Raw genomic sequence first — 58,507 nt, 5'->3', positions numbered from 1 at the left:
CTTTAATCGGAAATGCCCCCAAGTGGAGGTCAATTTGTAATTTTCGAAAATCCACCTCCCTAACTCAAACAGCTCTGAAAATTGCAGAATCACTCCTATACTTCATCTTCTTAGCCGCTCCACCAAAATTGCAAATTTGACCACAAAGTGGATATCTCTATCACTATCCAAAATATCCGGCACATTTATGAAAATCTGCAATACCGAGCACAAAGTCTTATGATTTACGATTCATATCTTACGATTCAATTCATTCACATCTATGTCGATTGAAATGTTAAAATAAATCTTAAATATCAACTAATCGATCAAATTTTACGATTTTTGGTCCCTATATTATTATACCTTTTTTTTTGTTCCTTAAACCAGAAATGCACCCCAGTGGGGTCAATTTGTAATTTTTGGAAATCCACCTCGCTGACTAAAACAATTTTGAAAATTACAGAATCACCCCTATACTTACTCTATCTTCGCACCAGCTCCACCCAAATTGCAAATTTAACTCCAAAGTGGATCTCTCTTGCAATATTCGAAATATCCGCCACCAACGCAGTATACTTTACTACTCCTCAGCTATAAACGCGTGCGACTCATTTACGAAAATTCGCAATACCGAGTATAAAATCTTATGATTTACGATTCAAATATTACAATTTAATTCGTTCATACCGAAGTCAATTCAAAAGAAAAAATAAATCTTAAATATCAACAAAACAATCAAACTTTACGATTTACGATTTAAAAAAACTTTAATTTATTATATTATTATAATAAACTTATGATAATTATAGATTTGGTCCCTATATTATATATCATTTTTAATATCGATCCTTAAATCGGAAATGCCCCCATGTGGAGTTCAATTTGTAATTTTCAAAAATCCACATCCCTTGCTGAGACAGTTCTGAAAATTGCAGAATCACCCCTATACTTGCTCCATCTTCTTGGCCGCTCCATCCAAATTGCAAATTTGACCCCAAAGCGGATCTCTCTTTGACTATCCAAAATATCCGCCACATTTACGAAAATCCGCAATACCGAGCACAAAATCATATGATTTACGATTCAAATCTTACGATTCAATTCATTCATATCTGTGTCGATTGAAATGTTAAAATAAATCTTAAATATCAACTAATCGATCAAATTTTACTATTTTTAATCCCTATATGATTATACCTTTTTTTTAATATTGTTCCTCAAAACAAGAAATGCACCCTAGTGGGCGTCAATTTGTAATTTCTGGAAATCTACCTCGCTGACTGAAACAGTTTTGAAAATTGCAGAATCACCACTATACTCACTCCATCTTCCCATCCGCTCCACCCAAATTGCAAATTTAACCCCAAAATGGATCTCTCTTGCAATATCCAAAATATCCGACACCAACGCAGTATGCTTTGACTCTTCCTCGTCTATAATTGCGTGTGACTCATTTATAAAAAATCGCAATACCAAGTTTAAAATCTTATGATTTAAGATTCAATTCTTACGATTCAATTCGTTGATACCTAGGTCGATTCAAAAGTTAAAATAAATCTTAAATATCAACAAAACAATCAAATTTTACAATTTACGATTTAAGAAAACTTTAGTTTATTATATTACTTATAATAAACTTGCGATAATTACAGTTTTTTGTCCCTATATTATATAGAGTTTTTAATATCGGTCCTTAAACCGGAAATGCCCCCAAGTGGTGTTCAATTTGGAATTTCCGAAAATCCACCTCCCTGGCTGAAACAGTTTTGAAAATTGCAGGATGACCCCTATACTTGCTTCATCTTCTTAGCCGCTCCACCCAAATTGCAAATTTGACCCCAAAGTGGATCTCTCTTTCATTATCCAAAATATCTGCCACATTTATGAAAATCCGCAATACCGAGCACAAAATTTTATGATTTACGATTCAAATCTTACGATTCAGTTCATTCATATATGTGTCAATCGAAATGTTAAAATAAATCTTAAATATCAACTAATCGATCAAATTTTACGATTTTTAATCACTATATTATTATACATTTTTTTAGTATTGTTCCTTAAACCAGAAATGCACCCCAGTGGGGGTCAATTTGTAGTTTTCTGGAAATCTACCTCGCTGACAGAAACAATTTTGAAAATTGCAGAATCACCACTATACTTACTCCATCTTCCCAGCCGCTCCACCCAAATTGCAAATTTAACCCCAAAGTGGATCTCTCTTGCAATATCCGAAATATCCGACACCAACGCAGTATGCTTTGACTCCTCCTCGTCTATAATCGCGTGTGACTCATTTATAAAAATTCTCAATACCGAGTTTAAAATCTTATGATTTAAGATTCAATTCTTACGATTCAATTCGTTGATACCTAAGTCGATTCAAAAGTTAAATAAATCTTAAATATCAACAAAACAATCAAATTTTACAATTTACGATTTAAGAAAACATTAGTTTATTATATTATTTCTAATAAACTTGCGATAATTACAGTTTTTTGTCTCTATATTATATAGAGTTTTTAATATCGGTCCTTAAACCGGAAATGCCCCCAAGTGGTGTTCAATTTGGAATTTCCGAAAATCCACCTCCCTGGCTAAAACATTTCAGAAAATTGCAGAATGACCCCTATACTTGCTTCATCTTCTTAGCCGCTCCACCCAAATTGCAAATTTGACCCCAAAGTGGATCTCTCTTTCACTATCCAAAATATCCGCCACATTTATGAAAATCCGCAATACCGAGCACAAAATTTTATGATTTACGATTCAAATCTTACGATTCAATTCATTCATATCTGTGTCGATCGAAATTTTAAAATAAATCTTAAATATCAACTAATCGATCAAATTTTACGATTTTTGGTCCCTATATTATTATACATTTTTTTTAATATTGTTCCTTAAACCAGAAATGCACCCCAATGGGGGTGAATTTGTAGTTTCTGGAAATCTACCTCGCTGACTGAAACAGTTTTGAAAATTGCAGAATCACCACTATACTCACTCCATCTTCCCACCCGCTCCACCCAAATTGCAAATTTAACCCCAAAATGGATCTCTCTTGCAATATCCGAAATATCCGACACCAACGCAGTATGCTTTGACTCCTCCTCGTCTATAATCGCGTGTGACTCATTTATAAAAAATCGCAATACCGAGTTTAAAATCTTATGATTTACGATTCAATTCTTACGATTCAATTCGTTGATACCTAAGTCGATTCAAAAGTTAAAATAAATCTTAAATATCAACAAAACAATCAAATTTTACAATTTACGATTTAAGAAAACTTTAGTTTATTATATTATTTATAATAAACTTGCGATAATTACAGTTTTTTGTCCCTATATTATATAGAGTTTTTAATATCGGTCCTTAAACCGGAAATGCCCCCAAGTGGTGTTCAATTTGGAATATCCGAAAATCCACCTCCCTGGCTGAAAGAGTTTTGAAAATTGCAGGATGACCCCTAGACTTGCTTCATCTTCTTAGCCGCTCCACTCAAATTGCAAATTTGACCCCAAAGTAGATCTCTCTTTCATTATCCAAAATATCTGCCACATTTATGAAAATCCGCAATACCGAGCACAAAATTTTATGATTTACGATTCAAATCTTACGATTCAATTCATTCATATCTGTGTCTATCGAAATGTTAAAATAAATCTTAAATATCAACTAATCGATCAAATTTTACGATTTTTAATCCCTATATTATTATACATTTTTTTAGTATTGTTCCTTAAACCAGAAATGCACCCCAATGGGGGTCAATTTGTAGTTTCTGGAAATCTACCTCGCTGACTGAAATAGTTTTGAAAATTGCAGAATCACCCCTATACTTACTCCATCTTCCCAGCCGCTCCACCCAAATTGCAAATTTAACCCCAAAGTGGATCTCTCTTGCAATATCCGAAATATCCGACACCAACGTAGTATGCTTTGACTCCTCCTCGTCTATAATCGCGTGTGACTCATTTATACAAATTCGCAATACCGAGTTTAAAATCTTATGATTTAAGATTCAATTATAACGATTCAATTCGTTGATACCTAAGTTGATTCAAAGTTGAATAAATCTTAAATATCAACAAAACAACCAAATTTTACAATTTACGATTTAAGAAAACTTTAGTTTATTATATTATTTATAAAAAACTTGCGCTAATTACAGTTTTTTGTCCCTATATTATATAAAGTTTTTAATATCGGTCCTTAAACCGGAAATGCCCCCAAGTGGAGGTCAATTTGTAATTTTCAAAAATCCACCTCCCTGGCCGAAACGACTCTGAAAATTGTAGAATCACCCCTATACTTACTCCATCTTCTTAGCCGCTCCACCCAAATTGCAAATTTAACCCCAAAGTGGATATCTCTATCACTATCCAAAATATCCCCACATTTAGAAAAATTCGCAATACCGAGCACAAAATCTTATGATTTACAATTCAAATCTTACGATTCAATTCATTCATATCTATGTCGATTGAAATGTTAAAATAAATCTTAAATATCAACTAATCGATCAAATTTTACGTTATTTAATTTGGTCCCTATATTATTATACTTTTTTTTTTTTAATTTTGTTCCTTAAACCAGAAATGCACCAGTGGGGTCGCACGGTTGCACTTGCTATAAGGGTCGACCCGCCTACCCAATTTTATACTCCTAACCAGACGTTGGTAAGACATTTCCCAGACTTTATCGCCTACAGATTACGGGATGACATGGATCGAGTACAAATCTTAAGAAACCAGTCAGAAGAGAGGTCATCACCGAGCAAAACGAAATTATAACAAGCCTCGAGTCACGGTTGGACGAGGTGGAAACGGAAATACAAAAACACAACATACACATTGGAGTGCTACAGGTCGAGAGAGCAAAGCAACAAACAATGATGAATCAACAACAACATGAGATAGAAAGTATTAGTCGAGCCCTTCAAATGGCAAATCAACAAAATGTTCAGCTGCGACGAGCACTAGCACGAATTGTACGCCACTTTACTGATCAATTTGTACAGATAAGCCACAGTATGCGTGCCCTGACCCAACGTGCAAGGTCTGCTGTCCAACGTGGATATGTACTTGCTTCACGGTCACTGGGAAACGACCATCGTGACCTAATAGAGTCTGGTACCAGTACAGCTGCCAATCAGACTTTTGGTTACATGGCGGCAGCTACAGATTCGGAAGAAGACCCGGAGGAGAACATACCCAATGGAGTTAGAAGTCCTTGATAGACCCAGTGATTCTTTTTTGCATCTTTTGACACCAATGTGCATGGTGGGTATATATATCTGCGATGATGAACTGGTACAATGCACAGTGTAGTGGTTTTATGTATATATATATGTAAATACTGCGTACGACCAATATAAAGTATGAATGTAAATAGTTAATATGATTATCTATATAAGTATATAACTCTTGCAGCTTTTCTAAATTATACTTGGGGTTTCTTATAACTACCACAACACTTCACTCTAAAATTCAACTTCTTCAAGTTAAAGCAGCAACACAGGTCTCACAATATACAATGCTCTGTTTTAATGTGATCCTTATATTCAGTCTTCTAATATTATCAGGATATGGGGCAACTTCGACGTAGCATATCATCAACCCCTTCAAACTCACGACAACATAAACAAAACATATTTTGCAAATATATAAACCGGGCACCGGCACCGCGCATTGCGCGGTGCTCCAAAACTAGTATATATATATATATATAAATTTGACAGTAATATATGTACATATTGTTTTCTAATTTTAATTAATATATTAATTAATAATTCAAATGAATATATTAATAAATTAATTTATCAATATACATGCAAATAATTAAATATAAACTATATCATTGAATGATATAGATTATAACAATCATATTAATTAATTAATTATAAGTAGACATTCCGTATATTTTGGTGTCACAATAATTTGAATTTATTTTATTTTCTTTTGCAAATATAGTATATTTATGGACTTGGATGTTTATAATTTTGAATTTAATTAATATGTTGTTTAAGATATTATGAAATTTATATTTTTGTTACTGTAATATGAAAAAAGAACAAAAGGAAAAAAATAGTGTGTATATTTTATATATTTTGATTTTTTTAAAACTCGGATATGCATTTATTATCTAAATCATTTATATATACATATCTACATATACATATATATATCATCAATATCATATCTATTATATACTGATAACTTATGGTAATAGTATCACCATAATTAATTTTAATTTATGTAGAGTTTGACTTTTCAATTATTAATTAGGGTTGTATGCCAAACACCCTTCATTAGTATTTTAATTCTTGATAAATCCTTTATTTATAAATGATATTTGAGATGAATCCAATGGGCCTGAAAAATCATATATGCCCCCACTAATTATTAACTAATATAATTTTTTAGTTTAAAAAAAATTATACCTCTAATCTACACCCAAATCTTCTCCAAAAATTATTCCCCTCATCACGCCAATTCTGTTTTTTTTTTTAATTTTGTTTAATGGTTTTCTTTATTTTGATTTAAAAGAAAATTTTGTAATTATTTTATTTTTTTTATTTTCGTTTTTTATTTTAAATTATATTTTCTTATTTATATTTTTTTCATGTTTCTTATTTTAATTTAAAAAAATAGTTTTATTTTTATTTTCGTTTTTTCATGGTTTTTCTTTTTTCTTAATTTCGATTTTTTTCAAAAATGGTATTTTTTATTTTCTTTCCAGTTTTTTAAATAAAAGCCCTCTATATAAACATGAAAACCACTCAGTATAAAAACATATATAAACATGAAAACCACTCAATATAACAACTATATAACATGAAAGCTACTCTGAATAACAACTATGTAACTTGAAAACCACTTTGTATAACAACTATGTCAACATAAAAACCATTCTGTATGAAAAAGATATCATAATTGCACATGTCGGCAGGTGGATCGAACATCCCATCACCTCTCCTGCGGATTGATTCCTGCAAGGCAAATCAATTATACAATTCTCACTAGGTGTTTTACAATTAAGTGGTGTTAGTTATAACTAAAAACCTAAAAAAATAGTTACCATTATTGCATTAATCAAAACCACATTATTCAAAAACACATACATTTTTTTTATTCTGTAAATAACACGCAGAAACCAGAAACACTCAGAAACCACACATTGTTTGCAGAATTGTATTAGAAAAGCACGAAAACCACTCTGTATTTTGTTGAGACGAATTTCCTGCTCAATTATCTATATTTTGTTGAGACGAAAACCACTCTGTATTTTGTTGAAAACCACTTTATTTTGTTGCGTCAATGCACAATTGTGTGAAAACCACTCTGCATTTTGAAAGGTTCGATCGGCTTTATGCTAACAATCACATAACAATGGGGGAGAAATAACAGGTGCATTCATATGAACATAATTTCGAGCACATATAATAAATTTATGAGAATTTATGAGAATTAGACTTGCCCATTCCACTGAAACGGAAATCTCAAAATCAATGAGTGAGAATCATTAAATTAATTAAAAATCAGGTTAAATAAACTTACAAAATCTAGTAAAATCAAATGAAAAATAACAATTTAAAATTTTGATATAAAATTTACTATTCCCCATATTTTTGCTTCTGCACACTCTGTTGTTGCAAAACTTTGTCGTCGGCCGCCGCAGACATTTCGACAACCAATACTTCTCCTTAGGTGGGCTGGTACCCAAAATTCTAGCCTGGAAAAATTGTTTCATCGTCAATATCGGACAACCGCAATGGAAAAAAAGTTATTTAAATTCAACTCTTCCCGGTGTGAAACTGTTCCACTATAAAGAACGAGATTTGTGGAGTGAGATTTACATTCCATGAGAACGTGCAAATAAATATGAAAAATATACGTCTGACTAATATAAGGGTAAAATAGTGATACCGTATTAATTATGTTAATTAAAAAACAAAATGGATTTATCTTTAAAATGGTAAATAATTATGGGCCCATCCTAATTGAACAAGTCTAACGAGGGGCTTTTGCCAAATAACCCCTGTTAATTATTAATAAGTTATGTGAATTTGCATCAAATAAAATCAATCACCGGATTTTTTGTCAATCATGTCTATTTTTTATTTTATGAAATAAAATTACATTTATTTTAATTATGTCCAATTATGGTGAAATATATATATGCATACATGCTTAAGTATATATGCATTTTTATATATATATATATATATATATATATATATATATATATATATATATATATATATATATATATATATATATATATATATATATATATATATATATATATATATATATATATATATATATATATATATATATATATATATATATATATATATATATATTAACTAATATAAACATAATATAATTTCCTTAACATCGTTTTATTTACATATTTAGTGTGTAAAAATTAATTATAAATAACCCTAATCTCAACCCCAACTCATTCATCTCATCACTCTTCATCTACATATTTTGATATAATCATGCTAAACTAAGGTCCTCGTCCTAAAAAAATCTTTTTTTTTTTCTTTTGTTTTGTAAATTCACAATGCAATTAGTATTTATCGATGCGTTCGCTTGAAGCATTTATTTGTCGTTTAATATTTATGATGTTATTCATTTATTATGTATGTGTACACATAACAATCTAACTTATGTTTGTTTTGTTTTTTTTTTTTTGTTTTTTGCAGATCCATGGATAGACATGGCCACAGGGCGGGTCGGGTCCGGGTCCGACTTTTAGAGGACCTGACACTGACCCGCGGGGAGGCGGGTCCGGGTCCGGGTCCACCCGGTTTTTCAATATATTATTATTATTATTATTATTATTATTATTATTATTATTATTATTATTATTATTATTATTATTATTATTATTATTATTATTATTATTATTATTATTATTATTATTATTATTATTATTATTATTATTATTATTATTATTATTATTATTATTATTATTATTATTATTATTATTATTATTATTATTATTATTATTATTATTATTATTATTATTATTATTATTATTATTATTATTATTATTATTATTATTATTATTATTATTATTATTATTATTATTATTATTATTATTATTATTATTATTATTATTATTATTATTATTATTATTATTATTATTATTATTATTATTATTATTATTATTATTATTATTATTATTATTATTATTATTATTATTATTATTATTATTATTATTATTATTATTATTATTATTATTATTATTATTATTATTATTATTATTATTATTATTATTATTATTATTATTATTATTATTATTATTATTATTATTATTATTATTATTATTATTATTATTATTATTATTATTATTATTATTATTATTATTATTATTATTATTATTATTATTATTATTATTATTATTATTATTATTATTATTATTATTATTATTATTATTATTATTATTATTATTATTATTATTATTATTATTATTATTATTATTATTATTATTATTATTATTATTATTATTATTATTATTAGTATTATTATTATTATTATTATTATTATTTATTATTATTATTATTATTAGTCTTAATATTAGTATTAGTATTAGTATTAGTATTAGTATTAGTATTAGTATCAGTATTAACATCAGTATTAATATTAGTGTTCTTATTAGTATTGACGTATTAGTTTTAACATTAAATATTCGTATTAGAATTGACGTATTATTATTAATATTAGTGTTGATATTAATATTAGTAGTAGACTATTAGTATTTATCATCATACTAATATTAGGATTAGTATTAATATTAGTATTGGTATTAGTATTATGAATGTTGGTTTTAGTATTAGTAGTAGTAGCAGTTGTTGTTAGTGTAATATTAGTGCTAATATTAGAGTGACATAGGCAATTGTACGTCGCAATGTCCAGAGTTAAAAGTAGATTTGAGATAAAAGATATTTACCAACTCAGAATCGGGCGATATAACTAAAATTACGAGCAATGTTGTGTGCACAAAAGATTTGCAGCGAATATGAAGGTAAATCACAAACAAATATATGCACAAAAGATTTGCAACGAATATGAAGGTAAATCACAAACAAATATATATTTTGATTCAATAAAATATTTTTTTTGGTATTATTTACATGTATGTCAATTGTTCAAAGTTTTCGTTCGTTTTATTTTGTCTAAATTTTTAAAAAAAATAATTGATCCCGTGTATCACACGGGTGAATTACTAGTTGAGGGTAATTTTGGTATATATAAAAGAATTTTCCTTATTTGCTAATAAGTTTGAATGAACTGGATTTATTTAAAGGACAAAAAAGTTGGATGTCCCTCTTTTAATTAAGTTCCCTTGTCATGGGCCTTTTTGAGATTAACCCTAGTTTATAATATCTTGTTCCAAATTCGAAAATAATGGAATTTTCACCCAACATTTTTCTATTTTTTAAAATGTTGGCAGGAAGAGTAAAAACGCAATAAATAAAAACACATGAAGGAACAACAAATTGAAACATAGATTTTTTAATAAGGAAAATGCAACATATAGTTTTTGATACCGATTAATATTTTCTATGGTTTTAATTTACTTGACCCTTCGGTATTTATATTTTTCATATAATATATAACATATGTTATATTATGGGATTACAAAATATATCACAAATTTTTATTATATATTTCAAAAAACCATAGAAATATTCGGAACTAAAATCCGATCGGAAATCGGAATTTCCTATAATTTTATCTACAATTTCAATTTCGTTCCACATAAATTCGGAAGAATCGGAAATCGAAATGAAAAATACGGTTCCCAATTCGGATATTTTCGGAACAGAATTGGCGGAATTCGAAAATTTCATTCCGAGTTCCACCCCTATATATATATATATATATATATATATATATATATATATATATATATATATATATATATATATATGGAGTCTTTTTACACATAAACCCATCAATGGGTACTTATTCCTAAAGCGATCCAGATAATAAACTCCTTTACAAAAAAATCCACACATGGTCCAGATTTTTGTAAAAGGCTAAAATAGCCCCACATACTTTAATATGCTCCAATTTCATCCTTTAATTTAATTTAACCTCAATTTGACCTCAAATTTCACAAATTATTCAATTTTGACCCAAAACACATTTTTATGGACAAATTCGTCCGTCATCACCGGACTCCGGTTTTGACTTTTTTTTTTGTCCTTCCGGATTTTTTCGCCGGTTTCCGGCGTTTTTTTCTTTCTTTCTTTAACATCTTTTTTTTTTCGTTTAAATAGCAATATTGTTGTGCTTGACAGTAATATTAACTATATTACTGTTAAACACTGTAAAGTTAACTATACTACAGTTTAACACAATAATATTGCTATATTAATCTCTAGCAGAATAATATTAACACAACAAAACTCATTATTATTGTGTAATAGAGTAATATTACTATGTTGGCCGTTCAACAAATGTAAATATAATTAAGCCAAAAGAATTAATATTACTGTGAGTGACAATAATATTACTATAACAACAGTAATATTACCGTCAACCATAATAATATTACAATAATAGACAGTAATATTAGCACGTTACTCCGTGAATAACTCAAACAAACAAAAAAAATCAAACAAAATAATAATAGTGATGTGGTTGACATCAATATTACTATAACAACAGTAATATTACCGTCAACCACAATAATATTATTGTGTTTACAGTAATATTACAATAGTAGACAGTAATATTATTAGGTTACTCCGTGAATAACTCAAACAAAACAAATAACCCAAAAAAATAATAATATTGATGTGGTTGACAATAATATTATTGTGTTTACAGTTATTTTACCGTCAACGACAGTAATATAATTACGTTGACTTGTCAACAAATCAAACAAATTAAAAAATAACAAAACAAAATAATAATAATATTACGTTAATTTACTGTCAACGGCAGAACAATTACATAAATGTATTGTCAACGGCAGTACAATTACGTTAATGTACTGTTATTGATATTATAATTACGTTAATATACTGTCAGTGACAGCACAATTACGGTCAACACCGGAGACCGGCGGCGGAAAACACAGACCAGAAAAAAGAAAAAAAAGTTCAACGCCGGAGACCGGCAGCAAAAAAAGTTTTTTTGAAAAAAAAAAGTTTTTGAAAAAAAAAAGTCAAAATTGGATTTTTGTGGTCAAAATTAGATTTTTGTAGACAAAATTGATTAAATTGGAGTTACAATTATGAATTGGGTATAAATGGTTGGGGGTAATATTGTCATATACATGAAAGTTTCCTTTATTTGTAATAAATATTAAAAGGGATGAGCTTATTGGTGAAAGAAATATAGCTCCTAAACATAGAATAATAAAGATAATTGGTTAGGGACCTATGTACAAAAACCCATATATATATATATATATATATATATATATATATATATATATATATATATATATATATATATATATATATATATATATATATATATATATATATATATATATATATATATATATATATATATCAAATGGCAAATAGACCCATTACAAGGGCACTTAATTCAAAAATGGACATCCAACTTTTTTGTCTTGCAAATATTTCCAGCTCATTCAAACTTATTTGCAAATAAGGAAAACCCTTTTATATATTCCAAATTACCCCAAATTCATTGAAACCTAATTCAACTCCAATTTCATGATTTACACCCAAATGTAGCGCAATTTCACCAATGAACCAATTTTGACCCGCCTGTTAGAGTAGGTGACCGAAGAGCCAACTAATTGTTGTGTTTTCTCACGCTACTCGTATATAATCTATTTCGTATTAATGACAAATACCCCCTTTGGCATTCTATATCTTTGTCCCTTGCATAAGAATAGATATAGTCCTTACAGTTACTTAATTACTATAAATAGATTTAGTAGAATCGTGAGATTATTTATGTAAGTATAGTAACTGTTAAACGTGGTTCCTAGTCAACGGGTTACGCCACTAATGAGGAAATCGGCCTTTCCCATTCGAGACTAGCACTTAGTGTATGTGTACTGTGTCTCATCAGTCAACGGTGTTGTGACATCTGCATACGTCAGTGGGTGCTCATAAGTTGATGAGTTCACTGAACTCCCTCAATCTAGACATCTCTAAGTGGTTCCCAATAATCGAGTAGAGGTTTCTATGATATAGTTGTACACCATTAATCCTTAAGACCCAAACATCACCATGACTTCACTAGAGAACAAACTGTATCGTGACCTGTCCCTGAGTTCCACAGAGGACCGCCCCACGGGCCAGTGTTCGTGCAGTCCGAAATCTAGTGAGAGGTCTGTGCATTGTAGTAGGAGATTCGATCGCCTGATCAGTCATGGATATCCTGTGTGTTCTTGCGATTTGTAATCCATGAAGTCTGTGGCCACAGCTGAAAGTGTCGTGATTAGAGAAATATGTTTCTCTAAGTCAAACACGAACGGATGTTATAATCAAGAACGTCCACACATATTGAACTCATAAAGAGGTCTCGACGAACCAATGCCTCTAGTTCAATCGGGATATATGTATCCAAGGGATCGTACTGTACGTTAACTATATCACACGGTTCTTGCAGGCACTTCATTTGTATATAGGGAATCATGACGCGTAGTTGCTAGACACTAATCTTGATTCGTTGGGTCGTTAAGTTGAAACTAGATTCAACTTAATTATAACTCTAGGGACGAGTTTAAACCACAATGGGTTGTGGGCCCACGGCTAGTTTACACCTGAACCATCGAGGGTCACACTGCTCGTGTACATGAGATCCTTAATGCAACGAGCTAAGATTAATTAGTTAATCTTAGTGTAATTGGAAGTCAATGTGATTGATTGCAACATTCGTAATTGTTAATTACAGATGAGAATAAGTGGAGGAAAATAATCCAACGGAAATTTATTGAACTTTCTATTTTGGGAAGTTTCCTAATTTGGCAAGTCCTAAATTAGGGTTTCCAATTTTGGAAATTGGTAAATTGCAAAGTGGTACTCGTATCGACGAGAATTTGTGCTCGTTGACAAAATATAATTGTTATATTTTTGTGAGCATTCGTTTGTTAGAAATGAGCCGAGAAAGAGAGTGGACTTAAGCTGTTGGGCCTAGCCCAACTTAAGGCCTGTTAGGGATTTCACAAGGAGCATATAAATAGGATTAATATGTCCTGTGAACCACAAAAAAAAAAAAAAACAACACATCACAAGCTAAAATCCCTAGCCTCTCTCTCCATCAGCCGTCCACCTTGCAGCCGAGACCCTACCTCTGCCACCAGCCGCCGCGCCGCCGCTAGTCCTTTTCTCTTTCGTTCTTGTTCATTGTACTTAGCCTATCACGTATCTAGTGCATCGTCGATAGTTGATTGAATAGACGTGGTGAAACCTAAGAGGAGTAATATTATTCTGCCGGAAACGCCGCCACCAAGGTCATCCACACGCGCCGCCACAAGCCGGTGATGCGAGAAGGCAATTCTGAAAAAGTGCTCTCGGATTTTCTGCGCAGTCCAGCAGGAAAAGTCACCATAAATCAACCAGTGAGGAGATGGACGTAAAAGTTTGCCAGTAGCTTCATAACTCATACAGTCAATAACCATAGAGATATCGAAGTCGGAGCAGGCCTGTAGTTTCTGATCAGAAAAGAGGTTGGATCAGTTGGAGTGGGAAGTGCAACTAGCCATCTTCTCGAGTCTTTGTTCGATTCATGCTTCAAGGGTAAAATATTGTAACACCCTCCATGACTTTTACTTAACTAAAAAATGCTTTGGAAAAATGGTCTTTATTAAAATTTCGATACGATTTGAACATTGAGAAATCACTTTATAATTTGTGGAAGCATTTTTCGTTTACTTAAAATCATAACCCGAATTTAAAACAAACCATTTTCATAAAGAGTGCTACATACATAACTATGAACGGGGTTTACAAAATACTTGTAATATAATGGAAGAAAATAAACTTTATTTATATACCCCGGTTTACTAGACTAGATTCCAAAATTAGAGTACAAAATGAACTCGTAAAGATCTCCATTATACATTAGACTTTGAAAAAGGGGAAAGTGGAGACATAATTTTTGAAAGAAATCTGGAGAGGACATATAAGGCGTCAAGGCTTGTGATTCCTCAAACTCCACTCCACTGCGCCACTCTGATTACATTGAGAACCTGAAAAGGGGATTTGCATAAAGCGTGAGCATAACCACTGGCTCAGTAAGAACATTGGCCTGATGATACTCACACCTCTCTCAACGTGTCACTCACGCCCTACGGGAGTCCTAAAGTCCTCATCTATGTTCTTTTCATCTATGTCTTTTATGGCATAACTATATTCATTTATTCAATATCATGACATTCATTCATATCGAATATAATTGGCCACGTAAGAAACTTAATACATAAAATTTGGCATATAATAAACTTGCAACCATTCATTCATACACTTAATATGAATCTCACATTTACCTGTTACTATAATCATTCACGGATACTTAACATCCAACTTTCTTTTATAATCGGGTACTTAACACCCTTCTAACATTTAAGGGTACTTAACACTCTTTTAACTTTATTATGCAATATGAAATATGCAACTATAGACTTCTAGACTTTTCATGAAATAATGCATGAGAAAACATTGGGCCTGTTTGGAAAAACAATCGTAGAGTTCGGCAATAAGCCGTGTATTTTGGAGCTTGTGATCTATAACTTTACTATAGTCACGACTATAACTTTACTATAGCCAAGTTAGTGGTTTATAATCCTGATTCCTATGTGAATCAGTCCCTATGTGGACAGGTCCCTATGTAGACCCCAACTATCAACCACTAACCGGAATATAGTCACGGCTATAACTTTACTATAGCCGAGTTAGTGGTTTATAATCCCGATTTCTATGTGAATCAGTCCCTATGTGGACAGGTCCCTATGTAGACTCAACTATCAACCACTAACGGAATACCAGCTCCCCGTATCCCATACTTATTCACCTAGATCCACAACCAATTTCCAAACATTTTTAACTTTGAAAAATCATGATTTATGCATCTTAGACTTAATAATGAATTATATGATTTATATATCTTTACTTTCACATAAACAAACACCAAAGTAACAAGTACCATACCAACTATACTTCAAATCTTTAATCAAATCATTAAACACATAATCATATAGAACATAACACTTTTACTTCATAAGTACACATAAACATTTCATAACCCCAAGTAGCACAAATGAGGGCATTCTTCAACTTTAACCATATCATAGTCACATAACCACATAATCATATAATCACATAATCACCTATTCCTATCATTAAAATATCTCTTATATCGCATTTAAATGCACATTAGGCCATAGCTATCTAATATTGAACATAAAGCATCGAATACTTTACCTTTATCACAAGATCACATAACAACATTTTAGACATATAAATATAATTCATAAGCCATGGATCGGAGTATAATCACGACCACGTAGGCGTAAATATAGTAGCATACTTATAAATACATAAGCCATGGGTTGGAGTATAATCACAACCACGCAGGTATATATATATATATATATATATATATATATATATATATATATATATATATATATATATATATATATATATATATATATATATATATATATATATATATATATATATATATATATATATATATATATATATATATAGATACTTGTACAAGATTAAACCACAATCAAGCATGTATTTAATTTATCACACATGAAGTTCTAATCCACATAATTTCAGTCAAGTAGATAATCGATAACACATAACAATAATTAAGAACTTTTAGATCATCTGAATAGCACATAAGTTCTACAAACAATTTATCATCATTCCTTATATTATAATCATACTCTAACTTATCCCCGGTCACTAATTTCTTCAAGAGTTATTCCATAAGATAAATACTCTAAATTATTTGTTCTAAGTTCAGTCATGCTATTAAGGTTATGCATCAAGAGTTTAACACATGCTCATAATTAATTCCATCAATTCAAAGAAATTCATTTTCGAAAATAGGACAGTTTTAGTACTTTAGTTTTGAAAATTCATTTCTCTTTAATCATGCATCCAAAAATTTTGAAACTTTAACACAATACTCTTTTTGGAGTTTAAAACAGTTTTCTAAAATACCTATCCAAGTAAGAGAAATACTTAAAACCGTACAGCTCTGTTGTCGATATTCCAGAAACCGAGCAGTGACTTCAAAAATACCAAATAAAATTATGTTCTTTTCAAAACACCGTGAAATTTTGATAGAGATTACATTTGTAAGTCTAATATCTAATCCAAGTGAAATCACGATGATCGGAGTAATACAAAATCAGATTTAACATGCATTTCTTTCATGATACACAATCTGTGCAGTTTTGGAAAATAAATCACAACTTAATCATTTTTATTCCAAATTAGACACACTTTATATCAAATTCAAGATAACAGAGTGATCTATATTCTCGACAAATTTCACATTTTTATATCAAATTTCAAAATAACAGAGTGATCTATATACTCGATGCGAATGGAATTCGCATCCAAAACCAACCCGCTCGACTTCCACTACAGCCAACAGTTAGGCCACGGGCACTCCAAGACTACATAATCCCGACTCTTGACGGATTCCACCCGAGCATCCAATATCCACCCATTGAGGTGCACAATTTTGAAATCAAGCAAGGCCTCTTGACGATGCTCTAAAATAACGGGCTATTTAGTGGATTGGCAGGTGAAGATCCTCATCTTCACATTGTCCCAAGCCCTCCATTCTATCTCGTCATGGCCTCAACTCCTAAATCTTTTCATGAAAGTTTACAGCTCACTAGAGAAGGACAAGAGAATACGACGGGAAATTCATAATTTCGTCCAAGATCAAGGGGAGCCATTATACGAGGCATGGGAGAGATTTAAAACTCTTTTGCGGCAGTGTCCAACACATGGAGTGGAGCAATGGTGGTAAATCCACATCTTCTATCCAGGAATTAACGAGAATGCAAGAACCGTCTTAGATGCATCAACCGGGGGTAACTTTATGAGTCAATCGATACCGGATGCATTTATTATGTTGGATCAAATTGCGCAAAATCGGTTTGCCAAGTCAAGCGAAAGGACGGTTAGTAGAGCCATGAAAGTTCCCGGAGTTTTGGAGTTAGATGCAATTACGGCCCTTCAAGATCAAATGACCGAAATTGCTCAACAAAATCAACTCCTTCTCCAACACATCAAAATAAATCCACCACAGCAAGTCCAAGCCGTGGATTCTCCATGTTGTAAACTTTGCGGTGGAAATCATTACACGCTCCAATGTGATAAGTGGTCGTTTTGCACGATTTTTGCTTATCAAATCTTCGAGTTTTGGTCTTCGTTCGTTCGAGTTTCGGTTTTATTTGTTTATATTATTGCGTTTCTTGTTTTATTTCCTTTTTTAGGTTTTGTTAGCTTTTGTTGCCAAGTCGAAGCCATTTGGAAGCGAAACCGATTTTTCAAGCCGAGAAAGTGGTCATTAAGACCCAGATCGCGATCCAGGAAAGCCGGATCGCGATCTGGTGACAAATTCCAGTAGCAAGCAAAGTTCAGACCCAGATCGCGATCCAGGAAAGTCGGATCGCGATCTGGTGACAAATTCCAGTAGCAAACAATATTCAGACCCAGATCGCGATCCGCACTTCCTGGATCGCGATCTGGGAGGCGGTTCACGTTTTTTTTTGAGAAGCCAGATCGCGATCTGACTTTATTGGATCGCGATCTGGCACGATTTTCAAGGGCAGATATTTTAAAAAGCAAAGCTTCTTGAGGAAGCTTTGCAATTTACTATAAATAGAAGCAAGCCCTCACTCTTCGTGCTTCTTCGACTTTTTACGGTTTTCGACGGTTCTTCGCGGGAATCATCAACGGGGGTTCCGACTTGGGTTTTTCTTACGCAATTTCTTTACGTTTTGTTCTTCATTTCCTTTGTACATTCTTTTGATACTATGTTTGTTATGAACTAAGAACATTTTCTTCTAGGGTAATGAAGCCTTGTATATATTGATTTCGATCGTTATTTCTGTTATCTATTTGTCGTGTTTTGATTTCGTTTATGTTTTCCTGTATTAAATGCTTCTGATTGTGTTGATCAACTCTCAGATTGATATTAAATAGGAATGAACTCGAGAGAGGATTTCTTGTTTGAAGTTAGGAAAACATAGCTCGGAGTGTGGAAACGGAGACGTGATGCACTTCGGGTAGCCCTTAAGGACTTGGCCTAAATGCTCTCTTAATAGCAGGTTCTGAACGGAGACGTCGGACCTGTGGGTAGACTCTAACTACACTGGAGACGGGGGTTAGAGTACATTAGCGTCTGGGTTAACGAATAGGAGCGTGATTTTAGATAGCGGATTTGTCGATCGTTGTTGATTATACCTAGGTGGATTTGGCCCTAGAAGTCCCCTTTAAATCGAAGTCCCCCGCATTGAGTTGTCGTTACTTTATTTACGTACATTCTATATTTGCATGTTTACGATCTTGCATGCTTTTAAATTAGGGTTTCTCACCAATCCACTTATTTACGATCGGCTAGATAATATAACGATAATATAATTACACTACTCAGCATTTGAATCTACAAGGTCCCTGTGGATCGATATCCGGAACCACTGTTCTGCAAAATGCGATACCGTATACTTGCGGTAATTTATACGTGAGGAAAACGCGTATCAAGTTTTTGGCGCCGTTGCCGGGGACCAATTTGATTTTATCTTGTTGATAGTGTTACCAATTATCTGATTATTACTTTAGCCATTTACTTGTTTTAATTTCGATTTTTACCTTGATCTTAACCACTCACTTTGTTTATGCCCAGGCGTCGAAATTTGGAAATCATACCTTACGATCCCGAGATTGAAAGGACATTACGTAGACTAAGGGCCACGCGCAACCAACAAAGTGAACCAATGGCCGAAGATCAAGGAAATCCAGAGCACCTGGCCTTTGAGTACGATCGAGAGCCAGGACGAGATCACGAGCAGCCAAGACCGAACCTGCCACCCGAGCGAACAATGCGAGAATACCGAACTCCAGCTATGAATGAGAACTATTCGGGAATCAGGAAACCGACGATAGCCGCAAACAACTTCGAGCTGAAAACGGGGCTAATCAACATGGTCATGGCGAACCAATTCTCCGGAGCAGCCACTGCGGATCCGAATCTCCATCTTGCCAATTTCTTGGAGATTTGTGACACGATCAAAGTTAACGGCGTTTCTGATGATGCCATTCGGTTGAAGCTATTCTCATTTTCTGTCAGAGACAAAGCGAAGAGTTGGCTTCTGAGTCTTAATCCAGGATCACTCACATGTTGGGAAGAATTATCACAAGCCTTTCTGGCACGATTCTTTCCACCCTCAAAGACCGCACAACTACGAAGAGATGTAGGCAATTTCAGACAGATGAGCCAAGAGCCGATGCACGAGTCTTGGGAGAGATTCAAAGACTTATTACGACAATGCCCTCAACACGGATTCAACCCGTGGGATCAAATGGAGTTATTCTACAATGGGCTCGATCAACCAGCCCGATCTCTAGTCGATGCTGCCTCAGGTGGATCATTGCAAAACAAGACTCCCACAGACGCTCGAGACATTGTCGAGCTAATGTGTGAAAATGCTTACCATTGGCCGTCCGAACGGAGTGGTATACAAAAGGTGGCCGGAGTCCACCAACTCGATCCTTTAGCCGCAGTTTCAGCACAATTAGCGATCCTATCAAATCAGGTCGCCCAAATTTCAGTTCGAGGGCCACAGACCGAACGAGTAGCAGCAGCAAGTACTTCACAAGCCACAAACGACGATTGGGAGCAGGCACACTTTATGAACCACCGATTCAACAATTTCCGGGGAACCCACAATCAGAACCAAAACCCTACTCATTATCACCCGGGAATTCGGAATCACGAGAACTTCTCCTATGCCAATCCGAAAAATGCTCTACAACCACCTCCCGATCTCAACCATCAAAGAGAGCAACGAGGGCCAACGTACGACGAGCGTCTTCACCGACAAGAACATGAAATGGAGGGCCTGAAATCAACAATGAAGAACATGGAAAAGCAAATAGGGCAAATCGCCCAATCCATGTCCACAATGGCCACGGGTGGATTTCCGAGCAATACCGAAGTCAATCCAAAGGAAATCTGTCAAGCCATAACCACCCGAAGTGGTTTGCAAATGACTGATCCTCCTTATCCGACAGACGAATCACCAAGGCCAGCTGTACAACCGACCCCGGTCGAGCCGGAAATCACCATTTCAGGAAGTAGTACAAAAGAGGCTAGTAAGCCCAATAACATTTCTTTTCCTGATAATCCCCCTCTTATGGTAACTCCTATTCCTTTTCCAGAAAGACAGAAGAAGAAGAAGTTCAAGGATCAATTGAAGAAGTTCATTGAAAAGATCAAGCAGATTCGAATCAACATCCCTTTTGCAGAAGCCTTGGAGGTAATGCCAAACTACACCAAGTTCATGAAGGAAGTCCTATCCAAGAAAATTCGGATCGAAGAAGACATACCAGTGACACTCACGGCAACTTGCAGTGCCATTCTTCAGTCGAATCTACCACCGAAAATGAAGGATCCAGGGAGTTACACTATTCCTTGTATTATTGGCAATTCTACTTTCGATAAAGCTTTATGTGATTTGGGGGCAAGTATTAATTTGATGCCTATGTCTGTGTTTCTAAAACTGGGCTTAGGAAATTTGAACCGCACTCGCATGACTTTACAGCTAGCTGATCGTTCATTGAAATATCCCGATGGGATTGTAGAAGATGTGCTAGTTAAAGTAGATAAATTCATTTTGCCTGTTGATTTTGTGGTACTTGAAATGCCTGAAGATGATGAAGCACCAATCATTTTAGGTCGTCCATTCTTAGCCACTGGTAAGGCGATGATTGATATGGAATTAGGATCTTTAATGCTTAGGGTAAATGGGGAAGAAGTTGTTTTTAATTTGACAGATGCATTTAAACACTCTGAGCATGTTGAGCATTGCAGTAGAATAGACGTGATCGAGGACTGTGTTTCCTCCTTTTTTGATTTGTGTGAATTATGTGATTCTGTTGAGCACTGCATTGTTAACTCTATTGATTTGCATTCTGCCTCCCCCAAAACCCCTATTGAAAATGATGTGCTTGATTGCGTGTTGTTTCTTGAGTGTGCCGAGATTTTAGGCATAGACGAGGTAGGGATCGTCCCCGAGATACCAGTTAGTGTGAAAACGGCCCCCGTACTGGAATTGAAGCAACTACCGGATTATCTTTGTTATGCTTTTCTTGGAGCAGACAAGACTTATCCGGTGATTATTTCTTCTAGTTTGAGCGAGTCCGAAACAAACACACTGCTGGAGGTCCTTAGAGAATATAGGTCAGCTATAGGTTGGTCTATTGAGGATATTAAGGGAATTAGCCCGTCTATTGTTCAACACAAAATTCTAATGGAAGACGTCTATAAACCGAGAGTCCAACCTCAGAGGCGATTAAACCCGTCAATGAAAGAGGTAGTCAAAAAAGAAGTCTTGAAATTGTTAGGCGCTGGTATGATTTATGCAATTTCTGACAGTCCGTGGGTCAGTCCGGTGCAGGTTGTGCCAAAAAGGGGTGGGATGACGGTTATTGTGAATGACAAAAATGAACTTATTCCGTCTAGAACAGTCACTGGGTGGCGTGTATGCTTCGATTACCGATTATTGAATGCAGCCACTAGAAAAGACCATTTCCCCCTTCCCTTTATCGATCAAATGCTAGACAGGCTAGGAGGTTTCGAGTATTACTGTTTTCTTGATGGTTATTCGGGGTACAATCAAATTTCAATCGCCCCGGAAGACCAAGAGAAAACTACTTTTACTTGCCCCTACGGTACTTTTGCATTTCGTAGGATGCCTTTCGGTTTGTGTAATGCGCCTGCTACCTTTCAACGATGTATGATGTCTATATTTCACGATATGGTAGAAGAGTTTCTTGAGGTGTTTATGGATGATTTTTCTGTGTTTGGATCGTCTTTCGATCATTGTGTGCACAATCTAGAACTTGTTTTGCAAAGATGTACAGAAACGAACCTTGTTTTAAATTGGGAAAAATGTCATTTTATGGTTCGCGAAGGTATTGTTCTAGGTCACAAGGTCTCGAAAAAGGGTCTTGAGGTGGATAGGGCAAAAATAGAAACGATTGAAAAATTGCCTCCACCGAAGGATGTCAAGGGAGTTAGAAGTTTTTTAGGGCATGCTGGGTTTTACCGTAGATTCATTAAAGATTTTTCGAAAATAGTAAAACCATTATGTCATTTGCTTGAGAAGGAAGCTGTCTTTGATTTTGATTCTGCTTGTTTGCAGGCTTTCACGTTTCTCAAGGAGAAGCTAACCCAATCACCGATTATGATTACTCCCAATTGGGAGGAACCATTCGAGATCATGTGCGATGCGAGCGACTATGCTGTAGGTGCTGTATTGGGACAAAGGAGGGACAAAATCTTCAAAGCCATCTACTATTCGAGTCGTACACTTGACCAGGCACATAAGAACTATTCAACGACCGAAAAGGAAATGCTTGCAGTCGTTTATGCTGTTGACAAGTTCAGACCGTATATTTTGGGGTCTCAGGTGATCATTTACACCGACCACGCAGCTATTCGATACTTGTTCGCAAAGAAGGACGCCAAGCCCAGACTCATCAGATGGGTACTCCTACTCCAGGAGTTCGACTTGGAAATCAGAGACAAAAAAGGGAGCGAGAATGTGGTAGCAGATCATCTTTCCAGACTCATACTAGACGAAGTTCCAGCCGAAGGAAATATTCAAGAATCATTCCCAGACGAGCAACTGCTCGCCATTAGTACTCACACTCCGTGGTATGCTGATGTGGCCAACTTTTTGGCCAGTGGAATCATCCCTGACGATCTATCTTATCACCAAAAGAAAAAATTCCTTCACGACAGTCGTTTCTATCTATGGGACGAGCCGTTGCTTTTCAGAACCGGCCCCGATCGTGTCATCCGAAGATGTGTTCCGGAAACTGAAGTACGTGAGATTCTCACACATTGCCACTCTTCACCTTGTGGCGGGCATCACGGGGAATCTCGCACAGCCGCCAAGGTTTTGCAGTCAGGCTTCTTTTGGCCAACCCTATTCAGAGATAGTTACGAGTTCGTAAAATGGTGTGATCGATGCCAACGAACAGGGAACCTTTCCAACAAAAGCCAAATGCCTTTGAACAACATGCAAGAGGTGGAGCTTTTCGATGTTTGGGGCATAGACTTCATGGGACCATTCCCATCTTCGAACGGGAAGTTATACATTTTGCTTGCCGTGGACTACGTGTCCAAATGGGTCGAAGCGATTGCCACCACTACCAACGATGCTCGTACGGTCCTCAAATTCTTCCACAAGAACATATTCTCAAGGTTTGGGACACCCAGGGCGATCATTAGCGATGAAGGATCTCACTTCTGCAACAAACTGCTCACTAATCTCACGAACAAGTTGGGAATCCGACACAAAATTGCGCTTGCCTATCATCCACAGACAAATGGCCTTGCTGAGTTGTCAAACCGAGAAATCAAACAGATTCTGGAGAAGACCGTGAGCACGAACCGAAAAGATTGGGCATTGAAGCTCGATGATGCACTTTGGGCCTATCGAACCGCATTCAAGACACCGATTGGGATGTCTCCTTACAAACTCGTGTATGGGAAAGCGTGCCACCTGCCAGTGGAATTGGAGCACCGAGCTTATTGGGCAGTCAAAAAGCTCAATTTCGATCAAACAGCTACCGACGATCGTCGATTGCTTCAACTCAACGAAATGGAGGAGTTCAGAAATGATGCTTACGAAAATGCCAAGATTTACAAAGAAAAGACGAAAAAGTGGCATGACAAAAGAATTACAAAGCGAGAGTTCCGGGCAGGTGACCAAGTCCTGCTATTCAATTCTCGGCTACGACTATTTCCGGGAAAGCTCAAGTCCCGTTGGTCAGGACCATTCGTAGTCCTGAGCGCAACCCCACAAGGAGTAATCGAAATACGAGGACGAGACGGTCCATCGTTCAAAGTGAATGGGCAACGAGTTAAGCATTACTACCCGAATGGTGCTCCCGAGGAAGTGGAGTGTGTCGCACTAATTTTCTCCCAATAAATCCAAAAGAAGTCGAGCCGTCGACTGTAAAACAGGCGCTAAATGGGAGGCACCCCATTGTTGCTCATTATCTGTCATTTTCCTTTTTGATCTTGTTTTCGTTTTTTTTTTTTTTTTTTTTTTTCATTTTCGTGCATTTTTATAATTTAGGGTTCAACATCTCTATCTTACCCATTTAAAATTTTCGTTTTGGCAGGTTTTAGGCGTCCCGGATCGCGATCCAGGTAAGTCGGATCGCGATCTGGGGCCTTTTTCCAGTAGCAGCCAATTTTGGGCCCGGATCGCGATCCAGGTAAGTCGGATCGCGATCTGGGGTGTTTTTCCAGTGGCAGCGAATTTTGGGCCCGGATCGCGATCCAGGTAAGCCGGATCGCGATCTGGGACGTTTTTCCAGAAGCTAAAATTTTAAGGGCCAGATCGCGATCCAGGTAAGCCGGATCGCGATCTGGGGCCTTTTTCTAGAAGCAGCAAGGTGAGCCTCCAGATCGCGATCCGGGTATTGTGGTTCGCGATCTGGGGCCGAAAAACAGCTCAAAAGGCTGAACCTCCCCCTTCATTTTCTTATTTCCCCTTTTTCTAATTCCAAACCCTAACCCCTCCCCAATTTCAAAATCTTCAAATTTCTATCATAAAAGCACATCAATCACACACTTGAACATCACAAATTCACGATTTGCACATTTACTCCAAGAATTTGTGGGTGAATCTTCAAGAAAAGGTAAATTTTCAATCTAATCTTCATTTCTTTCATTTTCTTCAATTCTTTCGAATTTCCCCAAAATTTCATGATTTTTTCCCCTTGTTTGTTAATTGTGTATGCTAGTACGTGATTTTGTACTTGGTGTTGGGATTCAAAACATGAATTTGCGGGTGAACCAATGTTTAGATATAGGAATTGCCCTATTGTTCTTAATTTCGAACTAAAGGATAAAATAAAGATTTGAATGACTTGGGTTGATTGTTTAGCTACCTATTGTTAATTGTGGTGGTGGATTCTCACTTGGGTGTTGTGATTGATGTAGGAGGGATAGGTACCGAACAACCGGTGGAAATCAAAAGGCTTACCAAGTTGGGCACGCCAAGTGTTCGACAAAATTCCCGAACCAACTTCCAAAGGCTTTCGACCCTCCATCTCGCACAAATTCGATCGAAATGACGTCGCCGGCCAAGAAACTCTTAAAGACGGGCGAAACCACCAAAAAAGCCCAACCCAAGGAGAAGGCTCCGGCAAAGGGAAAAGCCGCACCGAAGAAAAAGGCAGCTTCTCGAGGCACGGGAAGCCAAGAAGGCACTTCGAGCGCACCACCACCATCTCAAGTGCCAGAAGAGCAACAAACCCCACGCACGGGAAACGTGCAACTTGAAATGGGATCCCGTGCTAATCAACACACCATCCTTGACCGCGTAGTCCTCGAACCGGGAGATGAGTTTTTGTACGTGAACGTCGAGGCCAAAAGGGAATTCATACGTCGCCATAGCCGACCGTTTGTTCCAGAAAGGGAATTAGATATCGATGGCATGGAAAAAGAATCGATCATAGAAAACTTTGATCGTCGACAATGGAAGTACTTGGCCAAACGACCGGAGGACTACAACGAGAATCTAGTGAGGCTCTTCTATGCCAATGCCGGTTTTCACCCGGGGTCGGTGGTCGTTCTTCGAGACAAAGAGGTGCGCTATGACGCTGCTACAATCAACAAGTTTTTCCACCTACCAGAAGTCTCGACCGAGCCGTTTCAACAACTGAAGATGGCAACGACCTATGAGGAGCTGATTCAGACTCTTTGCCCTAGGGGTTCGAAGTGGGAAAAAGGAGAGCACTGGTTTCGTCGGGGAGAACTTTCAAGAGAAGCGAAGGTTTGGATGTACTTCGTCAGTAGCAGGCTCATGCCCACAAAGTCGACGGCCAAGACCTATGCCCCACGTCTTACACTGATGTACGCCATTATGAAGAGGACACCTGTGAATGTGGGCGCGATCATACACGCTGAGATCCGACGATGCTTAGGTGATACTTCTCTAGGTCTGATGTTCCCTTCACTCATCACTACACTGTGTGATCGTGCAGGGGTCCCCACATACGCGGATGACCGGCTCACCAGGTCACCACAGCCTATCTTCCCTTACCACAAGCTCCAGCCAGCGAGTGGACCCCTAGGCGAGGGCGACTCAGACTTACCAGATGCGGGTCCCTCAGGTGTTCATGCGGCTCGACCACAACAAAGGGCCAGAAGAGGCAGACAAGAAGCAGAACCACAGCTCCCGGAGTATGTCGGCCAATGGATGGATGTTATGGAGGAAAATGTGGGATGGTTCAAGAAAATGATGAAGGCCATGGCTGCAGCGCTTCAGTGCAGGACCGATGACATTGTCGAGCCACGGCCGTTCCCACCACGGCCTCGATATGATGGAGCATCAACCTCCGCCGCCGACGAGCAAGCACAAGCGACGGCCACTACACTGGTGGCGCAGGCCTGGGAGGAGTACGAGCGGGGACGACCGGAAGAGGAGGGAGGAGCCCACGAGGACGATCAAGACAACTAGGGGACGTTGTGTTTTCTATCCCTTTTATTTTTTATTCTGCTTTTGAGCATAGGGACTATGCTAGAATTTAAGTTTGAGGGTGGTGTGTGTTGAACCTGTTTGTTTTTAGTTCGTTTGTTTTGGGATGAGTCGTTGGATTGATATTTCGTTTGCGATGTATCTTTGCTAGACTTTGTTTTTATTCTTATTTTATTTATCTTATTTTGATTTGGTCTTTTGCATGCATATCATATAATTTAGTTTCGTTTATGTATTTTGATTTCTGTTATTGTGTTATGTTTGTCACATGCATTTCATGTAGGATCGAGTGTAATTTGCATTTCCGGGTTCTTTTGAAGCAAAGCAATTAATGAATTAGTAGATGGGCTAGTTGATTTTAAAATTGAAATTATGGATCACCGGCTAATTATAGATGAACCTTCCGACTGCGTTTTTGCAACTTGTGTGGATAGCCTTTCGAATCCTTTCCGATTAAGCTTGAGCTCATTTTTCTGAGGGGTATAATAGCCTGAGGTTTGGGGGGCAGGTTAGAATTGAATTATGTGTTCACGATTTCGAGTTGTTGGCTAGAAGTTCTATCAATGGTCTTTACGTTTTTATTCGATCTGTTAAAAAAAAAAAAAAAAAAAAAAAAAGAAAAAAAAGAAAAAAAAAAAAAAAAAAAGAAAAAGAAAAAAAAGAAGAAGAAGAAAGTTGTGAGAAAAATCACAATATATTGTTGTTGTCGTATCTTATTGAATAAAAAGACCTACTTATGCCCAACTCGAGTTTTTGAATTTCAGAATCAAAACTTACTTTTCACCCACATTTCTACTCAAAACCCTCGATGATTGTGTTTATTGTTTAATTACGGATTCTTGAGTCTATCTTTCATTTTGGTGTAGAAACAACTAATTGCGTCGGTAGGAAAGTCGAATACCTTAAAGCCGTGGGCCATTCTGAGATTTTAGGTTATCTAGCTCGTTTTATCTTTCGAATTAATTGCAATGCTTTGACCAATCCGGCAACTTTGTGGGTGTGTTGTCTGAAAACCCTCACGAGACACAACTCGTCCTTTGGGGGTACCCAGGGGTTCAAAGGCTTGTTGCATACGCTAAATGCAATCGTGATTCCCTACGTTAGTGGCCTAGTTTAGTTTGGTGTTTTTATTTTCATTTTTGTTGTAGTTTCGTTTTGATTTACTCGGGACGAGTAAAGATCTAAGTTTGAGGGTGTGATAAGTGGTCGTTTTGCACGATTTTTGCTTATCAAATCTTCGAGTTTTGGTCTTCGTTCGTTCGAGTTTCGGTTTTATTTGTTTATATTATTGCGTTTCTTGTTTTATTTCCTTTTTTAGGTTTTGTTAGCTTTTGTTGCCAAGTCGAAGCCATTTGGAAGCGAAACCGATTTTTCAAGCCGAGAAAGTGGTCATTAAGACCCAGATCGCGATCCAGGAAAGCCGGATCGCGATCTGGTGACAAATTCCAGTAGCAAGCAAAGTTCAGACCCAGATCGCGATCCAGGAAAGTCGGATCGCGATCTGGTGACAAATTCCAGTAGCAAACAATATTCAGACCCAGATCGCGATCCGCACTTCCTGGATCGCGATCTGGGAGGCGGTTCACGTTTTTTTTTGAGAAGCCAGATCGCGATCTGACTTTATTGGATCGCGATCTGGCACGATTTTCAAGGGCAGATATTTTAAAAAGCAAAGCTCCTTGAGGAAGCTTTGCAATTTACTATAAATAGAAGCAAGCCCTCACTCTTCGTGCTTCTTCGACTTTTTACGGTTTTCGACGGTTCTTCGCGGGAATCATCAACGGGGGTTCCGACTTGGGTTTTTCTTACGCAATTTCTTTACGTTTTGTTCTTCATTTCCTTTGTACATTCTTTTGATACTATGTTTGTTATGAACTAAGAACATTTTCTTCTAGGGTAATGAAGCCTTGTATATATTGATTTCGATCGTTATTTCTGTTATCTATTTGTCGTGTTTTGATTTCGTTTATGTTTTCCTGTATTAAATGCTTCTGATTGTGTTGATCAACTCTCAGATTGATATTAAAAAGGAATGAACTCGAGAGAGGATTTCTTGTTTGAAGTTAGGAAAACATAGCTCGGAGTGTGGAAACGGAGACGTGATGCACTTCGGGTAGCCCTTAAGGACTTGGCCTAAATGCTCTCTTAATAGCAGGTTCTGAACGGAGACGTCGGACCTGTGGGTAGACTCTAACTACACTGGAGACGGGGGTTAGAGTACATTAGCGTCTGGGTTAACGAATAGGAGCGTGATTTTAGATAGCGGATTTGTCGATCGTTGTTGATTATACCTAGGTGAATTTGGCCCTAGAAGTCCCCTTTAAATCGAAGTCCCCCGCGTTGAGTTGTCGTTACTTTATTTACGTACATTCTATATTTGCATGTTTACGATCTTGCATGCTTTTAAATTAGGGTTTCTCACCAATCCACTTATTTACGATCGGCTAGATAATATAACGATAATATAATTACACTACTCAGCATTTGAATCTACAAGGTCCCTGTGGATCGATATCCGGAACCACTGTTCTGCAAAATGCGATACCGTATACTTGCGGTAATTTATACGTGAGGAAAACGCGTATCACAATGCCAACAAGATGTGGAATCGCTCAACTACGTCAACAATGCATCTCGCCAATTCCAAAATGAAGGGTGGAGATCACAAGGGTAATACAGAGGAAATCAACAAAGCCAAGGGTATCAAAGACCTCAAGGTCAATTTCAAAATCAAGCCCCTCCTCAACAAAGTTATCAAGGCAACAATCCACCGGCCCAAAAATAAAACACGGAGAAGATACTGGCCCAATTTATGACCGCTACTCAAGCCTCACTGCGAAATTTGGAGACTCAATTCCCACAATTCGCATTGAATCAAGAGAACTGTGCAACATGAGCATTGCCATCGAATAAGGAAGATCCTCGAAAGCAAAATTTCGAGATGTGCCAAGCTATCGATTTTAAAATCGAGGAAAAGGAAAAGTCCCAATTAAGCCGCAAGTCATTGTAGCCGAATGGATGGAACCAATCCCATATCCCCAAAGACTGCAAACGAAAAAGATCGAGGTCGAGACGTGTCAAGCAGTCACCTTGAAGAATGGTAAGCAATTGGAGGAAGCCCCACGAAAAGAGAAGAGAAATACGGTAATTGAGAAGCCAAAAGTGATTGAGGAAAATGAATCAATTCAAGAAAAAGCACCATCAATAGTGATTGTACGAGCCCCACCAATTCCATATCCTCAAAAGTTTATGAAGAAGAAGCTCGATGCCGAATACCAAGGTTTTTTGGACCATTTCAAGGAAATTCGCATAAATATTTCTTTCATCGAAACACTTCAAAAGATGCCAAAGTGGGTGAAGTTCCTCAAGGACCTCGTGGCGAAGGGGAAGAAATTGCAAGGGAACGAGATGATCCAACTCACGGAGCAATGTAGGGCAATTCTTACACGACCCCTTCCACAAAAACTCGGCGATCCAGGTAAGTTTACTTTTCCTTATACTATACGAGGTAAAATTTTTAGATCATTCATTGATTTAGGCGCTAGCATTAATCTTATGCCTTATTCCAGTTTTAAAAATCTTGGGTTACGTGAGATTGAACCGACGGCTATAACTCTTCAATTAGCCGATAGGTCTTTAGTTTTGTAACACCCCACATTTTCGAAACCCTAATCCCTAACCGAAATCCCATAAACCAAAAAAATCCTTACGTAAGAATTATTAGGAATTTAGCTACATGATTAACTTAATCGCTTTCAGTGCTTTATTTGCTTTGATTAATTAATTATTTATGTATGCCGATTTGATTATATAATTATGTGCTTTATGTGCTAGAAAGTTATTTATTAAATAATTATGTGCCAACTTTATTTCTATAATTATATGCTTAAGTGAATTAATTATAAATATTTATGTGCTATATTAATTTATGTGACTTATGGGAATACATATGTTATAATTAATTTATGTGATTTCATTGTAACACCCCGCATTTTCGGTAAACCAATATTATTTTATTTTACCACCTTTATGTGCATATTTGTGAAATTAGAATTTATAATAATTCTTGCATGATTAGTATTTACGTAAATTAGGTGATTATATGGAATATATGATTATGTGAATTATTGTATGAATTATGTGATTATGTGAATTATGTGATTATGTGAATTATGTGATTTCGTGAATTATGTGCTTAGGAAATATTTTGAGACATTATGTCGAAATAAATTATTATTATTGCATATGAATTTAAGTGAGCATTTTATCATATTTATGCATGCACAAAATTTTAGAAAATAAATTTTCTCATGCATTTGAGGATTTTTAATTAGTGTAGAAAATTACAAAATCCTCCTCTCATTTTCTTTAAATTTTCGGATATCAACACACACACACACACACTTGATTTAAAAATTTGCATTTTAATTAGGGATAGACATGCATTAGTGTGGTTGTACTTTGAGCATTAAAATAAATACATAAAGCTAGTCTCCCTACTCTCTAGACTATGCTTGCTTTTTCACTCCCACACTCAACTTTAAGTAGACCAAAGGTCTTTCTTCTTCTCCCTTCCTTCTTCATTTCGGCAGCCACACCCCACCACCATAGCCACCACCTTCTCAAGCTTGAACCACCCAAGAACCACCACCACTCCTATTTTCGAAAATTGCAAAATCACCCCCACAAAAAAATATATATATTTCCCTTTCTTTTCCATTGGCTTTGAACTCTCCAAAAAATCTATAAATACTTACAATGTCCAAGATCAAAATGCACTCTCAAACTCCACTCTTACTATCTATAAGTTAAAGGTATCTTTCTACTTCAATAGAAGGAGAATTTTTGGCCAACGCTAAGTAAGCTTTCTTCTTCCTCTTCTTTCTTCTTTTTTTTTCGAAAAGAGCTAAGCTCTTCTTCATCCAAGTTCTTCTTGTTCTTCTTTTTATTTTCTTAATATATAAGCTAACTCTTAATCTCTTCTTGTATTAGAGAGAAAAGAGCTAACAAATCCTTCCCCTAAAGAGAAGAGGTGAGAATTCTTGAATTCTTGCTCAAACAAGCAACACCACTAGTATTTTCGGTTTATATGTGATTTAATTGTTCATTCTTGCATATTATGTGATTATATGGCTTAGATGATGATTGCATGTTAGTATTTTGAAAATATAACTTTTTTCTTGAAGTTTTATGCTTTTTCGAAAATTTGGGGAAAAATGCTTAATTTGCTTATTTGGCTTAATTAGTAGCTTGCATGTGTTAATATAGTGTTTGATTGTTCATTTGTGAAAAGAAAACGAATTTTTGGCCTAGCTATGAAACTTTCGGATTTTTGGGGGAAAAAAGCTTAAATTGCTTATTTGGCTTAATTAGTAGCTTGCATGTGTTAATCTAGTGTTTGATTATTGATTTGTGAAGAGAAATTGAATTTTTGACTACACTATGGAACTTTCGAATTTTTGAGGTAAAGTTGCTTAAAATTGCTTATTTGGTTTATTTGGTATCTTGCATGTATTGATCTTGTGTTGGTTGTTGTTTTAAGGCCTTGCATGTTAAGATTTCGTGATTGATTGTTGATCTAAGGTCTTGCATGTTAAGATCTAGTGATTGATGGTTGATCAAAAGTCTTGCATGTTAAGATCTAGTGTTTCCTATTAAAAATGATGAAAGAACTAAGAAATTGTGCTAACTTGATTAAAAGAGATCCTTGCATGTGTAGATCTAATGAATTTACTTGAATAAATGTAAAGATGAAAGTCTTGAACTTTATTCTTGTAAAATGCTAGGTTTAGTGAACTTTTGATTTTAGATCGTCTTTGCATGTCAAGATTTCGGTTATTTCTTGTATTTGCTTATGAATTATGTTTTGATGCCTAAATGACTATGTGAAACTTTAATTGTATTTTGCTATGTGCTCTTGCTTGCTTATGTGTTGATCATTGGGTGTGAGGATGAGAGAAGGGTAAGTAGAAGGGTGCATGTGTGGGCGCATTAGTGTCATGAATTTTTAAAAGGTAAAAATATGTTGGAAAGTCTTTCGAGGTTACGGTAAATATCCGGGGTACGACGAGTCAGTTCGTAGGACCTAGGGGTGGTTTGATTCCACACGTAGATAGACGGGTTCGTAAAATATGAGGTTATTTACCGGAAACTTAGATTGATTCTTCCAAACGGATTTTCGATGATTTTTCATATCATGCATGTCTCATTATGGTGTTGAGGATATAGATGGGAAAATCTCACTCTATGGTCTTGGGATCGTAGGGTTATAGAGGTGAGATATTCTCATCCTATGATCCTCAATACGTGCCATGGCATAGGGTTATAAATGTGGGATATTCTCACTATATGGTCTTGGGATCATAGGGTTATAAAAGTGGGAATTTATCTCACTCTATGCGTGTGACAATTATGTGATGAAGAACTCCGACCAAAAAGGGAAGTATATGACTAATTCAAGCCATCTTCTTTGCCTTATATTGAGCTCTTTTTGAGTAAAGAAGTACTTGAGACTTTTGTGGTCGGTGAAGATCGAACATTTTTCGCCGTAAAGGTAATGTCTCCAAATTTTGAGGGCGAACACGACTGCCGCGAGTTCCAAGTCGTGCGTCGGGTAATTCTTCTCGTAATCTTTTAATTGTATAGAGGCATATGCAATTATGTTTCCATTTTGCATTAGGACCGCTCCGAGCCTGTGCTTGGAGGCGTCACTGTAGACCACGTAGTTTCCGGTTTGAATCGCTTCTTCAGTTCTTGGAAACTAGACTCGCATTCGGGAGTCCATTGATACTTGACTTCCTTTTGGGTCAAACGAGAGAGTGGAGCGGCTATCTTGGAAAAAGTTCGGAAAGAACCGTCGGTAGTAGCCCGCAGGGCCGAGGAAACTTCGGATTTCTTCGACATTACGAGGGATTGACCCATTACAAACGGCTGCAATTTTGCTTGGATCAACGGCTATGCCTTCCTTGGAAATTACATGACCAAGAAAGTGGACTTGTCTGAACCAAAACTCACATTTGGAAAACATCGCATATATTTGGTTCTCTCGGAGAGTTTGGAGCACCATTTCCAAATGATTCTGATGTTCTTCATCATTTCTTGAATACACTAAGATATCGTCGATGAATACGATCACAAATTGATCGAGATATTTGCGGAAGATTCGATTCATGTGATCCATGAAAGCGGCTGGAGCATTGGTTAGACCAAACGACATTACTACAAATTCGTAATGACCGTAACGAGTCCCAAACGTGGTCTTCGGAATATCTTCCTTCTTGATTTTCAATTGATGGTACCCGGAACGGAGGTCGATTTTGGAATAGACCGTGGAGCCCTGAAGTTGGTCGAAAAGGTTGTCAATTCTAGGCAAAGGATATTTGTTTTTGACGGTGACCTTGTTGAGTTCTCGGTAATCGATACACATTCGGAGGGTTCCATCTTTCTTTTTCACGAAGAGTACCGGAGCACCCCATGGAGAAAAGCTAGGGCGGACGAACTTCTTGTCGATAAGATCTTGAATTTGGTCCTTGAGTTCTTTTAGCTCTAATGGCGCCATGCGATAAGGTGCCATCGAGATAGGAGCGGAACCGGGGATCAAATTAATTTCGAATTCGATTTCACGACCTGGCGGAAGACCGGGGAGATCTTCGGGAAATTCGCAAACGGTTGGCACTTTGGAAATTTTGGCTTTATCTTCGTTGAGAGCTTCCACTATGTCGACCAAATGACGTAGATGTCCTTTTTGAATAAGTTTGTATGCTTTGATGGCAGAAATTATAGGAATCGAGGGTTGTACGAGCTTCGGAATTCGAGGAAACTTCCGTTCGGTAAGGAGAAACGAACGGTTTTGTGAGCGCAATTAATTTGGGCGTCGAATTTTGATAACCAATCCATTCCGAGGATTATTTTGAAATGTTTAATGGGTAGAATGATCAGATCGGAGGTTAGGGTTTGGTTATAAATCTGAATAGGGCAATCTTTGATGTTGAAATTGGATTGAAGTTCATCACCGGAAGGAATAAGTATGCTAAACAAGGCATCGGCTTGACTACGGACTAGGCGGAGTTCGGCAACGAGGGTACTTTAGATGAATGAGTGAGTTGATCCGGAGTCGATGAGGGCATACACGGAATTATTATACACATTAACGGTACCTACGATCATTGACGGGTCGGCTTCGGCTTGGTCTCTAGTCATGGCGAATACTCATCCCGGCACTTGTCTCGATGCGATAGGGCAGTCTTGGACCATGTGTCCGGGCTTCTTGCATCGAAAACAGTGGTTGGTCCCGGCAACACAATAGCCTTAGTGTTCTCGATTGCATTTAGGGCAAAAGGGTTTGTTGCTCGGGGTCTGGGTTGCTCGGTTGATCAGTTGCTTTCCTTTGGCATTGTTGAGGTTCGGTTTCTTCCATGGTCGAGAGGGGGCATCGTGAGGAGGTCTCCATTAGTCGAACGTCGCGCTTGATTATCGGGTTGAGGCCCCTTAGGTAGTGATTCATCTTCTCGGTGTCTCCACAATAATCATTTTTAAAAGTGTTCCGCTGAGATTACATATTATAAGAGTAATCGAGAGAGGGGTGCCACAACATTCATCATAAGTAAGATTACATGCATAATACATTCATATACACGTACATATATGTACACATATATACATATGTTATATAAGCTATTCTTCTCTAGACTATAGGTAATATATATATATATATATATATATATATATATATATATATATATATATATATGTGTGTGTGTGTGTGTGTGTGTGTGTGTTCAGTGTTTATGTGAGTATGAGAGAGATTAGTGATATTTTAATTATAAAATAAATTAGAAAAAAGATGCATGCTTGTACACTTGGCAAAGAGTGATGATTTCCTACACTCAAGCATGCTAAGTAAGCCCAAGAGACACTCATACATCTTCATCATTTTACACCTACACCCCCACTTGTCTTCTCTTCACCACCACCACCGAAGCTCCACCACCTCCATCGGCCACCACCTCATTTTCCTCCAAGAATAAAATAGAGAAATTCAAGATGCAAATCCCCTATATAAGCTTCACCCTTGATTATGGCAAGAACACCATAAAAAAATACTTGCCCTCTCACGGGAGATCAAAACTCCTCCCAACTTGATATCAAAGCTCTCACATTCTCCATTCAACTAGTGTGGTTCGATTTTGGAGCCACTTCTTGAAGGAGGTAATATTTATATCTAGAAAATCTTCATTTTTCTCCCTTTTCTTCTTCCTTATGTTCTTCCTCTAAAAATCCTCTTTTCTTTTGAAGGTTTTTCTTCGGCCAACACTCTTTTATTAGGTAAGAAATCTCGAATTTATTGCTGCAATTAAATAGTATCATAGTATGGAAAAGATTTTTCAAAATTACCTAAAAGATTGCTTCACTTTTCGAAAATTAGGGCTTTTTGTGTAAAATCCAAAATCTTGTGCTAATCTTGATATTTGTGTTCTTGCATGTCTAATCCATGCTATAATCTGTGAATCTAAGTATTTTGTGGTTAGAGATTAAATATTTCATATTTTTGGGAATTTTGGCAAAAGAGAATGAGTTTTCAAGATTTTTGGGGTTGCATGTGTAGATCTATGAATCTTAAGGGCTAATCTGCAATTTTTCGAAATTCCAGCTTGAAAGAGGTTTGAATCTTCAATTTTCAGTAGGAGTAAGTGGAATTTTTTTATTTGCTATTTGGTCATAGATTGGAATTAGTATTTGTTGGAAAATCACTTTTCGGCTTAAGCACCACTTTCTTAGTATTTTAATTTTCATAAATTTGATTTCTCGTAAATCTGCAAAACTCTTTTTTCATCAGGATATTTAGTCAGTTAGGAGTCCGATCATTAAAATTGAGAATTTTTAGAGGTCATTTACTATTATTTCAAAATATTTGTTGTGCATGTGTCATTAATGGAACTTTTGTGCTTTAATCATTGTGCTTTGAGATTGTTAATATATTAATTGTGAGAATATGAATTCAGCTGATCTATGTTAAGGGGGCTGTAAGAATTTTTGTTAACATTTAATGAATAAAAGTGGGAGAAATTCCATTAATGAAAGGATAAAGATGTTGGTACTTTAAGGGCATGGTTTAGTGATTTAATGCTCTTTTTAATTGTGTTTTGGGGATGCATGTTTGTGTGTATATGTGTGTGTGCTGTGTGTGTACTGTTGTGTGTGTGGGGTTTATGATATATATATATATATATATATATATATATATATATATATATATATATATATATATATAATATGAGGTTACAATGATTTTGTGAATTATGTGCTATGGTTAAGTGTTTGTGTATATGTGAGTGTATAATATGTGTGATTGCCGTGTATATGTGTATATTTATGTGAATAATTTCCTTGTGTTCGTAGATTTGTTGATTGATATTTGTGATGTCGTAAAATGGTCATTTCCATTAGTCTCATTTGCATAAAAAGAGATTTCATTTTTACGAAAGGAAAGGTTAATGGAATGCTTGGGTTGGATAAGTCGGGATACGGGGGGCCGGTATTCCAAGCATAGTTACTATAGAAAAAGGGGTGGTTTGATTCCACCAAAAGAACGGGTTCAGAATAATATGCTTATCATCCAAGTAAAGAAGTTAATTTTTCACGGATCCGAACAACAGAAAATGTTTTCATTCATGCATTTGCACGAAAGGGTAATTTTGTAATTTTCGGTATTTGAGTCAATTTACGTGCTTAAATGCTTAAACAAAAGTGTTTATGTGTGTTCGTTTGCCGACGAATGGTAAGATGTGATGCTTATGTGTATATATGAACATAAGTACGTAAAACATATTTTAAATCCTCGTTATTTATTCGGATTTCTTATTGGGTTTAATAGCTCCAATAGATACTTCTTTGATTGCAGGTAGCAGTAGTAATCGATCGCAGGAGTGGACCGAGTAGTGGATCGAAGTCTTGCCCGGAGCTTTTGACGATCGTACGAGGGATCTATAAATTATGCTAGTAGTATTTTGGTGATGTAAACTAAAAACAATTTCCGTATTTCTGTTTCTTTTAAAACTCTAGTATTTCCTCGTTAGGGGAAATGAACTCTTATTTTGGTAGGGGCCTTATTTTGAAATCTTAATATAGTTGGTCCGCTTATTGTAGTAATTATATTTCTTACCTAAAATCTTCACTCACGAAATGCTTCTAAACTCTGATTTCATTTTTGAACCAAAAGAGGAACATATAGTTAGATAACGTAGCACTCGAATAAAATCCTCCTTTCGAAAGTTATTTTTAAACGAAAATTTTAGACGAATAAAATAACCCTAAGAAAGTTTTCGAAATTCTTAAGATTTCCAAATGTCCTAAAAGATATTTTTTAGTAATTACTTTCTGGTCCTACTCGAAAGTTTTAAAAATATCAAAGAGGTTCTTTTGCTTCCGCTATCTAAATAAAGTATTCCGATAAACCGGTTTTATTTATCGCCCGACTCGAGGGGGGTGCTACAACGGTGGTATCAGAGCATTGTTTATAGAAAACTCGTACGAACTGGAAGCCGGACTTGAAGACTACCCAGACACGACAACTCGTCCATTCGGTAACGTTATGTGTATTTTATGTTTTATTTATTTATGTGCTTTACTTATAAATTGCATAATAGGTTATAGAAATTATGGCAAGCGACTAACCCGGAGTTCTCAAGGCACTCCCACTAATGAACCACCAAACCTTAACCAAACCATCCATAACCTCTCGAACCTTATCTGAGAACAAGCCCAAACCCACCAAAGACAAATTGACCAACTCCTTCAACGAAACCAACCTCCTCCGCCTCCTCCTCACGCATCACCTCACGCCATTTACGAACGATTTCTTAAAATGAACCCCTCCAAATTTCATGGTGGAACCGATCCGACAATAGCCGAAGAATGGGTCAAATGACCAATCGTGATCGTGTGCACTGCGCTCTATTCCTACTCCGAAATGAAGCTCGTCAATGGTGGGAAGGAGTCAAGGAGGGAGTCGACCTCGACACCATACAATGGACCGACTTCAAACTACAATTCTTCGAAAAATATTTCTCCAAAGATGTACGTGCCCACAAACTGAAGTAATTTTTAGAACTTCGTCAAGGTGAATTGACAATGCTCGAGTACATCCGTCGTTTCAAACGTGGTTGTCTCTATGCCCCATTCATCGCTCGAGACCCTGAAGAGAAAAATAATTACTTCATCCGTGGCCTACAACTTGAAATTCGACGAGATATCCGTATGTACGACGCCTCGACTTTCAGACAACTGGTGGACAAAGCCTTGATGGCAGCCTAATACGAAAAAGGAGATCCAACAGAATCGCCGATCCCAAGAAACGAGCCAACGCCCATGGAAAAAGGCTAACTTCGGCAACCAAAAATTTAAGGGCAACCGAAACCAACCGACGAATCAATCCACTGAAATCCCACAGCCGTCCAAACGAAATTTTCAACAATGCGGGAAAGCGCACTTTGGAGCTTGTGTACAAGGGACGAACGCGTGTTTCAGATGTAGAAAGATCGGACACATAGCAAGTGACTGTCCAAACGCTCAGAACCGTGCTCAAGGACGTGTGTTTGCTATGACAAATGAGCAGATTGAGCAAGATCCCTCGATGATAGCAGGTACTATATACATTTTCGACGAACCTGTCTATGCCTTCATTGATTCCTGCTCTACCCACTCTTTCATATCGGAGAATATGACTAAAAACCTTAAGATTAAACCTAGTCAGTTGAGTCACGACTATAGTATACTCATTCCCTCTGGCGAAGAAATGATCTCGAACCTAGTGGTAATCAACTGGTCAATCCGAATTCATTCACAACCTATGAATTTCGACCTCATCGTCCTATCGACCTGAAATTTTAATGTCATTCTTGGAATGGATTGGTTAACCGGATTTAAGGATCAAATTGACTGTGCCCCGAAAACACTCATTTTTCCTCTTCCAAACGGCCAAACCCTAAAATTCCAAAGCCAAACCAAAACTTCGATTCCAATTATCTCAGCCATAAAAGCCATAAAAATCATTCATAAAGTACATTTTGGCTATCTAGTAGATGTCGTAAATTCCGAATCCAACGCCAAATCTCAGTTGTCCGATGTCCGAACAGTACAATAATTTCCCGACGTATTTCCCGACGATATTCCCGGACTTCCACCCGATCGAGAAATCGAGTTATAAATTGATCCAATTCCCGGAGCCGCTCCAATTTCTAAAGCCCCATATCGCATGGCCTCGCTTGAATTGAAAGAATTGAAAGATCAGATCCAAGAGCTGCTCGACAAAGGTTACGTCCGACCTAGTCACTCACCATGTGGAGCCCCAGTACTGTTTGTCAAGAAGAAAGATGGATCTCTTCGACTTTATATCGATTACCGAGAAGTCAATAAAACCACTATCAAGAATAAGTACCCTCTTCCCCGAATTGATGATTTGTTCGACCAACTCCAAGGTTCTTCCATCTTTTCCAAGATTGATCTTCGATCCAGATACCATCAACTCAAAATCAAAGAGTCCGATATTCCGAAGACTGCCTTCTGGACGAGATACGACCACTACGAATTCATCATCATGCCTTTCGGTCTAAATAATGCCCCCTCCGTATTTATGGATCTCATGAACCGAGTCTTTCATCTGTATCTAGACCAATTCGTGATCGTCTTCATTGATGATATTCTCATTTACTCCAAGAACGAAGAAGAACATTCCTATCATCTCCGCACCATTCTCCAAACCCTTCGATCCCATCAGTTGTACGCCAAATTCAGCAAATGTGAGTTATGGCTATCAAGTGTCTCTTTTCTTGGCCACATTGTTTCAGCGAGTGGAATCTCCATCGATCCCAACAAGAAGAAGCAGTCTCCAACCGGTGAATTCCGAAAAACGCAAAGGAGATAAGGAGTTTCCTCGGTCTAGCCAGTTACTACCACGAATTCGTACAAGATTTCTCGAAACTCGCCTCGCCACTCACTCGACTCACTCGAAAGGACGTTAAATACCAATGGACCCTGAATGCGATGCTAGCTTCACCGAACTCAAGAATCGACTCACCTCTGCCCCAATTCTGACACTACCCGAAAGAACTGGAGAATTCATAGTCTACAGCGACGCCTCGAAGCTAGGGTTAGGAGTTGTACTCATGCAGAACAGAAAGGTTTATAGCCTACGCCTCTCGACAGCTGAAGGAGTACGAACGGAACTACCCAACCCATGATCTTGAACTAGCCGCCGTAGTCTTCGCACTCAAAATGTGGCGACACTATCTTTACGGCGAGAAGTGCACCATCTACACCGATCACAAGAGTCTTAAATACTTCTTCACTCAGAAGGAATTAAATATGAGGCAAAGAAAATGGCTCGAACTAGTCAAAGACTACGACTGCGAAATACTCTATTACCCTGGTAAAGCAAATGTGGTGGCAGACGCTCTTAGCCAAAAATCAATCAACGCCCTCGTTGCTCAACCGAACCTGACAGAAGCAACCAAGGCTGCTCAACAAGCCGATCCCCAAATCCTCAAAGTTCGCGACCACCTCGAATTCAATCCGAACTTCCAAATCTCCGAGGAAAGAATTGTCCGATTCCAAAGTCGCATCTATGTACCTAACGACTCCAAGATTCGCCGACTAATCCTAAACGAAGCCCATCAACCCATGTACACTTGCCATCCTAGAGCAACTAAGATGTACCAAGATCTGAAAAAATTCTACTGGTGGCCCGGAATGAAAAGAGAAATTGCCCAATTCGTCGCCGAATATCTAGTATGCCAGCAGGTCAAAGCGGAACACCAAAGACCCGGCGGTCTGCTGCAGTCCAATCTAATTCCAGAATGGAAGTGGGAAGCTGTCACAATGGATTTTGTTCAAGGGTTTCCAAAGACCCAAAGAGGATCCGACGCCATTTGGGTAATTATCGACCGATTAACCAAGTCCCCTCATTTTCTTCTCATCCGAATGACCTTTAGCCTAGAGAAACTCGCAGAGATATACACCCGAGAAAAATTGTCCGACTCCACGGTGTTCCCGTCACTATCATTTCTGACCGAGACCCTCGATTCACATCTAAATTTTGGAAAATCTTACATGGAATCCTCGGAACTCGATTCACATCATTTCTGACCGAGACCCTCGATTCACATCCAAATATTGGATGCTCGAAGCAATTGCATGATTTGTGGTTTTTGGCAATGCTAAGTGACTAACTGCTTTTGAATTTTGAGCTTGCAAATGCCTAAGAATTTTCATTACAATTACAAGTCCTGAAAATGTGAAGTTGATCTCTAATCTATGTAACGAGATGTAGTAGTTGATTTATTTGCTTAGGAGTAGATTTTGCTTGAGGAGAAACAAAAGTTCAAGTTTGGGGGTGTGTTAAGTGTATATTTTTACACTTAATCGTACCTTTTAATTGGAGCTTTTGGTGTATTTTAATGATAATTGGTGCTTAAAATGTTGATTTATTGTATTTTAGGTACAACTTGATGAATTGGATAAATAAAGGGTCAAAACTACAATTTTGGAGAAAATATAGGCAAAAAGTGAAAAAGTCAAAAATCTGAAAAAATATAGCCCAGACAGCCGTCTGAGAAATACACTTACATCTCAGGCGGCCGTCAGAGAAACAAAGGCAGTCTCTGCTTTTGAGACGGCCGTCCGAGTTTTAGTGCAAATCGCAGACGGTCGTCCGAAAAGGCGTAGAGGCACAATTAATGAATTCTACTTGCACAAGGAAACTACCTTTTTCTCCAAGTTAACCACCCTATATAAGACCAAGTCAAGCACACAATTGGGCATCAATCTTTTACATAATTTCAAGGGCAAAGAAGCAATAACGAAGATGAAGAATTCGAAGACTACAAGCATAGTTTATCTTTTCATGAATTATTATTTTGTTTTTGCTTTATTCATGAGTAGCTAATTCTTTTATTTCTAGGATTTTATTTCGAACCCTATGTGGGATTTATGAACCCAATACTATGATTTTATACAAGTTTTAATCCCAGATTATTTCTTCTACTTGTTTTATTAAGTTCATGAAACTGGCCACTTTATGTGCTTTTATGTTATTGTTAATCGCATGAATCGGAAGATCGGGTTAATAATTAGAACTGTGATAGAAGAGCATTTGTGGTGTTAACATAGGAATATAGTTAATCTCTTAGGTTGCCATTATTGAGATTTATGTTTAATGATGTGTTCTAGAACTAATTGCGTAGGAATACAATAATTGAATCTAGAGTATTAGAATCGTAATACACGCGGAAGCGGGTTATGATTAATTTAGCATCTCAGGTTAATAATCCGAGTTAATTACTTGCATAATTGAAGGAATTGGGGGAATAATAACCACATAGGGGTAAGAATAAAATACTAGGTTTGCCTTCTCTGATCAGCAATTCGAATCCCCATAATTGGAATTTAGATGAGAGAGTTATAAGCCGAATGATATACTCTGCCAGAATCATACGGGACTTTTGGGATGCATGAAATTCGACTTGCCCAACGAATTTCCTTCTTCCTTTTCTTCCAATTCGAAACCATGGACTCTTCAATCAACTCCCTTGTGCTGAATCTTATCATTGTGAACACGAACAACTTCATTAAACTCACACGCTTTCTCTCCATCTCTTTAAAAGAATTTGTCCTTGAATTCGATTCCTTGGAATGAGTTGTAGTATTGAAAGTGAATCCATGAGGCAAAAAGTTCTTGGTTGTATTTGGAACATCTTTTTTTTTTCACGAACAATTTAATAATGAAATTCCTTATCCAATAAACAAGATCAAATTTTCCTTGTTAGCACAACGACCTAACGTTTATATAGAAACGCAAACCGGAAGTATGGAACAACCAACTTGATCCAATGGCTATATAGAACCACACACCAAAGTTATAATGTTGATGCCACAAGAGAGAAACTTAATAGAATTCACGAGATTAATGAATAACAAAACTCACTCGTTTTTTTTTCAATATTTTTTCTCATTATCCCTTACTTGGTCTTGAAGTAACTTTCTTAAAAAAAGAACACATTAGATTTTTATTTTATTTTATTTTAAATAACAAAACGAAAGACGAAGAAAGAACACAAGAAAGGCTAGAATGAAGAAACAAATAAGATAAAAAGATGGACAAAACCTTATGGAAGTTGGCTCTGATTACCAAATGATACGAACCTTGCTAACATGTGACAAAACCCGATATCAATACTTGGATATCAAACGCAGATCGTGCGTTAGAGGTTTCGATGAAGGTGGAACCGTAACCCTTTTTCTATGAAGATGAAAGAACCTTGGTATATGAAGACACCACAAACAATTGTGAAGGATTGTTTGATAAGTCGACGAATGCCACGGAAACCTCCGATAAGTTCAAGAAGTTCTTTTGAACAAAAGAGGGAATAAAACTCACGAAATTTTATCCATCAAAGTGTTGATTTTTGTGCACCAAATTCGACTTGTCCAACGATTTTTCCTCTTCCTTTTATTCCAATTTCAAACTTCGGACTCTTCAATCAACTCCCTTGTATTGATTCTTATCATTATGAACACGAACAACTTCATTAAACTCACACGGTTTCTCTTCTTCCAATTCTTCGTTTTGGAGCTAGTTAGGATCATATCATCTACACCAAAACCTTCCAATGAAAATCCAATCAACCGAGCACCACCTGATAAAGGTAATACTTCGTCACAAGCGCAAATGACACATAATGTTAAATGCTTTAAATGTCATGGAGCAAGACATATTGCCACAGAGTACCCCAATCGGCGAGCTATGATTTTGTTGGAGAATGGTGAGATGGAGTCCGAGAAGGAAGGAAAATCAAATTCGACGCCAACACTTGAGGAAGGAGATGTGGTACAACCCGTTGATGGATTCACACTAGCTGTGTTGTGAGCTCTCCATGTGCAAACCGAAGAAAATGGCGATGTAATACAGCGAGATAATATCTTGTGTACACGCTACCACGTTCAAAACCGAGTGTGTGGATTGATCGTTGATGGAGGTAGTTGCAATAATGTGGCAAGCATGCTCATGGTGGATAAACTAGGTTTGCAAGTGATCAAGCACCAAAGACCTTACAAACTTCAGTGGCTGAATGAAAGTGGAGAATTGAGAGTGAAGAAACAAGTTTTGGTTTCCTTTTGTATTAGACGATACTAGGACGGGGTGATGTGCGATACCGTGCCGATGCAAGCAAGTCATATCTTACTTGGGCGACCTAGGCAATTCGACCAATGAACTAGTTAGGGTAGGTGACCAGCAAGCCAACTTGAAGTTGTGGTCTTTCATGTACTTGTCTATAAAAATCTATTTCGTATTGATGATAAAACCTCTTTTGGCATTCTATATCAATTTTCCCTTGCATGTGCATATATATATAGTCCTTACAATTGCTCTATTACCATTAATTGATCTACTTGAATCATGAGATAAGTTAATAACAATTAAGTAACTGTTAAGTTAGTTTCTAATGAATTGGTTACGCCATTAATAATGATACTGGCCTTTCAAATTTGAGAATAGCACTTAGTGTATGTGTATCGCAGTAATCTGTATTGTGATATCGGCATACATACGTGGGTGCTCATATAGATGAGTTCACCGAACGTCCTCATCCTAGAAATCTCGAAGTGGTTCCTAGTATTCGAGTAGAGATTTCTATGATATAGTTTGTAAACCATTAATTTTTAAGACCCAAACATCACCGTGACTTTACTAGAGGACCAGCTGTATCGTGACTTATCCATGAGTCTCACCGAAGACCGCTCCAAGGGCCAATGTTCGTGCATCCCGAAAACTAGTTTGAATTCTATGTATTGTAGTAGGGGATTTGATCACTTGACTAGTCATGGATGTCCTGTGTGTTCTTATAGTTTATAACCAATAAAGCCTCTGGCTATAGTTGATTGTGTGATGATTAGGGAAATATGTTTTTTCTAAGCCATGCACATATAGATTATATTACTTGGAATGTTCACACAGTTATTCAAATCTAATAGAGATCTCGGTGGAGCAATGCCTCTAGTTTAATCGGGGACATATGTATCGAAGGTGTCGTACAGTACGTTAACTATATCGCACGGTACTTACAGGTACTTCATTTGTTTCTAAGGAATCAGGATGCGTAGTTGCTAGACGCCAATCTTTATTCGTTGGGAAATTAAGTTGAAATTTGTTTCATCTCGATAATAACTCTAGGGACGAGTTTGAATCACAATAAGTTGTGGGCCCACTACTAGCTTACACCTGAACCATCGAGGGTCACACTTCTCGTGTCTTAGAGACCCTTGATTACAACAAACTAAGATTAAGTTTTTAATCTTAGTATAGTTTGATATCAATATGATTGAATTCGATATTCATAATTTTCAATTACGTATTGGAATAAATAGTTTTTAACCTGCTGAGATTTAACGAGGTTTTTAAATTGGGATAGTTTCCCAATTTAGTAGGTGCACTGAATGAGAAATTTTCAATTTTGGAAATTGGGAAATTTCGAGTGGCACTCGTATTGAAGAGAAAGTTACGCTCCTCAGAAATATATAATTGCTATAATTTTCCGAGCATTCGTTTGTAAGAAACGTGAAAAGAGAAAGAGGCCCCAATGTCTTGAGGGACCGGATCCACTGAAACTCCACTAGGTTATTTGATAACCGAGTATATAAGGGAGCTTAAGAGACAAGAGAAGATAAGATTTTTTTAATCCGAACTCTAGCCGCCAGTCCCATGTCTCGTCCAAGCCACACCGCCGCCACCCCTCCCCGCACCGGAATTCGTTATGCTTGGTATTTTTCCTCTCGTTTTATTTATGTTGTCATCTAACTATCTTATATCTGGTGCTATAGGATTAGTGGGTCCAAGATACGAGGTGAAACCTAATTTGGAGTTTCGAAGACAACATGGAAATCATTCCGATGAAAGAAGATTTGAAGAAGTCCAAATCTGCTCTCATATTTTTCTGCGCAATCCCACGAGAAAATTCACAAGAAATCAACCGACCGCCGGATGGGCGTGAAACTTTGACAGCATCGTCGCAACTATGGTGCTAGAATCTTATTGAATGAATTTTGCAGCAGATCTATAGTCACGGAGATATTGTAGTCGGGGCAGATCTGAAAAATTCTAGACGAAGAACATTTCCGGAAAACATTCCCTCCCGGAATCTCACGCTTCGAATGTAAGATTCAAGACCTCTATCTATAATCATTAATTTTATTATGTGATTGTATGTTTTCCATAAAAAAATTTATCCGATAATGTTGTTTGATTCGAAATTGATTTTGTATGATAATTAATGTAGAATCCTATGGCATGCTTGTTCGTTTGAATTTATGTTTAATGTGTGAATTCATGAAGCAAATTCATATATATGTTTTTATATATTGAATTTGATTTATAATTAAATGAATTATCTATGTGAGCATGTTTGTTGGTGATTTGAAGACACAAGGTACGTAAGCAATTAATTAATTATATGCACGTGTGTTTGTTTATGTAAATCGTTTATATGAATAAAATTTGTGTGTTCCGCTGCGTAAACGTGTCTCATTTCCAAAAACATGCTCATGATGGTTACAAAAATTGCTACACTTTTACTAAGGATGACAAACGAGTTACACGTGCACCTTTACCACATCGCCAGGAGTTTGAAGAGAAAAATCACGTCAAGAAGTCCATTGTTGGAAGTTCAAAAAAAAATGAGAGTGAACGTGTTAGTAGTAGTGGAGAGGTAAAACAAGAGATTTTAGTCGAAGTGAGGGAAAAAAAATAGTGTACATCCTTCGTAGAAGAGAAATGAAACAAAAGCGAGCTTTTATGCAAAAGAAAGAGAGATGAAAAGTGCATGTAAAGGTGAGAGAACAATGTTGTTGTTAGTTGTTAGTTTATTTGCCTATGAAAACCTACTCCTTCTGTTGAGAAAGAATAATTGTTACGACATTTGATGTTGCAAAAGAATTAAACAACTAAAAGCAGAATAAAAAATACAAGAATTTAATGAGGTTCGGATACAAATGTATCTTACATCCACGAGGACCTGCAAGAAAGATTTCACTAGTTCAGATTTATGTGTACAATTTTGGACCTAATAGAAATACTAAAGACTCCCTTTTATGCTATATGAAGTTCTTGCACACGACTCAAACTTGTTCATGTTCAAAGCAATTCCTCTATCCCCCCTCATTGAACGGATCGATCTCTCCCGAGATCTTTTAAGCACTTATCCCTAAACGTCGATCTTCTTTATGGCATGATAGAAGAAACCCTTATGTTGCCATACCTGACGTGCAGACAGGGTTGCAGCACCAGCTGCACCCTTGAAAGCCTTTATGCTGGGATTTTCGATTAAAGTTCCATGGGACTCATCTGAGGTTGAGGGCTTTATATAGGCCCGAAAGTCACCACCCTAAACCTAACTTAAGTCCTAAGAAATAGAATTACTCATCATCTCTACAATCTAAATTAGATAAGGAAGAATCTTTACAATATCTTTCTTAATCTAATACAAGTACATGGAAATAAATAAAGTTCTACTTAAATATATCTATAAATTCAGAATATATAAAATTTCCTAATCATAACGTGGAATAAAATCATTGACAACATTTATCAACAAGGCACATATTTCTCCGAAATTGTTTCCACAAAATATGTGCCAACATTAGTGTTTAGAGATTCCTATTTCTCTCATGGTAACCTTAATTCTTCTTTGCCTGATTTTGTTATTTGTGTTTTGCAGGAGTTCGATGATGTGTTTCCGAATGAGACGCCAACGGGGTTGCCACCAATTCGGGTGATTGAGCATCAAATTTATTTTATCCTAGGATCCGAAATAACGAATGGACATGCTTACTGAAGTAGTCCCGAGAAGACAAAGAAGTTACAACGTCAAGTGGATGAACTATTAGCTAAATGACATATTCGAGAAAGCACGAGTCCTTGTGCAGAGCCTGTTTTGCTACTACCGAAGAAGGATGTGAGTTGGAGAATGTTTGTTAATTTTCTAGCCATGAATAAAATGACACCCAATTCCTCGATTAAATGACATGGTAAATGAACGCCATGGTTCCATTATCTTCTCTAACGTTGATTTGAAAAGTGGTTATCACCAAATTCGCATGAAAGAGAGATATAAGTGGAAAACTGCATTTAAAACCAATCATGAATTGTATTAATGGTTAATGATTCCTTTTGGTTTAACTAATGCACCTAGTACATTTATGCGACTTATGAATCATGTTCTGCGAGCTTATATAGGCAAATGTTGTTGTTTATTTTGATGATACCTTAGTACATAGCAAAAATTTGCCTGATCATATTGAGCATTTGAGGTGTGTCTTGGAGACCATAAGGCGAGATTAGTTGTATGCTAATTTAAAGAATTTTGATTTATGCCTAGATAAGATTGTTTTCCTAGGTTTTGTTGTGAGTTCTAGGGGCGTCGAAGTGGACGAGGAGAAGGTTAAAGCTATTCAAGAATGGCCAACACCCAAGAACGCATTTGAGGTCGAAGCTTTTATGGTTTAGCTGGATCATATAGGAGATTTGTGCCGAATTTCAACACAGTTGCAGTGCCATTGACCGACTGATCAAGAAAGAGAAGCACTATTTCAGCATAATTACAGTGCCTTTGGTATTGGTGCAGTGCTTATGCAAGAGAATGTCAAACGTTAGATTTGTAGATGACCCCATGTGCTTACATTTTCCCTTTCAGTTTTGCAGATGAACCCCTTGAAGTTTGACACACGCTGTTCAGTTTGACGTAAAACTAACAGAAGAAACCCCCCATAAACCACAACGGGATTATGTGCTGATATTACGAGCACAAGGGGGTCATCTACAAAAGCTTGTAACCACAAGGGGTATAAGTGCTATTTACCCAAATCGTTTTACTACCAGAAAGAAAATCATATTTTTTTAGTGGGAGACATGTAGGCTTATTCAAAAAGGCGCATCGAAATGGTACAGTCATGTTAGAGATGTACAAGAAAAGAAAAAATGATGTCTCTAAAAAATAGGGTACAAATTGTTTTTTATGATGATGATATTGGAGATTCGTCCAATGCTCAGACTCTGTCAAGTGAACAATTGGTCTAGCACGTTCTCATGGTAAGAAATGTGCAAAAAGTGCTAGAAAGAAGAAAATATTCATTTTCATGGACTTATTTGCAGAATAGGTTTCTAATATGAGAAGATAAGCATCAAGATGGTTTCACAAAGACGAGATTAGAAAATATGCAATAGAAAAACATAAGTAAAAAGCCAAGATAGAAGCAAAATATTTGCTACTACAAGCTCAAAAAGGAAACCGAGATGACGAGAACTGAGGTACACAAACCCTTCGTTCTTGATTATGGTGTCATGCAAGGGAAGGAAGACGGCGTCAGATGAAACATGGGAGGTTGAAGAACACGGAGTTGGAAATGGCGACGGAAACGGAGTAAATGTTGAGGTCCGATCTTCTTCAACCGCTTCTGTAGTTTGGAATGTGAGGATCCATTGTGTATGGTTCTCAATTAGTCCAAGAACCACTTAAGATTTACCTAAATTCTTAACCAAGTGTCTATCACCCCCCACAGTACTCCCGATCAGGAAACATGTCAAACCTCTGACATTTTTGGTTTACTCGATCAAGAAAGATTTTCCAACCTCTGACACTTCTGGTTTACCGCTAAATTCCCGAAATTTCTGCAGCGACTCTTTCTCTTTAATCTCTTTCAAAAATGAGTCTAGATTATTGCATGTGACATTGAAGACCCCTTCCGATTAGAAGTATTTTTTATTTTGTAGAGAGAAAAAAATTAAGAATACATTATTTCCAAAAATCTTACGTATTATTTTAATATTCTTGCAAGAGTCTTTGTAATCTCACTCCGAGTTTATATTCTATGTTTTAAGCTTTGTCAGAATTTGTCTACTCGTATTTATATTAGTCCATTTTTAATTAATTATGGTGATTGATTTAATAATACAGTTATCTATGGCTCTCCAGATCATTTTATAAAAGTTGTAAGTACATTCTAGAAACTAATTAACTTCATAAGATGTTCTCACAAATTTCTATAAATATTTGTAACATAATAACAACTTCCTAATATTTCTAGAAAATTCATATTTACGAGTGGTATACCTTGAATGTTTTATTTTACCTCAACCGGAACGGGCATTTTTAATTTAAATATTAAAAATATCAAAAACCAATTATAACATTAGAATTATAATAAGTAATGTTATTATAACTCAAAAAAAATATATATACAATATTTAGTATATCAATCTTTTCAATGTATTTCTCTCTCTTATTGTACATTACATCTTAAACACACTAAGTATATTTTTATTTTTACGGGGAGCAAAAGTGGAGTCTCTTGCCGTTCTGGCCGATTTTTTGCATTTCTAATACATTAACCGCGCTATTAGCTTGTGGCATTGTCGCGGTAGCCTCCGTTCCGATTCCGCTAACCCCGTTCCAGCCACTATAGTGGCATTGCGGCGAACCATGGTTATATGCATAAATAAATGGCACATAGATATAGATTTCCAAAATAAACTTTCGTTAATTATGAAATAAATTATGTTACAAGTACAAATGGAAAGACCACAACCACAATTTGGCTTGTTGATCACCTTCTCGAATAGAGGGGGCGACCGAACTCTCTTCAGGGTTGGGAGATGTGTTGTATCTTTCTTCTCAACCCTTGAACTTGTCTTTATTGGCTAGTATTCAACTTACCCAACAAGTAAAGGCCCAATCCCATTAGGTTTTTTTACAAAAAATCTTAAATTCTTAATTTCTCTCAAATGGTACTTCTGAAAAATGTTGCAAATACATATTTGTGACTGATATAAAAATCCTTGACAATTCAAGTAATGTTTCGCATTTTTCCATTTTCCAAGAATAGAAACTTCAATTCAAGGCACCTACCAAATTGGAAAAATTCTTAATTTGAAAAGTCCACTTAACATCTATGATAATACATTTGACTCTTCTTTCTAACTTGTAATCGACTATTATGAACTTTGGTTTTAGTCATATTGAGCTCCGATCATGCTATCAACAACAACTTGTATCTTTGCTCACCATATGAAGGAATCCCACCACAAGAAGTGTGACCCTCAATGGTTCAGTTGTAAGCTAGTCGTGGGCTCACAAATGTTTGTGTTCACAAATCGTTGTTCTTATATGGACTCGTCCCAAGTGTCCCGATTGAGATCAAAACTCCTTTTAATATCAATTGCCAATCATATCGTTAAAGTCCAAAGAATCTTGATTGGCTTCTAGCAACTACACATCATGATCCTCTAGTTACAAACGAAGTGCCGACAAGATCCTTAGACTACATTTAACGTAAAGTAAGGTCCCATGGACTACATATGTACCAATCGAACTAGAGGCATTGGTTCGCCGAGACCTCTAATTGTGTTCGATGATTGTGCGAACGTTCTAAAACTATATAGTACATTCGTGTGTAATTCTAATAAACTATTTTCCCTAATCACTCCACTTTCTACTTTGTCCAATGACTCCTTGGACTATACATAAAAAGAACACACATGACATTTTTGCAATTAAGAAGGTGTGAATCCCTAACTGCAAATCACATACCCCCAATAGATTTCAAATTGTGAGAATGTTGGCCCTTGGAGTGGTCTGCAATGAGACTCAGGGGCATTTCAAAACACAGCTAGTCCTCTAGTGAAATCGCAATGATGTAATCAATCTTATGGACTATGGTATACAACTATAATCGTAAAACATCTCACAATTAATGGAAACCACTTAGAGATTTTAGGACAAGGGCATTCACTACTCTTCGACTATGAACACCCAATCAAGTATGTCGATGTGTCCATACCGTTGATACGCATTTTCATTACGTATAAATTATCACAAGTGTACAATATCACATTTTGTAGAACAATGGTTCCACATATTGATCCATATGGACCTATAGATTCACATGCTGAGTAATGTAATTATTATCGTTATATTATCTAACCGGTCGTAAATGGTTGAAATAGTGATTAACCCGAAATTAACAAAAAACAAAGTTGTGAACATGCAAATATAGAAGAGACGTAAATGGAATAGCGACAACTCTTAACGGGAGGGTTTCGATTTAAAAAGGACTGCTAGGGTAAAATCCACCAGCGTATAATAAAAAACGATCTACAAACCCATTAGCTAATTCCAAATTCCTATTCGTTAACCCAGACGCTAAAATACTCTAACCCCCGTCTCCAGTGTAGTTAGAGTCTACCCACAGGTTCGACGTCTCCCTTCAGAACCTGATATTAAGAGAGCATTTAGGTCAAGTCCTTAAGGGCAACCTGAGGTGTATAACGTCTCCGTTTCCACAACCCAAGCTACGTTTTCCTAATTTCAAACAAGAAATTGTCTCTCTAGTTCATTCCTATTTAACATCAATCTGAGAGATCATCAATCTAACAGAAGCATTTAATAAAGAAAAACATAAACGAAATCAAAACACGATAAATAGATAACAGAAATGGAAATCGAAATCAATATATATAAGGTTTCATTACCCTAGAAGAAAATGTTCTTAGTTCATAACAAACATAGTATCAAAAGAATGTACACGAAAAATGAAGAACAGAATGTAAAGAAAATGCTTAAGAAAAACCAGAGTCGAAACCCCTATCAAAGATTCCCGCAAAGAACTGGTGAAAACTGAAGAGAAAAGTCGAAGAAGAAGTGAGAATGAGAGTCCCCTTCTATTTATAGTTAATGCAATGCTTCATCAAGAAGCCTTTCAAAAAAAAATATCTACCCTCGAAATCTGTGCCCAGATTGCGATCCAAAAAAGTCCAATCGCGATCTGGCTTCTCACGAAACAGGTGAACTGCCTTCCCAAATCGCAATACAAGAAATGCGGATCGCGATCTGGCTTCTCACGAAACAGGTGAACCGCCTTCCGAGATCGCGATCCAAGAAATGCGGATCGCGATCTGGCCAGCTTTATTGCTGCTACTGGAATTTGCCACCAGATCCCGATCCGAATTTTCTGTATCGCGATATGGGTGCTATTTTGCTGCTCACTGGAATTTGCCACCAGATCACGATTCACACTTCCTAGATCGCAATCTGGGACTTTATGGCCACTTTACTTGGCTTGAAAAATTGATTTCGCTTTCAAATTGCTTCGAATCAGCCAAAATAACAAATCTTAACCTCAAATAGAAATAAAACAAGAAACGCATAATATGTAAAAATAAAGCCAAAAAATCGGACAGACGAAGACCAAAACTCGAGGATCTGATAAGTAAAAAATGTGCAAAACGAACACTTATCACACCCTCAAATATAGATCTTTACTCGTCCCGAGTAAATCAAAACAAAAATAAAACACGAAAGAATAAAAACAACAATCTAAATCTGGGCCACTAACGTAGGGAATCACGATTGCATTTAATGTATGCAACAAGCCTTTGAACCCCTGGGTCCCCCCAAACTAAATCTTTGTGCCTTGCGAGGGTTTTCAGACAACACACCCACAAAGTTACCGAATTGATCAAAGCATTGCAATTAATTCCAAAGATAAAACGAGCTAGATAACCTAAAATCTCATAATAGCATACGACTTAAGATATTTGAATTCTGTACCGAAGCAATTAGTTGTTTCTACACCAAAATCTTAGATAGACTCTAAAATCTGTAATCAAACACAGCACAATCATCGAGGGTTTTGAGTAGAAATGTGGGAGAAAAATTAGTTTTGATTCTGAAATTCATAAACTCTAATCGGGCACAAGTAGGTCTATTTATTCAATAAAAGAACGGCAACACAAATCTTTTTTGATGATTCTTATCACAATTTTTTTTAAACGGGAAATAACCGTGACTCGTGCAAGACTTGACACCACTGTGTTATCTCTTTGCACCATGTATCGAACTTTAGTCCAGGAAATCCCCAAGCTATTAGCTCAAGAGACTAGGCGACGAAGTGCACCCTACGGGTTAAGCTCGAGTCAGAGAGGCCGGGAAATCGGAGTGTGAATCACAACCATACCATTTTTTTACAACAGAACAACAAAATATAAAAATATAAAGACCATTATTGATTTTTTTAGCCAACAACTCGAATCGTGCAAACATAGTTCAATTCTAACTCGCCCCCCAAACCTCCGACTATTATACCCCTCGTAATAGTGTGCTCATGCTTAATCGGAAAAGATTCGAAAGGCTCTCAAAACAAGTTGCAGAAACACATTCGGAAGGTTCATCTATTAATTGCCGGTTATGCACAACTTCAATTTTAAAATCAACTAGCATGTCTACTAATTCATTAACTGCTCTGCTTCCATATGTTCCGGAAATGCAACTTACACTCGATCCTATATGAAATGCATGTGACAAACAGAACACCAATACGAAAATCGAAATATACAAATGAAACTAACTTATATGACATGCATGCAGAAGACCTAATCAAAATAAGATAAAAATAAAATAAAATAAATAAACTATAGGAAAGATAAATCGTAAACGAAATACCAATCCAAAGACCAACCAAAAAAATGAAAATACAAAACAAAAGAAGCAGGTTCAACAAACACCAACCTCAAACTCAAACTCTAGAATAGTCTCTATGTTCAAAAGCAGAATAAAAAATAGAATGGAAAGAATACACAAGGTCCCCTAGTCATCTTGGTCCTCCTCATTGGTTCACTGATGGCCCCGCTCGTGCTCCTCCCAGGCCTATGCCACCAGTGTAGTGGCTGTCGCTTGTGTTATTTCTTCGGGGTTGTGGTGGGAACGGTCGTGGCTCGACAATGTCGTGGGTCATGAACTGGAGTGCTGTAGCCATGGCCTTCATCATTTTCTTGAACCATCCCACATTTTCTTCCATAACATCCATCCATTCACCGACATACTCTGGAAGTTGTGGTTATGCTTCTTGTATTCCTCCTCTCATGCATGAACATCAAAGGGCCCTTCATCTGGAACTTATGTGTAACCCTCACCTTGGGGTCCACTCGCTGGCTGGAGCTTGTGGTATGGGAAGATAGGCTGTGATGCCTTGGTCATCCGGTTGTCGACGTATCTGGGGACCCCTCCTCATTTATACAATGTGATGATGAGGGAAGAGAACATCAGACCTAGAGAGGTATCACCCAAGCATCGTCGGATATCAGCGTGTATTATCGCACCCATGTTCACAGTTGTCCTCAACATAATGGTATACATCAATGTAAGACGAGGGGCATAGGTTTTGGCCGTCGACTTTGTGGGCATGAGCCGACAACGGACGAAGTAAATCCACACATTCCCTTCTCTTGATATCTCTTCCCGACAAAACGAGTGTTCTCCTAACCTCCACCTCGAACCCCTAGGGCAAAGAATCAACTGCTCATAGGTCATCGCCATCTTCAGTTATTGAAAAGGCTCAGTCAGGACGTTGGGCACATGAAAAAAAAATTGTTGATTGTAGCGGCGTCATAGCGCACCTTCTTGTCTCGGAGAACAACCACTGAGCCCTCGTGAAAACCCGCATTTGCATAGAATAGTCTCACTAGATTATCATTATAGTCCCCCAGTCTTCTGGCCAAGTACTTCCATTTTCTACGATCGAATTTTTTTATGATCGTTTCTTTGTTCATGCCATAGATATTCAATTCCCTTTCGGGAACAAACGGTTGGCTATGGCGATGTACGAATTCCCTCTTGGCCTCGACATTCACGTACACAAACTCATCCCGTGGTTCGAGGACTACGTGGTCAAGGATGGAGTGTTGATTAGCATGGTATCCAATCTCATGTTGCACATTTCCCTTGCGTGGGATTTGTTGCTCTTCCGGCACCTCGGAAGGTGGTGGTGTGCTGGAAGTACCTTCTTGGCCTCTCTTGCCTCCAGGATTGGCCTTTTTCTTTGGTTGGACTTTTCCCTTTGCCGGAGCCCTCTCCTTGTTATTTGGTTGCGCCTTCTTAGAGGTCTCACCCATTTTTAGGAGCTTCTTGGCGGAAGAAGTCATTTCGATCGAATTTGTGCGAGATGGAGGGTCGAAAGCTTTCGGAAGTTCGTTCGAGAATTTTGTCGAACACGTGGCATGCCCAACTTGCTATGTCTTTTGGATTCCAACGGTTGTTCGGTACCTACCCCTCCTACATCAATCACAACAGCCCAAAGTGAGAATCCACCACTAGATACAACAATAGAAAGTTATATGATCAACCCGAGTCATTTTCAGAAAAAAATATCAAAATTAAGAACAATAGGGCAATTCCTATATCTAAACAAGTCAGATAAGTACAACGAGTATCATAAGGATCATGGGCACACGACGGACGAATGTTTCCAACTTAAGCAAGGACACCTCGGAGAACTCGTGAGCCAGGATCCGAACAAAAAGTTCAAGGGAAAGCCCCAATTCCAACGCAGGGATGATCGACGCGAGCCCTAGAAAAGCCGAGAAGGGGATAATTTGTCAACACAAGGCATCATCACCGTCATCTCCGGAGGCAACACGCCCAGCGCTCGCTGAGCTTTAATAAGAGCCGCCAGCGGATCCTCCTCTATGTTAGAACGGCCCGCATGGCAGATGCTACAGATTCGGAGACTTATTTTGGGGACGCCGACCTCGAAGGCCTGCGCAATGATCATAATTACGCCTTGGTCATCATCTCCGTCTCAATTTCCAACTACTTGGTAAAGAAGATCCTAATAGATGGCGGCAGCTCGGCAGACATCATAT

The 58,507-nt window shown here is 36.9% G+C and overlaps 2 protein-coding genes across 2 annotated transcripts; both read left to right on the top strand.

Annotated features, from left to right (window-relative positions):
- The first annotated feature begins 19,224 nt into the window (after window positions 1-19,224).
- Window positions 19,225-25,206, top strand: LOC105966405 (uncharacterized). Its single transcript, XM_012990959.2, has one exon. It carries the CDS (start codon window positions 19,882-19,884, stop codon window positions 25,204-25,206), a length of 5,325 nt encoding a protein of 1,774 aa, XP_012846413.2. The 5' UTR covers window positions 19,225-19,881.
- A 578-nt stretch (window positions 25,207-25,784) lies between these two features.
- LOC148767492 (uncharacterized) lies at window positions 25,785-27,967 on the top strand. Its single transcript, XM_088824195.1, has 2 exons — window positions 25,785-25,924; window positions 26,229-27,967. Exon 2 carries the CDS (start codon window positions 26,359-26,361, stop codon window positions 27,748-27,750), a length of 1,392 nt encoding a protein of 463 aa, XP_088680321.1. The 5' UTR covers window positions 25,785-25,924; window positions 26,229-26,358; the 3' UTR covers window positions 27,751-27,967.
- Window positions 27,968-58,507: the final 30,540 nt, after the last annotated feature.

This window comes from Erythranthe guttata, chromosome 10 (genome assembly GCF_056151865.1).
Source record: "Erythranthe guttata isolate IM_541 chromosome 10, IM_541, whole genome shotgun sequence".
NCBI classification, from domain to species: Eukaryota; Viridiplantae; Streptophyta; class Magnoliopsida; order Lamiales; family Phrymaceae; genus Erythranthe; species Erythranthe guttata.
The sequence above is the reverse complement of the archived record's forward strand: the minus strand, read 5'-3'. Positions and strand labels throughout refer to the sequence as shown.

Bases quoted from the DNA above. Each gene is read 5' to 3' on its own strand.
- LOC105966405 (XM_012990959.2), top strand. From the start codon at position 19,882: ATGCCCAGGCGTCGAAATTTGGAAATCATACCTTACGATCCCGAGATT.
- LOC148767492 (XM_088824195.1), top strand. From the start codon at position 26,359: ATGACGTCGCCGGCCAAGAAACTCTTAAAGACGGGCGAAACCACCAAA.